Consider the following 72,089-nt stretch of genomic DNA (forward strand, 5'->3'; position numbering starts at 1 on the left):
AGTTAATCTTACAAAAGCTAAATATAGATAAACTGATGTTCAGTTAACTTAAAATTTTCCAAGGTAATACAGTGAATAATGGTATTTTTATGAACCTAGCATACAGAGTTTTCTTCTACTACTCCTGTTAACTCACAAATTACTAAGTGGTTTGTTGCTCCTAAAACTTTTTTTTTTTTTTTTCCATTTCCTGATCTGCATTTCTTTAACTGACCATGGGTGAGTTGTTAATAGCTGTGGGGTCTCTAGTGCCTGTGCCTCATCGTGTACCTGAGCTCCTCTACACCATATCATGTGTTTCTACTTCTGAAGGCCTCTGTCATCACACCAGGTCAGCCTTTCTCTGAACTAATGAATCATTAATGTCTCGTTCTACATAGAAAAACTGCTTGTTACTACTATCTATACAAAAATATGGTTCTACCACAAAGAGATACACAAAAGAGGAACAAATTAGCCCTAGGAATCTGGTCAATTAGAGAAATTGCTGTCACAACTAAATTAAGTAAAATAAAGCTGTCAATGAAGTTCAGAAAGAGCAGTCCTGACAAACCTGAGGCCTTGCAAACTCAGGACAAAGATTATGACATGCAACAAGCATACTATGTTGCTGTTCTACATGGTTTCATCAGTCAATAAAATATAGAAAGCTGTGCAGCTTTACAGCTAATGAAATGTAGGACTTCACTTCAGTTGTCTCAAAATCAGTGCCTAATGATTTTTTGAGAAGCCCTTGGGATTACCACTTGGCTTCAGTTGCTGTTCTTACAGGGTGCAGACCTCCTGTAAGTGCTCTTCTTACACATGTGTAGATGTTTTAGATGCTCTAGGATGCTTCAAACACCAGACTGACTGTCCGGGCAACAAAGCTCAGCCGAACTGTGTTTTATGATTTCAGAGTGAATTAACGACCCTCAAAGTTCTGCTGACAGTCCCAACCTGTTGCTGCACTAGGATTTGAAACACTTGATTCACTTGAGCACAGCCAAAGGCAGAAATCTTAAGTTCTGTGCTGCATACTGTACTGTATTTTTTTTTTAATTTTCTAAGAAGAAATTTGGTTTAAGCTTTATAATATGTGTGTGTGTGTGTGTGTGAAGCAAGTAATGTCATACTCATAGATAATAATGTGTATTTGTGATGGTTTAGCCCAAATCACCACACAGTTTCTCGCTCACTCTCCCCCTCCCCAGGGGGATGGGGGAGAGAATGGGGAAGGAAGGAGAACTCGTGGGTTGAGGTGAAGACAATTTACTAAAATAAAAGGGAAAACTACAATAATAACAGAATATAAGGATATTAAAAATATACAAAGTGAACAATATGTGTTTTCTCACCACCCGATGTCCCAATGACCGATACAGCCCGTCCCGAGCAGCGATCACGGAAACAAACCCGAGCAGCAAGCGAAGGAGCAAAAGGGAGCCAGCAAGGTAGGGGGAATGATGCCAGCAAAAACAAGCAGGAAGGATGGATGCTAGGAAGGCAGATACCCACCCTCACCTGCCCCCACTTATATACTGAGCATGACGTTTATGGCATGGAATACTCTCTTTGGCCAGTTTGGATCAATTATGCTGTCTGTCTTTCTCTGAGCTTCCTGCATCTGCAAATTAGTGAGACTTGGAAAGCAGGACGGTGTCCTTGGTCTCATTCACAACAACTGGTATCATCAGGGTGTTTATGAACATTCTTCACACACAAAATCCAAAACATACCAGCTACTGAGAGGAAAAATTAACTCCATCCCTGCCAAAACCAGGACAGTATTGTAGTTTTATAATTCCCGTTTCAATTCTAGTTTATAATACAGATTTGGCTTCCTCTAAAATTTTTCCTTCATGTAAACAGAAATAACACTTCTCTTCCCCACCGACCCAGATACTTATTCTGATAAAAGTTGTAGAATATTATTGTTCTTGATGTTCCCATCTCTCTGTTAAAATTGGTTGTAGTATCCAGTGGATTCAAAAAAAATAACGCACTCTGAAGGCACTAATAATGAAAAAGGCAGTTACACAAATACATGCACGTGTACAGGAAGATGAATGGGAAAAAGAGAGATTATGATTACACTAGTCTAGGTCTTTACGCTAAATACAACTGTCAGGGACAGTTAATATAACTAAAGCAAGACAGAGTTAATATAACTAAAGCAAGAATATTTTTTTTTTCACACTTACACAAAATTATCAAGATGCTCCTCTTTAAACTGAAACACAGGTTCTGTAATAAACACATCCTCTACCCTGAAGTGGGTATCTAATTTAAGTGGGACTATATTGTGACATATATAATACCACCAAATACACATTTACATACCAGCCTATTTATAGCCTAAGCCCTCTTGCCTAGGCCTCCACTGAGTATTCTAAACTCTTACATTTCTTTAGATTCCTTAAAGCCATTGTTTTACTCGTCTGTCTGTGCTTCGGTTTGTTCCTCCTTCCTCTGGAGGAACAAACTATCATAAAAAAAAAGTGGGATTATTATTAATGCCTCATAGTTTACAGTCTTCATTATTAAAAATTCAACCTTTACCAGAAAGACAACACACTAAATTTAAACTCTTGAGTTTCTCATGCCATCTACAGATGTGTGACTGCAAGTAGTAATGTTCTGATCACCACAAAGTAATTTATATTTTATTTAGTGATGTTAAAAACTGTGCTGTTTTTCAGGCTATAGTTTAGTTATTCACCTCTGTAATATTTCTGAGGTTGGTGGGTCAAACTTTATAGCAGAATTGCTTTCAATAACCAAATGCTAGTCTACATCATCCATTTAATGGGCAGATCTACTGACCCAAAATTATAATCTAATGAGTTTGTTGTGATGGGTGAATGAATTCAAATTACCAGCCCCTTTGTAACAAGGCATCTTGATATAGAATGACACATTGTATTACCACACATCACCCATAAAATCTGAATCAATATGTGCCTGATTTTCCACAAGCACAGAAGTTCAAAGAGAGAAACTAGCTTTTCCATGCAGATCCTGTCAAACAAATTTTCTCTTTGGTGTTGAAAGTAAAAGAGCTCATGTGAAATTAATTCTAGGGATTTTTAAATGGTCATTGTAGTTACAGATCTATATTCTAGGATACATGATGAAGTCTAAAATTGTTATTGTGACTTCATAAAGATCATTAAATTGTCTCTAGTCATTGCATGCCTCTTGTGGCTACATGAGTAAAACCAAAAAGACACGTAACAAAAGTGTTCCATGCATTTACCCAAGACCAGTTTATTTCAGTTTCAGTTTATCTATATTCAACATGCATATATTCCATCATATAATCCCACTTTAATGGGAATAGACTAGGACTAATTTAAAAAGAATATTTTTTTTTCATATCCAGCTTTCATTTGGAGAGCCCAATGTGCAAAATTATAATATCAATTTGCATGAGAACAATGTGTACCTCATTACATTTACAAGGGAAACATTGTAGAAGAGTTAAAAGATTTCCCAGTGTACTTAGTGAAATGTGTATACCATCTTTTCATTATAATTAGATCAGGTGAGCTAAAATATTTATTAACTATTTTCTCCCTGCACTAAATATGTCACTCTAGTTACAGGAAACCTTCCATTATTTATTTAACAACTACTGGTTTGATAGCATAGGTCTTTTTCTACCTAAGCTGTTATACCAGCAAATGTACAGCAGAAGAAACATTAAATTTACTTGCTTCTTTACAAGCATTTTAGAGAACTATATTAAGCTTCTCCTAATAGTGGTCTTATGCCTCAAAGCTTAAGCTTTGCATATACTATATACAGTACAAGTCTGATAAACCTAGGTAGTCATGATGTGACAAGCAATAGCCCTTACGTTAGATTAGATTGAGGGAAGCTCTGTTTCAGATCATTGGGAGCTGATGAGAAGGAAACAGAGAAGGAAATTAACTAAAAAAAAATAGCCTTAATGTTCTGGTTTTGTTAGTGAGGGGGGGCCTAAGGTGGTAGCTTCTGTAGGAAACTGCTAGAAGTCGCTCCCCTTTGTTCAGTGGACTCAGCCGGGCCTAGGGCGGACCCGCTGCTGGCCAAGGCCGAGCCAATTGGTAGCAGAATGTCCCGTGATAACGCCTCTGCGATAACGTATTTAAGTAGGGGAAAACAGGAAAAAAGAGGAAGAGAAGATGTGAAGCAGCTGAGCGGGGGGCAGAGAGGGGGAGGCGCGAGCCTCATGGGCCTTGCAGGCCTCACCCTCTGGCCTCCCGCCAGGCAGCCGACTGGGCCCAACTCGGCCCGGCCCGGCTGCAAGAAGTGGAGAGGAGATGAGAAGTGAATAAGATGTAAAAAGGATCCTGAGAGACGTCTGCCAGCCTGTTGTGAGGAACGGCTGCAGACGCCAAGGTCAGTGAAGAAGGAGGGGGAGGAGTAATATGGCTCCTGGCCAAGATTCCTCTGCAACTCGTGGTGAAGACCATGGTGGAGCAGGTTGTCCCCCTGCAGCCCATGGAGGTCCACGGAGGGGCAGAGATCCACCTGCAGCCCGTGGAGGACCCCACGCCAGAGCAGGTGGAGGCCTGAAGGAGGCTGTGGCCCGTGGAGGGCCCGCTGGGGCAGCTGTTCTAGAGGGACTGCACTCCGTGGAAGAGATGACCCACGCTGGAGCAGTTTCACGGAGGACTGTGGCCCGTGGGAGGGACCCCACGCTGGAGCAGAGGAGGAATGCGAGGAGTTCTTCCCCCGACGATGATACAGCGGCGTAAAACAACGCGTGATGAACTGACCGCGACCCCCATTCCCTTTTCCCCCCCCGTGCCGCTCGGGAGGGGAAGGTAGTAGAGATAATGTTAAGCCCGGGAAGAGGGAGGGGTGGGGGGGAGGTTATCTTGTTCCCTGTCTCATTCTCCTGCTAATTTTAGAAATAAATGAATAGTTTTCCCCAAGTCGAGTCTGTTTTGCCCGTGACGGTAACTTTAAGGATTTCTCCCCGTCCTTATCTCAAACCTTGAGCCGTTTTTCTTATATCATCTCCCCCTATTCTCTCGGAGGGTGGGGGGAGCGAGAGAGAGACTGCGTAGTCTGGTCCTGATCGGGGCTGAACTACGACACTTAAGCAACAAGGAGATTTTAGCACAATACAGTAGCCCCTGTCTTATTGCCCCTCACTGTTGGCTGTTCCATCTGCCACAAGGACATTTAGACTGGTTTGGCCACCAGAAAAAAATGACACTTCCCCCACTTTTGCCTTCCTCTTTTTTTTTTACCCAAATTGTTCAGGTGTACACACGCTTAGGTTGTGAAGAATTATGAAAGAAAGCACTGAGCACTTAAGTGGAACCTAAGTGGCTCCATCACTTGGTTGCCTTTGTCATCCATTAAAGAGACTCACATTTCCCCTGGCAAATTTTTCCATTAGACAATTGTAAAGAGAATCTAAACAATCCCAAGCCAAGGCAAGGCTACACAAATCCTGACACTGTACATTGTCAGTTAATTAGAAAATCTGGGGACTTCTACTAGCTGTAGCAAAATTCTATTTCCTGGGCTGGAACTTAGATTAGCTGAGTGTGTTCAAATCCACAGGGCTGGAAGAGATTCATCCGTGAGTACTGAAAGAGCAAGCTGATGTGATCAGAACCACACAATGATAGAAGAGTTTGAGTTGGAAGGGACCTTTAAAGTTCACCTATTCCAACCCCCCTGCAAGGAGCAGGGATCAAGTTGCTCAGAGCCCCATCCAACCTGACCTTGAATGTTTCCAGAGATGAAGCATCTACCACCCCTCTGCACAGCCTGTTCCAGTGTTTCACCACACTCCTTGTAAATTTTTTTTTCCTTATATCTAGTCTGAGTCTACCTTCTTCTGTTTTAAAACCATTACCCCTTGTCCTATCACAACAGGCCCTGCTAAAGAGTTTCTCCCCTACCTTTCTTTTAAGCCCCCTTTAGGTACTGGAAGACCGCTATCAGGTTTCCCCAGAGCCTTCTCTTCTCCAGGCTGAACAACTCCATCTCTCTCAGCCTGTCCTCATAGGAGAGGTGCTCCAGCCCTCTGATCGTCTTCGTGGCACTCATCTGGACCCCCTCCAACAGGTCCACATCCCTCTTATGTTGGGGGCTCTGGAGCTGGATGCATTTCTCCATGTGGGGTCTCATGAGAGCAGAAGAGAGCAGAATCACCTCCCTCGACCTGCTGGCCACCTTTCTTTTGATGCAGCCCAGGACTTAGTTGTCTTTCTGGGCTACAAGCGCACATAGCCAACTCATTTTGAGCTTCTCACCCACCTGCACTCCCAAGTCCTTATCCTCAGGGGTGCTGTCAATCCATTCTCCACCCAGCCTGTTTTTGTGCTTGGGATTGCCCCAACCCATGAACAGGACCTTGCATTTGGTTTGGTTGAACTTCATGTGGTTTGCACAGGCCCACTTCTCCAGCCTGTCAAGGTCCCTCTGGAGGGCATCCCTTCTCTCCAGCATATCAACCGCACCACACAGCTCAGTGTTGTCAGCAAACTTGCTGGGGGTGCACTCAATCCCACTGTCCATGTCACTGACAAAGATGTTAAACAAGGTCAGTCCCAATATGGACCCCTGAGGAATGCCACTCGTCACCCGTTGATAAAAGACCTGAAGAAGAGGAGGCTAACTGGAATCATCAGCATGCTTGATGATGGCTAGCTGTTTACTGAGCTATATCAAGAGAAGCATAGCCAGTAAATCAGGAGAAATTATTGTTCCCCTTTATATGAAGATGATTAGATCACATATATAATACTATGTCCTGTTCGGGGAAATAAAGGCTTTGATCACCCAGGAGTATAATTGTAGACCACCAGAATGGTCAAGGCTGGAGCCCTTACCCTCTGAGGAGACACAGAAGGACTGAGGTTTGTTCAGCCTCGAGAAGAGATGGCTGTGGTGGGACCTAACAGCAGCCTGCATCTCCTTCTCAGTCGTACCTATGGAGAGGTCAGCAAGGAGACAGAGCCAGACTTTTACTAGAAGGGCGCGATGTGACATTGAGAGACAATAGGAATAAATTTAAACAAATGAGGTTTCAACTGGATATAAAAAAGAAAATCCATTCCTATGAGGATAATAACACACGGAAGCACATTTCTCACAGAGGCTCCACAATCTCAAAAAAGAAGTTTTCAGGACCCAGCTGAATAATGCCCTCATCCTTATCTGACTTGAGGGCTAATCCTGTTTGGGATCAGAAGAGGAGGCTGGACTCCCTTCCCACCTTGGTGGTTCCATGAGTATATGAGCTGGCAGCATCTGCCAGGGAGCGGAAGGAATGGGCCTACTCCCAAGGAGGATGAGCATGGAACTAAGATGACCCCAAAGCAGTCCTTGCCCTTACTGTTGGAGTGCAGCCCCATGGCAACAGAGCAGGATAACAGGGCTAGTGTCAACAACAGGTCTCATCAATAGTCCAGAGATCCTTAGACAAACACAAAGTGAAAATTCAAAGCTGAAGTCAACCCAAGAAGTCCATCAGCAAGTCAGGAACATCAGAGGTCAGAGTTGGTCAGAGGCATACCTACAACATAGCTCAGGTCAGCACTATGTGCCAGGCCTGAGCTGAAATGTACATCCCAGGTCCACAGGCAGGGGTTTTCAAATGAGGCTGAACAAAGCCAGTAAAGCTTAATGGCACCCTCAGGACTCTGACAGTATAATGGAGTCTGTAGGTCGATGAGGGAGTATACACTATGATATCTAAAAGAGTTTTAGGGGGGAAATTCCTCTTAAATAAATATGTATGTGCTTTCACAATTTTTAAAACCAGACATAAATAAATTTAGGGATGTTGACTAATTTGGATGAGTCTTGCTTCTGTTTATCATTTCCCTGCAAATTAATTTTTTCACACACTGAAAAAATAGTTATCAAGTTTACGAGAAGTAACCATAAAGTAAGAATGAAGGAGACCATGTGGTCCTCAAGACCACCAGCCGGTAACCACATTGCAGAATGCATAAACTGAGATCGCTTTTGTGTTTATGGTGATTCTGAATATTTTTTTTTTCCCAGAAGTGGAGAAATAGAGGAACGCATGGTCTGAATGGAGATACTACAGGTACTACAACAAGGATAGGATCATGTTGCCGTCAAGACAAAAAGATATTTCTTGTGGACTTGACATTCTGAAGCCCAAATTAAAAAAAAATAGTCATAAGGAAAACAAATTTGTTAGGATAGACACCATCTGATTAAATACCTTCTAGGTATTTTATTCTGAGAACACAAAGCTAATAAAAAAAAAATCTGCTCATTCACATTCTAAATTGAAAAAACAGGGGTTCATTAATGAAAATAAAATAATTCTGTTTCATATATGATGGCATCTATTTATGTAATGTTTTAAATTTCAAATCATTCAAGATTTATACAGATTATTACATGTATACAGATGAATACAGATTATGATGTCTATACAGATGTATACAGATTATTATTACAGATATTACAATCTACTACAAATATTACAGATATTTTTCAGGACATGGTTTAGTAGGCATGGCGATGTTAGATTGATGGTTGGATTTGATGATCTTGGAGGTCTTTTCCAATCTTAAAGGTTCTATGATTCTATTACAATAAATTTAACTATGTAATGTGCTTGATTAGTTTCTAGCAAATATAAGAAAACATACACCACAGTCAGATACAAATAGAAAAAGGAAGGAATATTCTTCTTGAATTAGCCTGAATTCTGATTATTCAGAAACAGTGGGTATAACAGGATAGTTTTAAAAAAAAAGCAGTAACACTTAAACTGGCATTAATCTACTGTTGTATTTATTTGTTACTGTTGCTATTTATTATTGGAAAGAGAAGAACTAACAGATGGTCAAAGGCTAATAACTGAAGAAACTTTTCTAAAATGTCAACATTTACAGTGTAACGAAATAGGAACAGTTTGGAAAATATTAAATCAGTGATCACAAACAACGTAAGACAGGTTTGTATTTCAAACCATCTTTCTTACTGGAAGGTAAACACAATGCATTAGAAAGGTTATAACTCTTAACTATATTTCAACAGCCAAGTTGTATTTTGTCATTTATGCTGTTGTAATATTACATAATGTCACTTACCAACATTCATATGAAGTGTTCATAGATATGCAAAAGTACATAATGATAATTTATGTAGATACTTCAGATACTAGTGGATTACTTCAGATGTCTTTTTCCTCAACACTGGAAACCTCCAATATAGTGCAAGAACTTGTTGCTAACATTGGATGGAAGTCTCAGTGGAAAAAGCAATGCAAATGATATGTAGGTGTATCAGTAGGAACAAAAAATTGCGAATCCAAATGCAAACCTTTCTTTAAAACAAAAGTACTATTTTAAAATCAAAAATGAAGAAAAAAAAATTGTGTGCGGTGTCTCTAAAAGTTTACTGTGAGTAATTCCCTCCTTCTTTTGATACCTAATATCCTAATCCATCTACATAAGGCACTTTTCATTGAAGCAACTACCACCCTGCAGATAATCCCACTCTCTAATAAGCCAAGAAGCCTAATAGAAGCAAGGAAATAACTTTCTGATTCAGGTACACGAAACCTTGTTCTCTTCCAAGAATTCAAGCAATGTAAATTTTACTATCCCTGACCAGAAAAATTGTAAACTGATAGTTTAACAAAATTTGGAAGGAAAGTTTCATCCAAAGGCTACAGAGAATGTAGAAAAAACATTAATGGTCGTGCTTTCTGCAGTTTTTTTTCATATTAGTTAAAATACCTTATTATTTATAAATGACCATTTCTCTCTTTGCATGGTCATCTTTTGTAACCACAGGTAGAATTATCTATTTATAACATTTGAGCTCATTTTTCCCACTCCACTATTGACACACAAGGCAGAATCTTACTTTGTTTCTTAGTATAAAGACTAATCACAGAGATTGCTTTAATTGTAATCAACTTTAATTTTCATCATTGTCATGCTCATTTGTAGGTGGATGGTTTTTAATATTTCAGTTTTGTTATTTAATCTGCATAAATGCAAGTAAAGAAAAAAGTGTGTATATATATGTATATATATGTGTATATATGTATGAACACCTGGTAACTGGGTGGAGAATTTCTAGCAAACATTGCCAGATTACTACTTCATTGCATGACTGTAACTCTTAAAAAAAAAATCAAAATATTATGAGGATGAATAAGATAACAATAATTCAGATATGGAAGAGATAAGCACAAGTATGCATATTTATATTTGCCAAATTAGACTACTTATTCAGTGATGTGTATGGCAAAATTTCCAATTATTTCAACAGGGCCAAAATTTGAAAACATTCTAAACCATCCTAGATAGTTGCATGCATATATGTATATATATTTCAAGAGATGTGTTTATTAATGAAATATTATTATTGCTTGAAATTGTAGAAAGAGTGGCAGTAATTTCTGATGTTAATCTCAACCTCCAATTCAGTCAAAGGCTTGTCATTTGGCTACTGTGAAGGAGATCTTGAGCCCTGAAAACAAATATAGCCTTGTCCTTCATGCCAGGGGTCATCTATTTTCTATTTACACTTTCACATACTTATTATTTTTGGAATCACTAAAAAATTAAGGTGTTAACAGGAATTGATTCCAGATGACCTTTAAGACATCTCTTCTCTTAGGCTTGTCATAACTGGATAGATTTTACTGCTTTTTACAGTAGCAGTGTATTTCTTCAGCTAGCTACTGTAATTTTGCCAAAGACATGGTCAGTATTGGAATCTGGTTGTGATGGGAAGTGTGTAAGTGCATAAGAAGTTGTCCCAAAGAGCTTACAAGGTTAATAGAGAGAAGGAAAAATTGCTTTTCCTCAGCAATGTATAAATCAGGTTGGTAAGATAAATATGTTACTTATTGCTCTCTCCAGCATTTCCAGTGGTGTTTTCTTCACTTTTTCACATTATATTTGAACAGAAATAAATTTCTGATCTTTTCTTTGATTATACTTTTTCCTAACATTTTGGTATCTTGGATTAATCTGCAGAGGGAACCAATAATAATTTTTATAAGTGGTTAAAAATTTGTTGTTGAAACATCAGTTGGGAACTGTCTGAAGGCCAGTGAAGTTTATACAGACCTTTAAATGAATCGAAAATAGAATAGTTTAAATTTATGGAGAATATGTATCAGGAGGTTTAACTTTAGTGGAATATAGTTGTCATAAGAAAAAAATAAAGAAGATTTTAATTTTCTTTTTCTCCAGTAAGTTAAGCATATTGTTTGAATTATTAAAAGTAATGTTCATATTTTAGAAAGAATACAATAACCCCATAGAATTTTCAGAACTGCCCATTGATGATATTTTAGTTCAAGCATGCTGCCAGGAGAGGGTGATGTTGAACTGTAAATCTAAAGCAATCTTGTCTGCCTTCACTGTAAATTCAGTCTTCACTTGAACGTGTGCACATTATTTTGCACAAGAAAGATTATGAAACTTTCCATTTTGACAAATGTTCAGAGAAGACAAGGACACTGTAAAGATTTCAAATATACTCTGTGTAAATTTTCAGAATGAATAGAGAATGAAAAACATCTCATTTGAATTCCCACCCTTCCAACCCCAAAGACAAACATTTGTAAATGAGTCATAATGATATGATTGTATATTATCAACGTGTGTGTGTGTGTGTACTAGACAAGAGGACATAGAATTAGTACCATGGTTAAAAAAGTTATTAAAGTTCTTATTCTGATTTTTTTTTTTAAATCCTGTTGAATCATCATTTTCCTGATGTAATTTTTTATTCAGGTACGAAAGAATTAGAGATTATGAAGAACAAGTGATGATGTTTCCTATAGTGGTGTGTAAAATATGATGCAAAATTAATTATATCAGCTTTTTTCACATAAACTGGGAAATAAGAAAACATTATTTTTGCTGTAGTTCTTATCAGTTCCCCATTCTTTACTTAGTAAATCAGTAGTCTGTAATATGAAAATATGGTCACAGCCAGAAAACATCTTCACTCTCTGCCACCACCTGACTCTGAAATCAACTGTACTGTAATTTAGATTCAGCAACTTCATGCTGAGGATCTACCAGCAGCCTTATACAGATTGATTAATGTTCTCTTTACTAATGAACAAACAGATATTTTTTTTTCAGCATTTACATTTTTATCTCTCTGATCTATACTTAAAAACTGCTCCTCCATATGTTGCCTTTATAATGCAGGGTAATAAGTGGAAATGCATTACACTGGATGAAGAAAACAAGTTTTACATACTCTGAGTATCTCTTAATATCGTTCAGGACATTGAGTTTCAGTGGTTTATGTTTTATTTTCTTCCTTGGTCAAATTTATATAATTGAAGATGAAAATTAAAATAAAATTTCAAAATATTTCTGGGAAGGATGTAAGCATGTTTAATGGTAGCATATTAGCTAACACTTACTGGTTAATTACTTGTTTATATAATACTAACTACTCAAAAAAATCCTGATAAATGGATGTATTTCAAATAGCTCTGTAAGGTCAGCAAAAGCTTTCATATAAATTAATGGGTGTTTTTCCTGTTCACTTCAGTGTTAGTCTTATTGAGCTTTAAGCAGTTGAAAAATTAATCAACGTCACCTGGAAAAAGGTGGCACACAACCGAACAACAACAAGCCTACACATAGTCAACACTCTCCTTATCTTTACAAACATATGGGTATACCTATGTATACAATAGTCTACATACAGATCTAGTTTTTTTTTTATTACCTACATTGCATTATTTCGCTCTGCTGCTTGAAGTTCAAATTTTGACATTTAAGGTTATTTACTATAATTTATTTACTATCTATATAAATAATAAATGAATGCATTAATGTTCAAGCTCCTGAACAGCTGATACTTCCACAATTAAAAAAAAAAGACATGCAGTTAAACAATAGTTATGAAATGCAATTCACATTTTGAGAAAATAAAAAAAAAACCCAACATAATGCCGACACTGTCAAAAGAATTTAAAAAGTTAACTGAAACTGAACATAGAAACAGTTTATCTAGAAGCTGAAAACAAAATGTGGCACCATTAAAAGGATGGAAAAATACACTGTATATTTTACTACTTGCATCCGCTGAGACAACAGAGACAATAGAGATTAACTGATTCTGATTGTGGCATTTTAATAGGCAAGTGTAATGCAGTTTAATGAAAACATATCTGTTTGAGCTTGAGATTAGTGATCAGGGAGATACAAATGCATGTGTTCATGCTGAATAGCTGTGAAAGATGATCAATACTTTGATAATCAGTGTACTGGCATCAGGCCCTTGAGTTTCAATGCTTGTTTGTTTTGTCTTTAAGACACACTAAACAGTATAATTTTGTTTCAGTATTTTAGAATGATAATTAAATCGGCAACTGAATAAATTTGATCAATTTTAGGCAGAAGATCTGTGATCTTCAAGTTTGGTTCTGTAAGGATTTATGGTTTGTTCCATATTTTAGCTAACAATTCATTGAAAGTGCCCAGTACTTCTAAACTGACACCCATCCGTACTTTTCTTTAAAGTAGCTTTAATAATAAAGTGTGTTTCCAAAATTATATACTAAATGTGATGGAAAGGTGAGTAGTTTTTTTTTTTTTAAAAAAAAAGAGCATGAATGAGTACACTGGCAGCTTTGATTATCTGTTTTGTAGTCTGAAACAAGAAATACCAAATAAAGTAGCATTCATGGCATACATTTTTTTTCTTAAAATGATATCTTTCAAAACTAGATTAGGTCATTATTTTCAATTGTGAGGAGATCACTGTCTCTGTTACCCCAGGCCATCCATAAATATTAGGAATGAATCAAAGATAAGTCTAGGGGCCTGTAAATTGAAAACTCTAATACTTCTAAAGTTAATATTTACTTACCATAGTTGGCATTAAATGACATTTTTAATTTATTAGGATTTCTCCAAGTTAACATCACATGGCTTGTTTACTATGATCTATATCACTTTAACAAGGCATTTTAGAGATATACATTATGTTTTCAGGTAAAGTATTATTTCAATTTCTACCCATGGTAGAGAAAGCATATGACGGTATATCGCCTTGTATAAGACTAATTCCATGCTAATTATTATGTTGTGAGATATAGTAATCCATTGTTTTGAAGTGATATGCCTTAAAATTTCAAACCCATCAGATTTTACATTCCCAAAGCATTTAACAGAATCAGATAGAATTACAGAATGATTGAAGTTGGAAAGGACCTGCTTAGATCGTCTAGTCCATCCTCCCTGGCTCAGGAGTTTGCCTAGGAACATATCCAGTCTGCTTTTGTGTATCTCTAGCGATAGAGGCCCTATAACCTATCTGGGCAATCTGCTCCATGTTTTGATAACTCTCTTTTAGTCATTGCACCGTCAAAAAGTATTTTGTGAATTGACCTAATTGACTGATGATAAATTGACACCTTCAGTTCTAAAAAAATCATGATCTTTTTTTGTTGGTTTTTTTTTGTTCATTTCTTTCTTTCTTTTATGTGCATGGTAGACTTTTGAAGGACTTAAAATATCAATTAAAAAAAATAACTTCAGTTTTGGCAAACATATGGTCATCATTTACATAAAAGAGCCTCTAAAAAGGAAAAATTATTTTCAGTATTAAAGCTAGATATTTAATTTTCTAATTAAGACACGTACTATGTAATCAAGGCACTCTAAACTGAAAAACACGGTTCTTTCTAAAAGTCTTTATCTCATTGTTCCAAAAAAACCCAAAACAAACAAACAAAAAAAACCAAACCCAACTACAGCCTGAAAACAAGAGGGAGAAACAATTTATATTTATTCAATCAGGTTACACTGCACATTGCACGAGACTTTGTATTGAATTACTATCCACATTCTTTGTTATTGATTGGACTGAGATGATGGCTATCATGCTGTAGGTGATTTTGATGAACAAATACATCCCTGATATCATGCAGAATACCAGTCCCTACTACTGACTTAGCAGCTGTCCTACAGGGAAGTTCACACCTGCTCATGATCTGTGACTCAGTGAAATCCATATGGCTTTGCACAGTTGCCAGAAGACGATCAGTTGTAGTTAGATCTTTAAGTCAGATAATGATTTAGGAAAAAATAAAGTCAGAGAATGAATTCAGAAGCTGCCCTTACTATGAGTTCTAAACAAAGCTGCTTTGTCTATAAAATCTCATGTGAAAATGAGGCTAGTTCAATTGCAAAGGTTAAGTGTTCATAAAATACTTTCTACACAGGCAAGGTACATAGCAGATAGTGTGCAGGGCAATAGATTTTTGGAAACAGAAATAATGTATATATTCCTGCCTACTGTATCTGTCAGTGTCACTGAGGAATGGTACGGGTGTGCAACAATGTGACTACAGCTGGTGAGATGGACTTTCTCAATAAAGTCACTACTTTGCCCTATTGTCACCTTCTTCAATAGTAGAAAGAACAGAAAGTTTATTCTTCCTGACCTACTTTCTGCTTTTTTTCTTTACTGGAAATATTCCCACTCCTGTCCTTATTCCTCACCCCTGAGGACACTAAATTGAATTTTTCTTTCTTCATCCTAAAGAGGATTTTCTTCTCTTTTACAGATGGAAAATGTCTGATTTTGCTGTACTTACGTTCTTCCTAGTCCATGTAGGAAACTCAGGTTCACAAGATCTGAACCACAAAGGACATTTAAAGATAAGATACAGTCTGTTATATATGAGTAAAAATTCTTATTCTCACCTCAAAGGTGAACTCAAAGGTTCATTTGGTCCACACTATCTGATTACACAAAAACAAAGCAGGAGTCCATATCTGTCTAAATAAAAATAATTAAAAAATAATACTAAAGAAGGTTATGTAAGCACACTCCTATTTTGGAAATAAAACAGAACTTAGCCTAACAGAACTTAGAACTTTGATGTTAGGGATCAAGTTGTGCCATCAAAATTACAAGCTCAGCTATTGATATAGCATGCTGAACTGATCAAAAAACACCTTTCAATGCTTCTTAAAACCTTTTATGCACCTGAGGCACACATTTTTTAAAGCAAAAATCTGACATTCCTTCTGCCAAAAAAAAAAAAAAGGGGCTTAGATACAGCTATACACTTCTTTCAATAGAGAGAAATCCCTTAGAAAGTTTTAAAATAATATATATATATATTTTTTTAATTCAGGAAATGATGTACTTCTTACTCTGTCCATTGCATTTTTCTTCTGCCAAATGTGTTTATTTCTAGAGTGATTAACATGACCCTCACATTTTAAGAAGTTGCTTTCGAAAAATAAATGGCCATTTGAGAACAGAAGCCAAAAATGAAATTATTGGCAGATGTGGGTTTGTGTGTTTTTCCCACTTTGACAGGAAAGCTGAAGTGGATTCTAAAGTTGGTAGATTTAATTTCTTTAATGGGCTCTATTTGCTCTGTGATAATAGTGCGAATAGAAATAAGGAGTATGGCTTTGTGGCAGAATGCAAAGATAAGAAAACATGCTCAAGGAGGAAGCTGCTCATAAGAGTATCTGAGGATTTAGATGTAGGGATTAACTGAATAATGCTGTCCTGTGTGATACTTTATTTTCCTTTTTTTTTCTTTTTTTTTTTGTGCATTTTGAACCAAATAAAAGTATTCCACAGTTGTATCTGTAGTCAGGTATATTCAGGTTTTTTTTTTTTATACCTTGTGTGCTTCCCATTAGAGGCCAATTCTCTTGTGGTCTTTACTCTTCCATATAGCAACTACACCAGTGGAATGAGGGAGAGAATAGAAAGAGCAAAACAAAAACAAAACAAACAAAAAAACAAACTATGGGTCATGACACAGTTCAAAAAATGAAGGAACAAGGAAAAAAAAAATATGCAAAGGTGATCACTTACCACCTCACACAAGTAGACCAATGCCCATCCTGTCCCTGAGCAATTGCTCCTTTCCCAAAAATGGCTCTTCCCTCAGTTTTTATTGCTAAGAATGACACTACATGACATGGAATATCCCTTTGGTCAATTTGGGTCAGCTGTCTTGGTTATGTCCCTTCCCAGCTTCTTGCTTACCCCCCAACATACCATGGCAGGGTAGAGTTGGAAAAATAGGAAGCCTTGACACTGTACAAGTACTGCTCAATAACAGTCAAAACACTGGTCTTATCAACACTATTCTAGTCACAAATCTAAAACATAGCACCATACAGACTGCTGTGAAGAAAATCAACTCCATCCCAGACAGACCCAGTATACACTGCTAGCTGCCAACCTCAGACAACTATTTAGATAGGATTTATCTCAGCCATTGCAGATGTCTAAAAATTACTTGTCCAAGTCTAAGCTAATCTCTAGACATCTCCATGAATGACAGGGGTTTGCAGAGTAATGCATTCCAAAGATTGGCATCTTAAGGTAAATGACAAATTATCCCTCATTTGCCTATGCTTTAAAACAAACAAACAAACAAACCAATATATTGCAGAAATTGGACTTAACTAATGAACTTTTAAACTGAAAATTAGCTCACATCAATCCTGTATTGGGATGTCAGAGTGGTGAGATGCATATTGCCAGCTGTTGAGATCTACTTCTGTCTTGAACACTACCTACGACTTTACAGATCCAAAGCACGTTCTTTAACGGATGTGCTCACTTGCTTCAGTTCCTATATTACATACTTGAACCTGGATTTCAAAACACAGGCCAGTGCATCTGTAAAGGATATATATTATCAGAAAGAAGACAAAATAATCTTCAAAGCAGAGCTTAAATATTAACTTATCAGTGTATTAGGCTTGTGTTGGGTCCGTGAATTTTACTGAGCATTTGTATAGTATCATCAAGAGAATCCAATCGAACGCCATGGTTATTTACAATCTAGTGATATTCCAAACTTGACTGGCTATTGCAGAGTTTACTCTTCAGGTAATTTTTCAAGTTGCCTATCTATGTTAGCTTGATTTCTGTGGAACAGCAGTAGCATGTAATGTGCAATTAGGTTAGGCACAGGCATGCATTATCATGAATAGGCTTGGGCATAGTCAGCACGTAGAAACTTATTTGTGTTTAACAGGATGCTACTGTTAAATATCAATTCATTACTCACAGCCAAAAGGAAAACAAATTGTTTTACACAGCAGTTTCAGTATTTCATGCTTTCCTGTTCAAACTTATTGAAAAAGACAAATAATTATAATTTTTAACACTGAAAAAATAAATGTAAACATATGTAAATTATGTAATATCCTTTGGTTTTAATTTTTCCTTCTTTTCCTTTTCCTTTTAAGGGTTTATAACATATTAGCATATCTGCACTTTTGTGTGCTAGCAGTAAACTTTTTAAACTATTGACAGATGAATCTAAAGTTAGCAGACCATCTGGAACTGTTAACGTCTTAGGTTGTAATTTGAAAAAGAACATCGTAAGTACATTGCAAACTCATACAGCATGTGTATGTGAGTATTTCTCTACTCACTATCTTTGGAACAAAAGACCAAGCAATTTTGATTTTAAAAGAATGCGGTTTGGAAGATTAAAAAAATTGCATTACTTATTTCAAAAGCTTTACCCAATTCTTATAGCTTTGGGTTGCACCTACTATTGGTATTGAAGTGATGTTTTTTCAAGGGTCTTATGAGAGCGAGGCATTCAGCTACTGTCAGACATGAAAGTCAGAAAATTTCACTATACTTCAATTGGAATATTTGTAACTATAATGTGAGGCTGACTGCTTAAGTGTGCAGTTGGTAACTAATTGGCTGACTGTATCACACTGTGGAAAAAAAAAAGTAAGTAGAACATAACTAACATATATAAAATCAGAAGGATTTTTTAAAATATAAATTTTATTTAAATATACCTTAAAGGATATTGACTGCAAGTCCAGAGTGATCAGAAAATAAGTTAAAAAACCAAAAGAAGTCAAGGGAAATTCTTTTGAGTTAGATCTAGATTTTATCTTCTACATGGACAAAAGGCAATTTACAGCAATTGGCTTTAAAAAGGTTTCAGTTGGCTATATGGTAGTGGAGAGGATCACTTCATTCTAAACCTACAGTAATTTAAGGTCAATGGACAGTCATGCTTCTGGTGTTGCAAAAGTTACTAAGAAATGGGAGTACAGTTAGATTAGTAGAGAGGTTTTTAGGCTGCTAGCACGCTGTACAATGACAAACCATGACTCAGGGTTTTGGGTTGTGGTTTTTTTTTTTTGGTTCTTGGGTCGTTGGCAAGTTAAGTACATTTAAAAAAATATCCTTCTGATTCGTCATAACTGAAGCCTGCAAGTAGTCAGGTGACTTTTGTTCTCTACAGACGAGTCACCTCTAGGCGTTTTTTTAAACTGATGTTCAAACATGGCCAAGCTTAGGAGAAGAGAAGAAGAGAATCTACCTGTTCCAAGAGGTTGAGTCAGATCAAGGGATATCTGTCACTCCAACACCAAAATTTATGAACAAGACAGATTAACTCAGAATACGTTAGGAGATTTAAACTTTGATATTAAACTCTTCCTATATCGTGCAGAACTATCAGTTCTCTATCAATGAGTAAACAAAACATAAAGAAGTTTCAAGATCTATTGCACAGATATTGAAGAAGGAAGTAGTGCAAATTAAATAAATGTTTACACATTTGCAATGAGCTGAATAACACAATAAATCAGGATTACTAAATAAGTATGCAAGAGAAATCAGCTTGTTTTTGTCTATTTCCAAAATAAAGACTATTTGCAGCCACTACATCATATTTTATTGAATGAATAAGAAACCACTATTTTGTAAGGAGTCATGGTGCTAAGGATAGTAGGATAAAATCCATTGTTCACTCCAGCAGAAAATCTAAAGGACTATATGACTTTTTATCTGGAAAAATGAAATATAAAGAATATTAGCTTCAATACAGCTTTCTTCAAAATATTTTACTTGAGGGAATGTGATTTTTGCATGATGATGGCTATCAATACATACAATGTTATATATGTATGTGTATGTGCATATTACATATGCATATAAGGGTCTAAATTAATTTTGTTACTTAGAAGCTGCATTAGTATAATAGAAAGTTGTTCCTTTAACTTGATTGCTTTCTTATAAATGGAGATCTTCTTCAGTAGATTTTTTCAGATAATTGCCTCTAAATAAGGGTCACATTAACAATTTAACCAAATATTTACTTAGAGAATAGTCACTAGGCTTCCATATCACTTTTAGAGGGGAATCTTTACCTTTGTTTACATAATTGCAATATCTTCATGTCTGAAAAGAGCTGCACAAACAGTGTGTTCAGAGCAGGAAAAAAAGTTTTGAGTAAAACCTCTCCTAATGTGTAAAATAAGGTGCAATAGTTCTGTGAGGGAAATTGCTGTTCTGTGGTTGAATTAAAGAACTGGATGCCTGCAAAACAAAACCTTGCTTTCCTAATCCCAATCTTAATTATTTCTTTCCTGTTCACTTGACTGTTGTGAAACATATAGCTCAAGAAAACCTTTCCTAATTTGCTTTGTCATGAGAAAGAAAGGCTCTGCATTGGCTTTATAGTAGGTACTAGTAGCTTCCATAATTGTAGCTACGTTGTATTATGGGGATTTTTTGGGTTTTTTTTTGTGTGTGCCTATGTGCATGTGCTATGTTCTCTGATCTTACTTAGTTAAGACTTAACCTTGGCGACTGTCTCTCCATATGGAATTTTAATGTATACTATGTACATGACTTGCAACAGAGTCCCTCAGCCTGCTCTCTCAGGTATGAATATTCAAATGCTACTTAGTTGTTCCAGAATACTTCATTTCACTATAGTATCTTAAGCTCTCAGACCAGTACTTACAGAGTTCAAAGAGTTGTTGTTGCAAGAAATATAGGTGAAGAGTTGCTGATACGGACTAACAGCTTCTTGCAGGCAAAGCAGGATACGTTATTTGCCTCATACACTTTGTGTGGAATATTAAGAAGTGGCAATGACTTGTCAGTGACGGGGGTGTGGGGGGGGTGGGGAGCTTTACCTTCCACTGAAATAGCAAATGGAGATCCTTATTCCTCCTGTTATTCTTAAACACGGAATTTAAAAATAAAAAAATAGGGTACCATGAAAATTCACCTTTTTGAAGACTAGTCTGTAAATTGCATGTCTAATTTCCACATTTGAAGTTAATATTCTTTATATGGAAAACATTCTTCAAAGTCATCTAGAAGTGGTACCAGTAAGTTCTAACTGAAAGGGTGTGAGAAAGCTTTGCACTGCTTCTTATGGGCATCTTCAGAATTTTCCTGAATGAAGGGAATGTATTGTTAAGAAGGAAAAAACAGATTCCAGAAAAGCCTTCTTGGGCATTTTCTGGTCATACTAAAATTTACAAATTACGTAATTCAGGCTCAGATATTTCCTCTGTAATGTAAAGAGTTAAAGAAATTTGCACAGCTTTACTATATAACATAGAATTTAATAAAATGTGGATGTATTAGAACATCCTCTTTTAAGAATTTTGTGCAAGGCCTACATGTTTACTAGCATTAAAACTTCTATCTCTACATGTATATATTTATAAGACAGAAAACTCACTAGCTGGGGGGGAGGGGAATTCTGCACTATATATATATGTACTGTTACAGGGATATGGTCTCATTTTTGATCTATGGAGATGCTGTACTCTGTGAAGAGGCAAAGAGGAATGAGATAAAAGCTTAAGGCCTTTTTGGAAGTAAGTAAGCCTGACAGTTTTAGATTTTATTTATACAGCTTCACAAATTTTAAAATTGTCAGAGCAATTGATAAAGGTGAGTGTTTAAAATACAGGATACAAACTCCATGTCAGCTCAACACTGTTCATGCAGATGCACTTTTAGAATCACATTTCTTATAATGTCCTGCTTAATGATTCATAAAATTGTGGTAGAAAAACAATAATTAGCTGTATTTTTATAAACCTGGTAAATACACAGTTTGTGGAATGACAGGCATTATTGATAACCATTCTCACTGTTTTTTTACTTGTGTATGGTTAGGAAAAGCTCTCCTATTCTTAGCTGTTGCTTTCTGGAAATATTTTTGTGATCAGGTTTTACTCTTGTGAGTGTTAACTGAAAAACAGAAAAGTATGTTGTTTTTACTGCTGATATGAGTATCTCTATATATAGTTACTCTCCATCTCAAACAATCAACCACAAGTGAAGTGTGAACACCTATAAAAAGTTCAGCAAAAATTAGAAAGACTTACAATACATAAATTCAAAATGTATAAATAATGTAATGATTTATTTGTCCAGAAACAGATATCTGAGAATCTTTGAGCCTTAACAGTAAAATGCTTGCAAGTCAAGACAGAGTGACAAGATTTGTTAAAAGTAGCAAAATGTAGTCAAGTAAGTCATGTGTTGAAATGAAAGGAAATCAAATTGTTGCTGTTTCTTAGGAATATCTTATCTTTTTTTTTTAATTACATTGCTAAATTACATATTTTATCTGTAGAAAATTAAGTAGTAAAGAACTCATCCTAATAAGCCAAGGCATAAATACATATGCCTATATATAAAAGTACATGTATATATGTGTGTGTGTGTATATATATATATATGTATGTATAAGACAAGATAGCCTTCATCACATGGAACAGTATGTCACAATAACTTTTCGAAGGCCAATGAGGCCACCTGGAAAGCTATCAGCACAAAAGAAGTTACAGGAATCTGACTGCTACTGAGACTGTAATAAACAATCTGTAAAGTAATTCAAGACGCAATGAGAACAAAACAGAAATGGTATTATTTACATGGTAAATTTGCTGGAGCACTGGATCTATTGTTGCCCGTCAAAAGATCGTGAGGCTCTGTGGCAGTAGAATGAACAAGGAAGTAGAATTTGCAGCATATAAAACCATCCCATGCAGTGTACGGGGGATAAGGAAAATCTTTCTTGCATGGAATAAACATTTTCCTGGAGCTCTGCTGTATCTGCTAATTACTTGTTTATGAGCACAAAGAAAATAATACCTTAAGCATGATACATGCCTTTAAGAATACCCCCCTACCTCCCCCCCGCCAAACCAGACTGTTTTTTTTTTTTTTGTCAAAGCAGTGTTTCATGCAAATACAATGCAATCTCACATGGATAGATACCAACACACTATGCTAACATCTGTAAAACAGACAATTACTATTAACTCAGTTTTATTCCTATAGAACAAACAGGCAGTTTTAGAAAAGACTGACAGTAATCATTGTGCAGGCAGGAGCACTAATATTCTACAATTTTTTTTTTTTCAGAAATGAAGTATGTACAACTGTACGTACTCATCCATACCCCAGTCACACTGCGTGGACTGGATTGATAGCTGTACTGTTTCATTTATATACTCGAATAATCCTGCAGTTCGTTGTGATAGACGTATTTTCCAGAGGACAAGGTTTCCCTTGTGGTGTTTTCTGTGGAGTGCATTTGGGCTGGAATGCTTTCAGTTTCTAAAGCAAGCGTTTGCAGATACAAACTAAATGCAAGATCTGCCCAGGAAAACAAACTGCAAGAGCTGCAGTGGATGTTTACTGTTTTGCAAAATCAACCACTAACAGACCTTAAGGAATCTAGAAGTTATTTAGCTGAATTTTACTTTCTCAGCTTCACTTAGGTACGGGAAAAAGGAGGTGAGAGAAATTGCAGGAGGAGGAGGAGTTGATCTGTCTCAAGGTGGAGCTGTATCTTGTATTAAAAGACATTGGCAGATTAAAGCTCTCTGGTGGGGAAGGGCTTAAAGGCTGAGTCAAAAGCCAAGAAGTCTCGTTATTTACGCCTACATCCCAGCCCCTGGCAATCTGACTAATAACAAACTGAGCTAACAAGAAAGACTAGAAAGAGCAGAGAGAGCGCAGAAGCAGTTTGGATCTAGAAATCTCACAAACCAAGTGATCAAGTCAAGCTCTGCTGAGCATCTTGTTTGTTTACTGCATCCAAACGCTTGCAAACAGTTAACTATATGCAGAAAAGTCAGCATAGCTGTGAAGTATGCTGTGAATTTTAATTGAGGAAAAGGGGTAACTGCTTACAGGATGGTCTAATGTGCATGCTGCCTGGAAGATTTTTTTCAATTGAGCGCTTTGTACTTTGTCTTCTGAACAAGGATTTTAACTTTATGGAGCTGTAGTATTACCAGAGCTTGCGGCAAAGTGAAACTCAGAAGAAGGTGTGCATTTTTCACAGGGAAAAATTACATTGAAACAGCTGCTTCAATTGTGCATTACTGAGCATTTCAGGGAGTGTTTCTGCTGTACAGGTAAGAAAAAATCCAATTAATTAATTAGCTTAGCATATAAGAAATTCATTTCTCAGTACCAGTTGAATATATTTTTTTTGCATGACTTTGTATAACTTTTAAGTTAAATGATGGCAGTTTATTTTTTATTTCAAACAGTCTGCTAGGTGTATTTATTCAAACTGCCAACTGTATAGAATGTGTGTATTAAGGAAACGCTGATTTCAGATCCCTTCAAGGGGGAGGAATGGGTGTCTGTTTCCATTTCCTGAAGTGCAAAAAAATGGTTTTAAATGCATCATCTGACTGTGATTCCCTTCGTAGTTTAATAAACAATCCCAAAGGCTTTTAGAAATTACCAATTCTTAGCCTGAGGCTTTGAAATTCTTCAACATGCATTTTTTAAAATAGCTGAATTAAAACAACCAACCAAACAAAACCCCAAGTAAAATGAAATAAGTTATCTCAATATTTTTAAAGACATATTGATTATTACTTGTCAAGCATGTGATGCCTTTGCTATAAAATGACTGCTTCTGAAAGTATTCAGGGTTGCCTCACAGAAAGGACTGTGACATTTTTTTTAGTCTTTTAGAGTTCCTCCTACAAAAAGCTTAGTTACAGTATGCAGTTAGTAGTGACTTACATGAAAGCAGATTAAAACGAACAAACTTAAATTACCAAGTAGAATTTGTGGAAAAACCTCACCACATGAAAGAGAAGAAGGTTGTTTGCCAAGTCTTTTAAATTACATTGTATTTTATTATTAATTATTTCCGTCAAATATTGATCATGTGTTACTTGAAAGAAGTTTCTATTTTACAATAGTAGCCCACTGAGAGCTTCATTGCATATTACTGAGTGTTTAGATTAAAAAAAAAAAAAGACAAAAGGAAAAAAGGAATACAACTCATTAATTTTTGTTGTGTGTGTATGTGTGCATGAGAGTTCTGGCAGTGCTGCCCAGAGAATTATGATGATTATTAAAATGAGAATGCTTTCAAATTGTTTACAAATGTTGTTAGTTTCATCTCTGAGACGAGGGCTTTCATATTTTTTTTAATAACCTAATTTCTCAATATGCACTAGAATACTACATGCTTTTCATTTTTTTTTTTTTTCATTTAATTTTGCTCAGGGAGTTTATAAGTGCAGTTTGGATTTGATGTAGATTGACACTGGAATTCCTATAGAGAAAAAGTGCACAGAAATAAAATCTAATTAGTCATACAGTAGGTTTGAAGCTGGCATCTGTGTCAAGAGACTGTATTTTCTACCTAGGGTCATTGGAAAGGATATTGATGCATGTAAAGCAAGAATAAATCTCTAGCATAATGCGATCCTAGAATTATTGTGCATACTTCAAAACAACATCTTCACATGTTGTCTTTTTTCCAGTACTTCTTAGGAAAACAAACTTACAGACATACATGTTAAACATAGGCAGCTGGAGTTCAAGGAGTGCTTATGAGAAACAAATTGATCTGTTCTACTGAAATAAGGATAAAAGGTCATCTTTTTAGGGACACTTTTTCCCACACTGTGAATTGCACTTATTACTTCTGGATTCATGCATCTACTCCGACTTAGCAGGAATTTCTAATGGAGAAAAACATAATTCACTGTGCACACATTTGCTGATTTTGCTTTTGTGTGTGTGTGTGTGTGTGTGTGTAATACTCATACTATAGCAGTTAAATGTCTGCATGTGTAAATCTTTCCTATCCATTTCAAAAAAAAACCTTGAGAAATGATGTTGATAGTAACAAAGGTATATGATAAACAAAATACATATTGATGAGATGCCAAATCATATGGCCACACTATAAGAATGTTCATTCATGTAATTGAGTAGATTCTTGTAAAACATTCTGATCTTTCAGAAATTAACACTTCAGCTAGTTAATTGTGTAGTGACATTCTGTATTCCATGATTCAATAGCTTTGAAAGCTCAAGTGACCTTTATTAGACAGATTACTTCAAAAGTCTGCTTAGTTCAATCCTGGAATAAATAGCACACCCTAAAAAAGTTCTTGTTTTAAATCCTCCATGCCATTGTAAGAATGTGTTTTGTTTTAGGAAATGTGGAAATATTTAATTAGAGATTATAAACAATTATCTCATTCCATCTCATATATCAAGAATTATCACTGTTATGGCTGATTAGACAGCCTTGATAGAAAGAAATAGAGAATCTTCAAATGGAGTGTAGCATAAATTCAAACTGATGATAACAAATGCTTGATTTCAACATGTAAATTTTGCTTGTGACTTTATAGTTGTACTGTAATAATGTATTTATTAGGTATTGCAAAGCTCAAGATCAGCTTGACAGATGATAATTTAATTTACAGACCATATAGATAATACTGGTGATAATTTTTAACTTGTAAAGCACAGTTAGTTCCATGCACATTTCAGAAGTTTTTGGAATAATTAATTATTATAATAATTGGAAGGAGTCTAATAATTAATCTAAAATAAAAATATTTACTTCTTGCTTACTTGTTTCTTCTCACATGCCTTGTCAATTCTCTCTTCTTTTTTTTTTATTTTGTGTACACAATTACTTTATTTGTACATTATATGCAAATACATTACATTATTATGTGCTGTGTTCCTATTTTCACTAAATAGCCACAAAATATAACACACGCATTAAAATTTAAGTCATGAAAAAGAATTATTTTTTCTAATTCCTTTTCAGTTTGGAGGTACAAGGATTGCAAGGAAATATCTTTTGATTTACATACATAATACAGAACCAAAGGAGATACTCCCTGACTGAATGGGCTTTTGCTCACAACACATGGTTGAACCAAACCAAATTTTATTTCTTCTCTTAAGCAGCTGGACAACATTAAGTTGAGCTTAGCAAGTTACTTTTAAAATTTGCAGTACTATATGGTGACACAAAGCAACGATCCAAAATATTGTATTAGTCTTGACTGATTACTGCTGTTTACTGGCAAAGCATTCTATATGGTATATAAATAAAGACAACACACTCCTGACTATCTCTTACCTTGGTGTATCAGCGTGGAAGTACTGAAGCACTCCCCTTATGACTGTGTGTTTATTTATTCAGTACATTAAATATAGTTTTTTCTGTGCTTAGAAAATAATTCAAGTGTTTTGCACAATATAACGCTGTTTGAAAGGTGCCACAGCAAAATGACAAGTACTAGGAATGATTATTACTCCCCTCCGCCCCAGGAAAAAATAAATCAACTCTGTCAAATCATGACTCTATTACTTCTCCTTTTTCTTTTTTTTTTTTTTTTCTTTTTTTTTATAGAATCTGCTGGCAAGATGAAGTTCTGGATTTTTATTCTATATTCAGTTGTGGTTGCATCTGATCCTTACCAGTCACAGCCTTCTTTTTCTTCAGTCAGAGGATCTTGTCAGAGTTTGTGTTCCTGTGAAGAAAAGGATGATACCATGATTATAAACTGCGAAGAAAGAGGCATCAAGATGATATCAGAAATAAATGTCCCACCATCACGGCCTTTCCATCTTAATCTGTTAAACAATGGCCTAACTATGTTACATATGAATGATTTTGCTGGCCTTGTTAATGCTATTTCTCTACATCTTGGTTTTAATAACATTGCAGATATTGAGCCTGGGGCTTTCAATGGTCTCAGTCTTCTTAAGCAACTTCATATCAATCACAATTCTTTAGAAACACTTAAAGAAGATACATTTAATGGATTGGAAAATTTGGAGTTTCTTCAAGCAGACAACAATTTCATCACAGTGATTGAAGCAAGTGCCTTTAGCAAGCTCAACAGGCTTAAAGTGCTTATTTTGAATGATAATGCCATTGAGTATCTTCCTCCAAACATTTTTCGTTTTGTGCCATTGACCCACTTAGATCTTCGTGGAAACCAGTTACAGACACTGCCCTATGTTGGCTTTTTGGAACACATTGGTAGAATACTAGACCTTCAGTTGGAAGACAATAAATGGGCCTGTAACTGTGATTTGTTGCAGCTGAAGATATGGCTAGAAAACATGCCTCCTCAGTCAATAATAGGTGACGTTGTATGCAATAGTCCTCCAGTTATCAAAGGCAGCATCTTAAGCCGGTTGAAAAAAGAATCACTTTGTCCCACTCATCCTGTCAATGAACTTGAAGATCCTTCAGGGTCACTGCCCTTGGTTGTAACCACCTCTAACAGTGACAGTCACCTATCAACTAAAGTGATTCCTATCCTGAAAGCTCCTACTAAAGAACCAATTTTAGTGCTTCATACTTCAAAGCCTCCTACTCAGTTTCCAGGAATCTATTGTCCTGTCCCCTGCCACTGCACCAGCCATATGCTCTCAGGAGTTCTCATGCACTGTCAGGAGCGAAATATTGAAAGCTTGTCTGATTTAGGACCCCCTCCTCCAAACCCTAAAAAGCTTATTCTAGCTGGAAACATTATTCAGACATTACTGAAATCAGATCTTGTGGACTATGCCAGCCTGGAAATGCTACACCTGGGGAACAATCGCATTGAAGTCCTTGAGGAAGGATCTTTTATGAATCTGACTAGACTGCAGAAATTATATCTCAATGGCAATCATCTTACAAAGCTAAGTCAGAATCTCTTCCTTGGCCTTCAGCACCTTGAATACTTGTACCTTGAATATAATGCCATCAAAGAAGTTTTGCCAGGGGCGTTTAATGCAATGCCAAAACTTAAGGTCCTCTACTTAAATAACAATCTTCTGCAGACTTTGCCACCCCACATCTTTTCAGGAGTTCCACTTGCCAGATTAAATCTGAAAACAAACCAATTTGCTCATTTGCCTGTGAGTAATGTCTTGGATGAACTGGATATGTTGGTACAAATTGAACTTGAAGACAACCCCTGGGACTGTACCTGTGATTCAGTTGGGCTGCAAAAATGGATACAAAAACTGAGTAAGAATACAATGATGGGTGATATTTTTTGTAAATCCCCAGGACATCTAGCAAAAAAAGAACTTAAATCACTGCACAGTGAAGTCTTGTGTCCAGGTTTAATAAACAGCCCTGCCCTACCAACTCATGCCAGTTTTGTGGTTGTGACAACTTCTTCTACGACTACCAACACCGCAGACACCATCCTGCGATCCCTTACAGATGCTGTCCCACTTTCTGTTCTAATATTAGGACTTCTAATTGTGTTTATAACTATTGTATTTTGTGCAGCTGGAATAGTTGTTCTTGTTCTGCATCGGCGGCGAAGATGCAAAAAGAAACAAGTGGACGAACAAATGAGGGATAGTAGCCCAGTTCACCTTCAGTACAGCATGTACGGGCATAAGACAACACACCACACAACGGAGCGCCCAGCTGCAACCCTCTATGAGCAGCGTATGGTTACTCCCATGGTTCAGGTCTACCGCAGCCCATCCTTCAGCCCCAAGCATACTGAGCAACAGGAGGAGGAAAGTGAGAAGGAAGCTAATGATTCCAAACACATCCGCCGAAGTCTCCTGGAAAGAGAGAACAGTTCACCTCTCACAGGTTCAAATGTCAAATATAAGGCGACAGATCAATCTGCTGAATTTCTGTCTTTTCAGGATGCTAGCTGCTTGTATAGAAACATTCTCGAAAAAGAAAGAGAATTACAGCAACTAGGGATCACGGAGTACCTAAGAAAAAATATTGTCCAGCTCCAGCCTGACATGGAAGTTCATTATCCTGGAACACATGAGGAACTGAAGCTTGTGGAGAAACTAATGTACTCCAGGCCGAGAAAGGTTTTTCTAGAACAAACTAAAAATGAGTATTTTGAACTCAAAGCTAATTTACACGCTGAGCCTGACTACCTGGAAGTCCTGGAGCAGCAAACATGAAGTGATAATATGTTGGGCTGAGGCTGAATTTCTGTAATTCTATTTTAAATTGGAACCATTGTAAATAAAAGTGCCTTATAATAACATCTCAACAGTCAGAACTTAAGCACAGCAGTAATCCTAGCAAAAAAACCCAAAACTCAGGGATCACTGTGGGAAGCCATGGGGTTTTGTGCAGGCAATATGTTTCACCCCAAGTTAAACATGAACTGTGTGTGATTGAACTGTGGGAGGGAGATTGCTTATTGCAATATTCCTCAACATTTTAAAAAGGTGTGTATGGCACTCTCCGTTCTGTACTCAAGCTATGGAAAAATATTTGTTACCTTTACTCTTTTGGTTTTCCCTCAGTTTAATTAGATTCCTTAAAAAAACAAACAATCAAACAAACAAAAAAACCCCAAAACAAAACAAAAAAAAAACCCCTTGTATTTGTAGTGAAAAGTTAGAGTGTATTGGTTAGGTTAGAACATGCACTCCATACATGATCATTATCTACTACTACACCTAACATATCTTTATAATAAATATGAAAGGAGTTGAAATGTTGTCACAGTAAATGTCAATTAAAAAAAAAACAAAACCCACACAAAAAGAAAATATTTCTGTGTATGCACCCAAAGCCTGCAAATATTGAAGTATTTTTACATGGAACTTCATTATATGCATTCTGTAGCAGTATGTGGAAGGAAAAATATGTAACTACATTTACCCAACATCTTCAATGAAGAAAAAAGCAAGTCTTTCGCTGCTTTCCCTATCTGATAGCTTTACCTAAGTTTGGACAATCTTTTCTTGAGCTGCTGCTATAAAATATTGTGCATCACTGGTGTTTCAACTCATAATCCTGGGCAATTTGACAAGCTACTGAGAATCAGCTGTAAATATGTTACTGTGTTTAATAAGTTTGACTTTTTTTTAAATATTTTATATATATATATATATATTAAAAAAACTTCTATGCTGGCTTTAAATATTCTTGGAGGAAGTAAGTTTGCTGTGACCAGGAATTTCCAAGTGCAAATACAGGTCCTTTCCTACCCTACCCAAAAGCAACTCCCAGACAGAATAGCTGCAACAACACACACACACACACACACACACACACACACACACACACACACACACACACACGAGAAAGGATAATAGTATTTAGCTGTTTGTACAGAAAATATATATTTTCTGAAATCGGAAGAAAATAAAATGTTGTGGGAAAAATAGGTAAAAAATTAGAACACTAAAGATTTATTTTTGCAATGAATCCTAGCTAGATTTACATTTACTATTTATTTTGTATATTTTTTTTTTCAACTCTTAAGAAAAAGCTTGTTCTTGACTGTCTTTCAAGTAAATCAAGGAACGGCTCTCTATTAATGAAAAAAGAAACAAAGAGGTTTTTAAATGCCTTATTCTTAAAGGTCACTTTTTAAAGAAGGTAGCAACTTCTGCATGTACAAATTTAGAATTGTTTGGGAATTAAACATAACGCTTCTCAGTCTTGTCATGTGGACAGAAGCATCTTGTCCAGAGTTCAGTAAGGCCATTCAATTTCTTTGCATGACTGACATAGTGCCAAAACACGAATTCTAACCTGCATTTATCTTCCTCTGAGCAAATCTTTTGTAAATTGACTATGCATGAACTTCTTTTTTTCTCCAATATCTCTTTGTAGAGTGAAAGATCAGCTTAATTACTATATGTCTGCATATGTATACTAAACTTAGCATTGAAGTCTTGATAAACTCAAAGTAAAAAGTTATATTCTTTAGTCCAGCTTACTGTTGATGTCTTACCTATTTGTATATACAAATGTGAGTTCTTCATATTCTTTATATATAAGTTTCTTACAGAATATTTTTCTTATACTACATGCAAAAGTCAGATTCTCAGTTCTTTCAAAATTGCATAGAGATACTTTGATGGTGCTATACTAATCTCTGTAATTTGAGGATCTGGCCACACTGTCTCGGTCAACAAATCAACTTCCTTATTAGTATTTTTTAAATGTCAGCAATTTGCTATGGAAGTCAAACTTGTTGGCTTCCAAAAAAAAAATCAAAATGTCAGTTACTAGAGAATAAGTATTATTTCCTCTCTCTATGACTAAGAATAATTTAGTTCAGAAAGCCTGTATATTTAGGAGGCTTAGGAAGAGTAAATCTGGTGACAACATATTTGTTTCATTGCTATCTTTATTCCAGGCAAGTAAAGATAATGCTAAATATTACTTGTGCAGGTAAGGATGAGACAAAAGGGAAAATGCAGCTACATTAACTTAGGTATCTAGTGTTATTTTATCTGTCCTTGCATGTTCAATACGTGGGAATGGGCTTCATGGACATGCCATAGACCCTATGGAAACTTATGCCTTGATCTGGAGAAGCAGCTGGAGGCCAGGAGGGATGGCTTAGAGCATCAAAAAGAGACTAACTGTCTGTATTTAAGCAATTTAGTTTCACACAGAAAAAAAAAATCTAAGTAATTTTATTATTTGAAAAAAATTAAGATCCCACAAAAAGTTGAATTCAGTCAATGGAAGTTACACTAGAAAGCTTTGAATATTGAATCAGACCTGCTAATATTGTTCTTCTTTGACTTCTCAGAGATCTCATATTAGTGTAGGAAAAAAAACAACAAACCAAACAAAAACAAACAAAACAGAACAAAAAATTGTACATGGTACTTGATAACAGAGTTTAGTATTTTAGTGTCTTTCATTTCACTAGTTGTTTCCATTAATTAAAAAAAAAAAAAGGGTGTAAAAATAATACCTTGCAATTGGTAAGATGCAGAGAAATGAGTCACGCCCTCAGGCTTAGATTTAAAAGAAATAGTTTCAGACTAAAGACAATTGCCACATGCACAGATGTCACTTTGCTTAGCTGCTAACAGTTACTTGGCAGAATGTTGAGAACAACTATGTGGCAAAACATTCCTCTTCGTTGCAGTCTCAAAGCATCAGAAAGAAGAGTGAGCTAAATTCATGTTGAAGCAACTTAGTTATACAGCCGTATCAGAGCATCACTCAGCAGAATTTGAGAGAGCTTTAGCTTTTAGCTTTCCCTCAGCAGGCAGATTCACATAATTCATTATACAAGGGCAACAGTACTCTCTGGCAGTCTGTAACACTGCAAGTGGTTTTGCAGTATCCAGGAACCACTAGATTGTGGCACATCGTCCACTTTCATATCATTTGTCCCTACTAGACTGCCATGTAGTGAAAGTTTGTATGACAAAGAAAGAGGGGTTTGCCTATAGTCTTACCTTTTAATAATGTTCTCAGAAATTTTCCAGCTGTGATGAAACTTTATATTGCTGTAGCAAAAAAGAGATAAGAATTTGACCTTATATGATTGTTCTTCAGCTGAAGAATATCAATATCTGATGATAAAAATAAAATAATGATATAAACAAGGTATCATATACAAAGAAAGAAGGATACAATAGCTATTTCTAAAAGTTCCTTGAAACATTTTCATTATAACAATTAGAAATATGTCCTTAATGTTATTGGTGTTTGCGGGAAGTTGAGAGAGTTATTCAGAATTTTTTAACTAAATCTATATTCTGATTTATTTTTTTTTTCCCAGTGACAGGCACAGTTAAGTGGTTTGATACATTTCACTTAGCTAGAATAATAGAGGTTGGAAGGCAAAGCATATTTGACAGTCTGCAACAAAGTGGATCCATTTTTCTCCCGTCAGTATGATAGTTTAATTGAGTGTGAGAACAGTGCTTCGTCAAGCACACTGGTGTACGTGGCAGCTATGTATTGTTGTTAGAGTACCTCAAGGTAATCAACGCTACCATTTTTCCCCTCACATTTGAGTGAAGAAAATATATTAAATAACACTATAGACCTGTTCCCTATATAAACAGATATTGAAGCAATATATTGCACTTTTAAATTTTAAACTGTTTTTATCTCTTCAACTTCATAAAAGTCAAATGTATTTCTCTTTCTTTTTCTTCCTGCTGTAGGTATTTCACACAGACTTTTAGTACTGATACTTGGATATATTTTACCTGCAGTGATGCCTCTCCTTTTTTTTTCTTCTGAACAGAAAAAAAAAAAAAAAACAACCTGTCACCCCAAAAACCTCTTCCAATGAAACGTATAAGTTTACACATAAGTTAGGGTATTTGCCTATTCAGAAATGGTCCACTGTTTTCACACATTCTTCTCCATTAGAATGACAGATCAACCTTTCTATAACCAAATTCCAGACTGAAAATGAGTTCATTCTTTGTCAGTGTCAAAGCTACCAGATTCAAATAAAAAACTTTTTCACCTGCAGTCATTGTTTCTTTAATTGGAATCTGAGGATAAGGGTTTAGCCCCTCTTTGCATGACAAATTATAACCCCAAATAGAGGATGTTTACAATGTGCCACTTACTTATCTCCAAAGAGATTATTAATTGTATAGTATGCTAAACTGAAAAGATAAGTTTGACTGGGATGACAAACCATCTTCTAAAGATCAGTTTCTGGTGTGTTAATAAAAGAAGGGTATTTACCACAAATAAATCATTAGTTCACAGGATAAAATAATAGTGGCAAGGGAAAAATGGACACTGGATCTCAAAGTCATCATCAGAATTGATTCTGGATTGTAATTCTGGGGATGCCATTGTCTACAGCAATACACTTCATTATCCACACCAACACCATCTGCAAGTTTCGTGTAGATACACTAAAATTACGAGGAAAATAAAATCAATCAAGCACTTGTCTTAATGCAAAAGATCAGCTGAGAAACTTTCTTAAAACTGGCATGTTTCTTTTCTCTTGTGCTCTTGAACACAGAATACTTTCATTCCCATTAATGAATTTCCTGCTCAGCCATAGACAGCCCTCTGGCAGTACAAGCTACTGTTGCTTTTGAAACCTACTCCTTGGTAAAGTTTTGCAGTGTGTGTGCATTGCTTCAGCGGTCAGTTCCTCTGGGACTTGATGTTTGGTGCACCCTGTTGGATTTTAGACAGGGAAGATGGATATGTTACTGATCTTGTATACCAGTCGAAAGACCTCTCTCTTTTTGATTTTCTGAAGTTTATGATACTGATCTTGTTTGAGAAGTTGGTATCAAATCCTTTTGTTCCTGGAAATAGAAGTGAACTGTAGCTGGAACCAATATGGGGAAGTTAATCGCCATACTGAAAAGATAAAGCATGGCGTTTTCTTTGCTGCACATCTCCTAACAGTCAGCTTTGGCTTTTTAATACAACAGAACATATTCGTAAGAGTCACAGCCTAATGAAAAGCAGCTAACCTTAAGGAAGAAAGTAAAACACCAGATGTTGTACAGCTCTATGAAAGCAAGATGTGATGAAGAACTTTTTTTTAATTTATTCAGTTTCACCAAGATGGAGTGCAAGTACATGTGCACAGCATGTTTCATGAAACATACACCAAGTTTTTGTGTTTTAAGACATTAACTTCAAAATATTCACAGTATATTCCTCCTGTTACTACCAGAAGGACCACTTCTATTCCTACTGTTACTTTCAGTTCATGCAATGGAGTGATGGAATACAGAAAAGAAGAAACAATTTGGTTTCATATTTCAAGGATAAATGTTATTTATTGTAGCTTCATCTGTTTGCTTTTGTAGATTAATTAATCAAATTAGTTCATTTTGAGATAAATTGTTTTACATGTTAAGAATTATTTAAATTTTCCCAGTTGTAATTAATTACCAAATAAACTACTGAAGAGTAGATAATTGTTCAAACAGAAAGAAGCCTGAAACCTTTTATATATGCAGAAATCCTATGGAATGGTAGCATAAACTTGCACTTTAAAACAAACTATAAAATTTATTTTGTTAGCTTTTAAAAGTTAGTATTATTTTTAGTATTAAAGTAAGAGACATCTGAGCATTTTTTTTATTTTTTTTTTTAACTCAAAGCCAACATAACACTTCCATAATGACACATATTTGGGTTAAATACACATTAAATGGTTCCACACTAAGACATATTAAAAAAACAATATTCTCAAATATAATCTGATGCTTCCCTCATCTTTCCCTGCTGAAACTCTGTAGTGTGCCGACCAAAAAAAAAAATACACATTTCCTGGGCAAGGAGATCAAACAGGAAGATGAATTCTTTTGTATTTTTGTTATATGCATATTTTGGATTCTCATCCTGGTGGTGCAGTATATTCACACAGTTCATGAGAGATGTAATTATCTAAGAAGTTCAGACTTAAAACGATTAAATGCATGACATTCCTAACAGAAGGGATTGGCCTAACTAGTAATCTACACATTCATGTTATTTTGTAAATGGAAGGTTGTTGCAACTGCACTTTTTAAAAAGATCTTGTATGTCAAATATCCTTTGAATGTATCTATCTGCTAGATCAGACTCCAAAGGTCCTCTCAAATCTTTACGAAACTTGACAAGACACAAGATTCCAGGCTGCCAATTCTGAGCTAGTTTATGGATATGCAGACATCCTGGATTTAGGTACATGGAGGACACTGAAAAATCTTTAAGATAATGTGTTATAGACGAAGAGTTTTTCAGCAACAGTTAAAGATTTAGATTGCTCTTTTCATCTGGACTGAGGTGTTCAATATTCTGCAGCATTTTATAATATGATTTAAGGATTAACGTAAAATATTCATAAAGCAGAAATGTAGCATTTAGATGCCACTATTCACAAAGGGTAAATGATTCCATGAAATTAAGATTAAGATACGGAGATTTTAACTGCCTCATGTGTTACATGAGTGTCTTTAAGTAATATATCACCTCAGGAGAGATGAGAGGGAGGTAGTGTTACTAGCTATTGAACACTCATGCATTTAAATTTCCTGTAACAAAATGCTGTGCTGAGTATAGCTATCTTCATACTGCCATACGTGGTATTATGAAGGCTAAAACATATTTTATATATATATATATATTCCAAAGTAATTGTTTATTATAGGCTAAAATCTGTCGCTGCTCTAAGCACTGAAGTGTCATCTGAAGTCAACTGAACTTCTTACAGACTGAGATTCCATTATTATTTTTATTCATAAAAATGAGCACAGAATAAAGAGAAGTTTTATTATTTTCCTATATAAAAGCAATCTTGTAAAGAAAAATATGCCTTCTGAATTTTTGATTCATGTCCTGATCCAAGGGCCATTAAATGTAAGGAATTATGGTTTTTTAGATCTGGAGTTATGCATTGTCATCTTATAAGTCTATGGTTTTATCTGCACAGATGTATATAGGAAAAAAAAGAATTGTGAAAAAAACTTAAGGATGTTGCTACACCAAGTCTTTTTCCAGCCATCATGAATTAGAAGTAGACAAGACCAGTGTCTATTCTTAACTATACAGCCAACTACATATTAACTTCACAAAAATTATTTTGAAGATTCCCATGACACTGGCTCCTGAAAAAGTCAAAGGTATGTGTCTGGTTTTTCCCCCTTATTTTTTTTCTAACAGCTAAGCATATAAAGAAGATCACAACACAGGTTATAAAGGTCAATATCAATAGTAAGCACCTAAAAGGTATTTGGATAATAAGAAAACCTTCTTCACTAGGAGGGGTAGTGCAGCACTTAACTACGGTACCCAAAGTATCCGTGGAACCTTACTCCACAGGAGATTTTCAGGACTTTACTGTACAAAGTCATAGCTGGTCTAGGAGAAGCAATAGTCCTGCTTGAAGCAGGAGGTTGGACTGGGCAACCTCCAGAGGTCCCTCCCAGGCAAAACAGCTATGGTTCTAATATGATTCTGCAAAAGATTTTTGAGACCAAAGACTCATCTTTCTCTTCCATGTATAGGTTTCCTGAATACAAAGTTAAGGAAAAAGGCAATACTCACCGAACACTGTTGTGAAATAAAAGCTTTTCAACTTACTTTTGTAAGATACAGAGAAGCATTAATAGCAATGTTGCTTCAAATACTTTTCTGATGTTGGTCAGAATGTATGTGAACTGTAGTTACCTAAGTTTATAGTTAAAAGTATTTTTTTTACATGTCAAGTGACTTAAAAGTTTCTAAATAAAATGCTGAAACTATCTGAAACTCTCGAAGACTGATCCATTTCTGTATTAGCTAAAGTAATGAACTCTGTTTTCCTGACATACGTAATTTTTCACACATTTCAAAAGTAACGATAATCTTACTTTTTCAAACAATCTTTCAGGTTTTAATAATAGAATTATAGAATCTTTATGGTTGGAAAATACCTTTAAGATTATCAAGTCCTACCATCAACCCAACACCACCACGCCTATTAAATCATGTCCTGAAGTGCCATGTCTACCTGTTGTTTTTTTTTAACCACCCCCCCCGCCTTGGCCACCTGAGCACACTGCTGGCTCATGTTCAGTCAGCTGTCAACCAGTACCTCCAGGTCCTTTTCCACTGGGCAGCTTTCCAGCCACTCTTCCCCAAGCCTGTAGCGTTGCATGGGGTTGTTGTGACTGAAGCGCAGAACCCGGCACTTGGCCGTGTTAAACTTCATACAATTCATCTCAGCCCATCCATCCAGCCTGTCCAGCTCTTGTAACAGTTCTTACCTTACATATTCTATTTGTCAGAAGGCCAAATTATTATGCAGTATATGATTAATTTACATTTAAAAATAAAAATATTTTTCACATAAAATTCTATTTTGAATCTTTCTAATTGTGAAGCAGCAGTTAGAGCAAGGTGCTTCTCTAAATGTAATTGATTTATTCAGATCAGGATCAAATTGATAGAAATATATTCTGATTGTTAAAATCATATGACAATTTGCTTAGCTCTACAGTCAGGAATATGAGGGGTCAGGTTTTTTTTTTTTAATTTGCAAATGTTTTCTTAGAGTAGGTTGTTAAGGAAATAAAAATATGGGCAATATTAATGCTGAGCAGTGGAAAGAATATCAGACCTCTCTTTGGTCTAAGCACAGTGCTTCATGCTAGTGTTAATTACTAATCAGTCTTTTCACAGGCCTTGTACAGTATGTTGTCTGTTACAAGAAACCAGATACTTCCATACAGATTTAGAGCAAAAATGCATGCAATGATATTTTTCTCATACTGTTCTCTAGATATGTACTTTAGTCCTTCTTGGAGACTAGATACTAAATGGATCTCTGATTTGACCTAGGATGGCTGTCAGTAAGTTTGTAATATATACTGTGTAGGATCACTGTGAAAATCAGTTTTCTCAGACATAACTATAACTACAAGTGGTTTATTGACTTATTTTATGGACTCTTTTTTAATAGAAAGCCCTAAAAATTTCCATTCTTAAGATAGTTCTGTATTATGTTACTCTTGTAAATTAAACATCTGAAAGATAGTACAAATCTGAATATGTTTCTACCAGAGCAATTATTTAGCCACCTGAGGAGGTAGTGAAAGATTCCAATAATTAAAACAATCACAGCAAATCATCCATAAAAAATAATAAAACAACTACTACTTTGAGCTTATAGACATAAGAGTTCAAACATTTTTCAGAAATAGACACAAAAATGCTCCTTACTCCTACAATTTAAAAGCAGAAAGTTAGACACTAGTCATATAATTATTTGATATTAATGCCAATAAAAAAATGTGATTGTTTTCTACCTACATATATGACAATGTACTCCCATGAAGATTTGCAAATTTCCTTCCCACATAAAAAAAAAAATTCAGACAAGAAATGTCTAAACAGGCTATGGAAAATAACTGCGTAACGCACAGGCATACATAGTATTCTATTAGTACTGCAGTGAATCCTTGGTCTTCTTATAGGAAGATCTAAGAGAGGATTGAAAAGAATGAACAGTGTTTTAATCAGAACAACCGTAAAAATCAAAACAAATCAACCACAAGAAAAGAAGTAATTAAGGAAAATAAAAAAGATAAAGAAGATAAAAACATTTCAAGTATTGATCCATTGCTCTCTGCGTAGCCTACCATCTATTTCTCTTCAACATCTGTTTGGTTAGGGTTGAAAGGGACCTTCAAAGGTCATCCAGTTTTGTCTTAGTTTTTTTTCTTTTTTACCCTTTTTATTTTCTCACCTTTTCTTTTCTTTTTTTTCTTATAGTATAACAATGTGACCCAAATAAATTTAAAAGTTGTGGGTTTTTAGTTGGCATCTTTCTAGGTGTTTGTTGCTCAACACTAGACAGTGGCACAGTCTCTGTTGTGGACTTTGAAACAAAACAAATGTCTAAAGTCCTAATAAACTTACTAGTGTATAACTCATTACTTGGGTTCTTTTCTCTTTTGGGGTGAAAATATCACAGTACAATCAAGTAAAGCAATACCTATATGGACAGAGGGGAAAGAAAAGGAGTTGTGGCTCAAGCTGGCTGGTAATTTTCCATCAAAGTACAGCTTGATGGAAAAAAAAAATGTGTTTTCAACTCTCACAATATTTCACATAGGAAGATTTTTTTTTCCAAAATTAACACCTGATTTTTTTTTTTTAGTGGAACACAGTTGGCAATAATTAAATATTTCAGTTTGTCAGACTATTCTGTTTTGACGTTACTCACCCCTAACCTTTCATAAAATCTTACGGAAATTGTAAGAGGTCAGTCTGCTTTTTTTTTTTTTTTTTTTTTTACCTAGCAAAAAAAGTTCATTTGTTGAGCAACATCTTCCATTGTATCTTTAAAATTTTTCATCTAGCTTGATTGCAATAAGGCCTGGCCACAGAAAAAAAAAAAAAAAATCAGAGTTTGGGAAATACAGACTGCAAGATGGTGGAGTATTACGGCAGATCTGATACGAGTTTCAGTGGCTGTAACAGCCAAAATTGTATCAGGCAAAATTAAATTGAATGTTTCACTTTAGGAATGATATACTTTTTTTTTTTTTTTTGAAGTTGAACATACTTATGAACATCTTTTCATAAATATTTCGCTATTTTACTTTCTGTTTTGATACCAACTTAAACAAAATTGAAGTTCAGTTTTTCTGTTTGACCAAAATGTGTGTGAAACACAACAAATCATTTGTGTAGTATACTAAGTTTATAAGTGCTCATGAACCTAACATAAGAATAGAAATTAATAGGTTTGCATGCCAGACTCTTAAAATGCACACCTTACTATGATCATACAAACCAACCGACTGCCAGGCCTGCAAGCCTCTGCAGTGGCTGCTCTTGGATTAGTAGCAGATGATTATTCCAATCGACTAAAGGAGATCATGAAGGAGATGACTTGCAGCATGTACTTAAGGGTCACATGGTAGACGAAAGAGCTAGGCCACTGATTCCCACAGCCTGGAACATCTTCTAGTCAAAACCTTTCACTGCAATTCCCTTTTAACTAGTTTAGAGAAAATTTCAAGAACATGAGAAAAAAAACTTATGGTAACTACTGAGAAATGCCTATTTAAAAAAAAAAATTAGGAAAACATGTGTAAGAGCCTGTAGTATTTCTTCAGGTTTTGGTAGGTTTGGATTTGTTTGGGGTTTTTATTCGCTTTTCTCCTTTTTAATGTATCTAAGTCATAAAAAGAATGTAATTTTCCTTGATATGAAAGAATGATAAATCTCATGACAATTCAATGATTTATCTGCAATTTATCATTGACCTTTTGTATAAAGACAGTTATTGTAATTCTTTTCTTCTCAATTTCCATATTGCACTACAGAAACATCATTACGATAGAAACACTGTGTATACGTCAGTAGTCGAATTATGAAAGGATTTAAAATAATCTAAAAATAGGTGTTCAAGAGGATATTTCAAAGATCTGAGAGGAAATAATTTAGTAACCTGAAGAAACACTTTCTACTCTAGTACTTGTCTCTTGTAGAGGATACTAGTACTTTCTATATCACTTAGAAAAGAGAATGGAGACTTACAGATTAAATACACTGAAATAAGCATAGCAACATTTGAATCATCTATTTTTTTTAAGACCAGCTGCTGTGGAGCATAAAAGAGGAAGCTGTTTCTTGTATTAACGTTACATAATTGTTTCTTCATTTCCATTTGAACTTTCACTGAGTCTTCGGCTTTACCTGTGACACATTTACTAAAAAGAATTATTTTTCCTGCTACCACCAACAAAACAGGAAAAAAATCTGAGGGGAAATAAAAAAGCTGCTCTGCTAGCTTCTATCTGCTGCGGATGTATGTGTGTTTCTCAACCTATTTACCTATTAACCTTTCTTAAGCTGTGGGTGTAGTAATGGATCAGTTTTTATACTCCAGCAACAATTACATGTTTGTCAATCATTCCTAGTAAATGATTTGTCAATCATTCCTAGTAAACTTGCATTGGAATACACAAGTTGTCTGGCCCATCAACAGGTTAAGCTTCAAATTTGGGAAGTTCGGTAAGAAATTCCATCTTAGTTCACAGGTTTGGATTGTTTGTATCAAAGAAACATATGTGACAGTTATCAAATATTTTCTTCACAGCTGGTAGTGCATGTTATGTGTATTATCAAAGATGAAATCCCAGCACTACCTAAAAGTACTACAGGGTCTGTTGGACCCTTCTTAGATCCAGAGAACTATGGGCCCTCCAACTACAGACACTAGGACCACCACTTGCTCTGATAATAAATCTAACTGTGTTATTAGTGATGATTTTCTGTATTAGATCATTTAAACCTTTGGACAGTTAAAATATTAATTGGAATAACAACAAATTGTCAGCTCTGTGCTTATTATATGTTCCCTTTTGCCTATAACAAAACTTGAGAAGACACTGAGAAAACTTTCTGGTGAAGTAGACAGCCAGGTAGGCATCAATAGAATTAAGTAATACAAATAATGCAGAAACAAAAAGTAAGGTTTAAGCACCGAGACAGTATTTAGGCAGATTGGCTTTCATACTATACCTTAACCAATCTCTCGTCAGCAAAACTGAGCGAGACTTGAAAATGTTATAATCAGCAGCATCGTTTTCATTCAAAGAGTAGAATTTACAATAATCTTTCTACATGAACAACAGGCCATAAGGCATACAGCTGTTTATTTTTCTTTTTACCTTGTTTTTATTTATTGCTTCATTTATTAAAAAAACATGGATTTTCTACAGTGGTATTTTTTTTTTTCTTGAATGACTGTTGAATGGTTTCCAATTTTTTCCAGAGCAAGAATCCTTTCCCCATTATGCGTCCTACTTTTTAAGTTATTAAGATTAAATTTAAGGAATAAAAAGACTGTATTTCCCCATAGCTTATACTATTCATCTACATTTGCTCCCAGAACCTCATTTTCCAAACAATGGCAAGAGTCTCTCGGGGAGAGACTGTTCAGTAGGGCCTGTTCTGACAGGACTAGGGGTAATGGTTTTAAAATAGAGGGAGGTAGATTTAGATTAGATATTAGGAATTTTTTTTTACACTGAGGGTGGTAGAACACGGGAACAGGTTGCCCAGAGAGGTGGTGGATGCCCCATCCCTGGAAACATTCAAGGCCAGGTTGGATGAGGCTCTGAGCAACCTGGTCTGGTTGAAGATGTTCCTGCTCCTTGCAGGAGCAGGGGTTGGACTAGATGACCTTTGAAGGTTGCTTCCAACCCTAACCAGTCTGTGATTCTATGATTCTGTACATTGTGTATTCAAACAAAGAGCTACTTCTATTCACACATACAGTGGAATGCCCCATATATGCTGAGCTATAGTGGAAAATGGCAATCCTTCTAAAAGGAAGCTGGGCAAGGGTTAAATTGTAAGAAAGGGAAAATACCTAAGGGCTCTCTGTTTTAGAAATTTAAACTTCTAAACAGGATAAGTTTTAACAAAAATAAAATAAAAAAAAAGGACAACACTAATTATAAACGGCTGAACCGTATCATTTTGAAAAGGACTTTTAAACACTATCATTTTTTACTTATACGTGATTACTTTCTTAGATTTCTTAAATTCTTCTTCCCTGCCCTCTTAAATGTCTGTAAAGCACCCATAAATCTCTCAATGCTCTGCAGTTAGAATAAGATATTAGCTATTAGTGCACAGTGCTATGTATTAGTATATGCGCACTCTACTGATCCAGAAAACCCATAGGGGATAGAACTTGAGCAAGTACAGGACCAGGGTGTGCTATTTTAATGTATTAAACAAAGTATTAATTATTTGCTATTCCTGAAGTACAATCATTGAGAGTCCAAGTAGCAAATTTAGTAAATTTCCATGATTATTACTATTTGACTGTAACACTAGTCATATTATTACTCACACGTACAAGCAAAGATATTGTAGAGACTGGATATCCTTCTAATAAATAAGTATTTTATCAAAGACTGCTTTTATGTGAAATTGATTTTTTAAATATATATGGAATAAAAATGTCCCTGAAATGAAAGCATGAGTCCTTTATTTTTCTTCACTTTTGTAGAGTAATTGTGTCCACATTAATGTGGGAGAGAGAAGAAAAAAAATAATATTTGTATTTGGCGCTTGTTTCTCTTGATTTGCAGAGATAAATAGGAAAAACAAAGGTCCAATAAACTTCCATTGTGTTCTTTATTTTCCAAGGCCCTTTGATAAAGCTAACCTAAATGACCAAAGCTGTAAAAGCACTCCTCATTCCTTTTTCTAAATGTGTCCAGAGAGATTTTCTTGCAGCTTATAGCAAAAAAAAAAAAAAAAAAAAAAAGAAAAAGAAAGAAAAGGCTTTTTAACTCTCAGTCTTATTAGCTTGCTGTGGGATTTGATACACAAATGACATTTTCTCTGGTTTGTGGAAAAGATCCCATTATAACGTTTGAATTCAGAGTTCTAATAACAAGAATTTAACCCACTCTCCCAGAGCTTTGTCAGCTGTGCAGTATCAATGAATAAACTGTAACTTTATAATATTCAATAACCATAAGGTCATTATATTACATAAAGCTACATTTGCAGATTGACTTTTTTTTTTTTTGAATGGCTTAACTCTAGGACATGACTTCTTACTTATTTCAGTCAAAAATCAGTAATTCCCAAACCTCACTCTTCTATTGCTTAAAATCTATAAGTTTGTATTTGCCCTGGCACATAACATACTATTCATCTAACTGGTGCTTTGCATATATGAAAGAGAATGAGGTTCATGCTTCATGGTAAAATCTGGATTCTTCAGCAATGAATCACAGGCCTTTTTTATTTAAGTTACGGGAAAGCTTAAGGTAGGACAAAGTAGCTGTACAGTACCGAACTGTTTCTTTGAGTATAATCACATTTACTTTGTAATAACAATGAAGAACACATTTTTTTTCTTTTTATTTATTTGAAGGAAAAACAACCAGATGTCTGAAAGAAATAAAAATCATGGAAAAAGATCATGGTCTAAAATAGATACGCATGCATATATATAGACATGCAGCATCATGTATGCATGCATGTATACTACATATAAATAAACAAATCCTTAGATCCCTTGGTGAAGTATTAGAGGGTTTTTTTTTGGTTAAGGCAGAACAATAAGATATTCAAATACCAGCAGACCAAAACTATTAGATAGCAATTTTGGAAAAAAAATTGACATTTTCATAGGAGCTCATGAACTGACTGTGATCAAAGACGACTACTTTTGCAAAGAAAACTGATGTGCAACAAATAGTAATACTTCCTGTTTATCCAAAACCGTAAAGGACTCGACTAAATTCCTATTGTCAGCCTTGTGCATGAGACTTTAAGAATCACTTAGAACAGCTGAAAAAATAAGACAAGAGGACGTTAAAAAAGATTATTAGTGTCTAGAAAATATATTTTTTATTAAAAGATTAAATTAACTGTGATTGTTTATCCTACCGAAAACTATGGAAGAAGCAAGGTTCCGTGCAAAGTACAGTGCAAAGAGGAAAGGAATACTTTCTAAAATAGGAAAATAATAATAGTCTTAAAGTTTAATGAGGGAAAATTAGGTTAGATGTAGCTAAAAAAAACAAACTCATAGAACTTTATAATAAAGGCAGCTGAACATTTAAATACACTATCTGAGTGGTTGTTAAATCTCTGTTATGAGGGTCTTTAAATAAAACTGGACAAGCATTTGTCAACAATATTGTAAGTACAATTAATGTGTTCCTGGAGCAGGGGCTTCATGTCAGCTCTTGGATTCTAAGATCAATGGTGAGATTTTTGTTTTTCACATTGCTAGCAATTATAATCATTGCTGCGTTTTAAGACATGCAGGACTAGGAAAAAAAAAAAAGACCACAAGTGCTTTACCGACTAGGACTTCTGGCGAACCTCTCTCTACCCCCTCTCTTAGGCGCGTTAGCTGTGCTTTCAGGGTTCCGTGTGCGCGTTCTAGAATCGCCTGCCTGGTGCTGTTCAGAGGAATGCCAAACGTATGGCGGACTCCCCACACTTTCTCCGGGACTATTTGTAACCCAACGCGTGACAATCGGCTCACTAACTTAAGGGCGACACTTGGGCCTAAGGGCACCCTGCAACCAGGACGTCATCCATGTAATGGTACACAAGGTATTCGGGATGCTCTTGGCAGAACGGCTGCAGAGCAGCTGCCACATACCACTGACATATGGTGGGGGAATTCCTCGTCCCCTGGGGAAGCACCGTCCAGTGGTATCTCCTAGCCGGCTCACTGTTATTGAGAGAGGGGACTGTAAGGGCAAATCTCTGGCAATCATTGAGATGAAGGGGTATAGTAAAGAAACAATGCTTTAAATCCACAATTAACAGCTGCCAGTCACGGGGAAGCATGGAAGGGATGGGTAAACCTGGTTGCAGAGGACCCATGTCGTGCATGGAGTCATTGACAATTCGCAGGTCGTGTATGAACCACCATTTCCCAGATTTCTTTTGTATTATGAATACTGGAGAGCTCCACGGACTAGTGGTTGGTACTAGATGGCCAGTGGCCACCTCCTGCTGTACCAGTGTGTGAAGATGGGCCAGTTTTTCCTGTGATAGTGGCCACTGACTGACCCACAAAGGCCGGTCAGACTTCCAGGAAAGCTTCACCGGGCCAATACCCTCAGTGTCCCCTGTCAAAAATCCGGCCCTATGAGGATCCGGGCCTGCAGCTGCGCCAAAGCGTCTCTGCCTAGCAGGCTGAGCGGGAGTCCGGCAAGCACATAGGGTCTTACTTGCGCTTCCCCTTCCTCCCCTTCAACCTTAATCGTTACTAGATCCACGCTGCGTTGGGCGTTGCTATGACTCCCCACACCGGAGATGCCCAGCGGGCAGGTAACTGCCCTCCACCCAGGGAGCCAGACCTCTCTACTAAACACAGAAACATCCGCACCTGAATCTATATGGCAGATGACATGAATTTCGTCCCAACCCTGGGAAAGTGTCACACTCGTATGCGGTCTTGAACTTAGATCCCACATGGCCATGGCAAGGGGCAGATCCTGCGGGATGTATACAGGGGTGTCTGTCAGAGGTGTCACCACGACCTCTGTCACTGACGCTGTATCCTGACATGACGGCCACACCTGTATTCTCCAGTCCTTGGCCCCAAAACCTCCGCAGACTAACTCCGATCCTCCCCCCTGTGGCGAGCCCACAACTGAGGTCCAAGTCGGGCCCTGGAGAAAAAGGGGCTTGTCAGTTCTTAATCGCGTTCCTGGTTGGGCCCTGGCCAAAGCACCCTGGCCATAGCCAGAGGCCTCTGCGGAGGGGGTGCTGCCCACATTTGTGTCGTTGTGCTCGGACGGGCACTCCGAACCCCGTTTCCTGACCAGCATTCGCCCGAGTAATGTCCTTTCCTTCCACATTTAAAACACGCCTTTGAGGCCCGAGCCTTTTCACCAGCTCCCACCGGTTTTTGGAAGGGGCAGTCCCTCTTCATGTGGCCTGTACCCCCACATTGAAAGCATCGCCCTTGCTCCAAGCCCCTGTCCGTCGGGCCAACCACTTGCTTCACTGCTGAGGTGACTGCAAACGCTAATGGCTCCGCATCCCTCGCCCTCTCAGCCTTTATGCATGCCTCAATCATCTAACCCAACCCTGAGCCTGCCGGCAACCCCTGAATTGCCTTTTTACAGATGTCATTGGCATTCAAGAAGGCCAGGTCCTTCCCCAAAGGGCCTCTAGCGACACTGGGTAGACCAGAGACATCAAGGCTCTTGTTAAGGCGATCTAAGAATTCCAAATAGGGTTCATTTGCCTTTTGTTTAATCTGCGTGTACGGCAGGGTCCTCGTGTCCATACGAGCAACCGCCTTTAAAGCTTTCTGGGCCAGAAGACTAGCCTGCTGAAGAATGGCAGGGTCCCAGGTACACTGGCGGCGGGGGTCGATGTGAGCCCCAACGCTGCACAACTGGTCCACCCCCACCCCAAAAAATGGGTGATTTGGGGCGGTAATGAAGCCAATGGCGGCATCCACCATGAAACCCTGCCACTTGCTCACAAAGACCACCAGCTGTGCAGGCGTAAGAATAGCCTTGCACAGATTATGCCAATCATAAGGCATGAAGGCACTGGGCTCAAGTACATCCAACAAAACTTCACAGGCAGGGCTGCTTAACCCTGAGGTGGCTATCGCGTTATGAATTTCCTTAACAATCTTCCAGTCGATGGGCTCCCACCTAGCCACACCGGGACCCATCACCACCAGGAAGGCCACCAGGTCTCCCTCCTGGGGGACATCCGGTGAAATTGAAGTCACATGAGCTACCCCTTGGAGGGAGCAGTTCTTAATGACAAACTGCCAGTGGGCGGCGGGGTCAGGGCCCGGCGAGGACTCGTCCAGACCCGAGGGGAGGGGCAGACCCTCGGCCGGGGCCGGCGGGGATGACCACCTCACCAGCTCCCCGAATTAACTGCCAAACAATGGACTTCTGAGAGCAAACAGTGCACTAAGTCCTCCCCCGATCCCAACCCATGGGGGTAGGGGAAGGTTCTCCGGCCAGGCCGAGGGCATGCTCACGTCTGCAGGCGAACCCTTGTAGGCTGGTGGCGCAGAGGGCAGAAGTCCCGCCCTGGCAGGTGTCACCAGAAAACTGGGTTCCCCCCCGAAGAACGAATCAGCCATGGTATCCGGCCCACAAGCTGGATCCTCCCTCCCCACTGGGAAGGCACTAGGACCCCGCTCCGCGGCTCCTCGGGCGCCACCTCGAAACCGGCTCCCGCCTCACTATCACTTCATGTGTCATTACCAGCTTGACTGTCGGAACCCAAGTTGGGTCGCCTTTCGTTCAGTGGATCCCCACAAACCACTGAGACCACGGCTTGCCAGACACTCCAAATATTGCGGACCTTCTCAAGGCACCTCTTGACCGCCCCCCAGTTGGGAATAAAGGACAGGGCGGTTTTGTGCCCTGCGGCAGCAGAAGCTAACAGCTCCCCCGACACCGCTACTACCTTTTCCAGATCCATCACCTGCAAAGGCTGTTGGATCATCCCCTTATGTATCATCCATTGGATGAGATACTCCATACCCCTAGAGGAGGCCTCCTCATCCACCTCCATAGCCAGTACCTTCAGAACCTTCACCGTTTCCTTGATGGATACCGTCGACATGATGAGGTCTGGATTACCCCGAGCCCCGCTCACTTTGGTGCACCGAAAACCTGATCCATCAGATCATGTCGGGGTCACCACTTGTCACCGTACGACAACGGACCAACCCACCCTGACTGACCTACCCTACCGGGATCCCATCCCGGGGAGAGAGACACAGACACAGATGCTGTGGAGTCAGCTCTCAATTTACTGCTGCATCACGTTGCAATATATACCCGTACACCCGCTACGCACGCGAATGCACCCGCCCCCTGCGCCCGTGCACCTATCCGCGCCTAGTGCGCCAATCGTGCACCTGTCTGCGCCTATCATTGTGGACCACCCTTCTTGTGTACGTGCAGCCCCGCCCGTAGCCTTGTTGCTACACTCTCCCCAAACTTGCCTAGCCTTGTTGCTGCCTTGCAGGGCCCCGTATTCTTCCATACCCATTTTACTGACACTGAGTTTACAATGTTTGTGGTGTTTTGTTCTAATTATTAGATACTTGTGCCGACATATTAAAAGATTTTCCTGGTTAGGTACATTTTTTTTTGTAAATTGTTTCATTTCCTCTTACACATAAATATAAAGGAGTGGTATATCACCGTAAAGTACACTTGGACTTTCTAAGTTTAACATATTTTTCTTCTTTGGAAGGAAAAATATTTTAAAGTGATGGATGCCAAAGGTTATGTATTCAGTTTACAAGAAATTTTGTGATAATCAGCACTATTTTGTCCCAAAAGGAAAACTCTCATACAAAGTGTATTTATTGGAATGGAAATATAAAGCTTTGATGTAAGTCTCTTTAGAAAGTGAAAAAGAGGCTAAACCAGACACAGTGGTTTGTACAGATTGCATGTTTCCAAATCTTTTTGACATGTTGTCCAGAAGAATCAACCAGGCAACCAAGGGGATGAAGAGGAGACTTCCTAAGTGATTTTAAAAAGTAATACAGTTTCTTAATTCATCAACTGTTATTAAATTAGTGTGCTCCCTCAACTGTCACCTTGGGTTTCATTCAAACACAATTCTACAGTTATATCTAACCACAGGGCACGTATTCACAAAACCATTTAAAATTCATCTTTCTTTTTTTTTTTTTTTTTTTTTTTTTTTGCAGATGTTCTCTGTGTATTGCTCCACACTACAATTTCTTTATAATGATTGCAGAACAGCAATAATGTTGAGAGGATAACATTTAATACTATAAGTTACCTCTTTAGCTTAGAATTTTTCTAGTATATTAAATAGATGGCCATGTCTTTCTCCTTCAAAACAAACGCTATTGTAACAACTTTCTCCTTGAATGGAAAAGAGTGAACAGTACGTTTAAATAAATTTGTATGTGTGTGTGTGCATAAAATGTGTAAAATATGCACAAGCATTCATGTGTACGTCCATACACTGTTTTGTCCCTGATGCCTTTTTTAAACATACCATGTCTGTTACGCAGTCCTCACATCTGTCCTCCTTCAGGCCACGTCTGAAAGCCCATTTGCCATTATGGCTCAAAAAGATTTTAAGCCTGTCACTTTTATTTGTGATGAGTAACTGTCCCATTTTTTTCCTGTGGATTTAAACATTTATACTTTGAAGGAAGTCAGTTAACATACAGGTCACTGGACGGACAAAGCTTTTCCTCTCCCTTTTTCTTTCTCACTCTTAAGAACCTGTTGCATGACCTAGCAAACTTTACCAGATAAGGGATAGGAGGAGACTGAATACTCACATTTACCAGTTCTCCCAGTTACTTTACATTTGTACACAATGCAGTGTTCTGTAAATAACTTTACTGTTGTAGTTTAGCCCCAATTGGGACCAGACTACACAGTCTCTCTCTCTCACTACCCCCACCCTCCGAGAGAACAGAGAGATATAATATAAGAAAAAAAGCCTGAGGTTTGAGATAAGGACAGGGAGAAATCCTTAAAGTTACCATTATGGGCAAAACAGACTCAACTTGGGGAAAACTATTCAATTATTACTAAAACCAAAGCAGGATAATAAGACAGAGAACAAGATAACTTCCCCAAACTCTCCCTCTTCCCAGGCTTAACATTATCTCTACTACCTTGCCCCCTGAGCGGCACAGGGAGGAAGAGGGAAGCGGGGTTATGGTCAGTTCATTACACGTCGCTTTATGCCGCTGCTTCCTCCTTGGGGGGAAAGAACTCCTCACATTCCTTCCCTGCTCCAGTGTGGGGTCCCACCCACAGGCTACAGTCCTTCATGAACTGCTCCGGTGTGGTTCATTTTTTCTGCGGGGTGCAGTCCCTCCAGAACAGCTGCCCCAGCGGGCCCTCTGTGGGCCACAGCCTCCTTCAGACATCTGCCTGCCCTGGTGTGGGGTTCTCTATGGGTTGCAGGTGGATCTCTGCTCCTTCGTGAACCTCCACGTGCTGCAGGGCGACAGCCTGCATCACCATGATCGTCACCATGGGCTGCAGGGGAACCTCTGCGGGAAGCAACATTACTCGTCCCCCTCCTCCTTCACTGACCTTGGTGTCTGCAGCTGTTCTTCTCTCAAAAAATTCTTCACAACAGGCAGGCAGATGCCTCTCAGGTTCTCTTTACATCTCCTCTCCACTTTCTTGCAGCTGGGCTGGGCCAAGTCAGGTCCAGCTGGCCACCTGGCAGGAGGCCAGAGGGTGAGGGTCACAAGGCCCACAAGGCTCACGCCTCCCCCTCTCTGCCTCCTCTCTAGTTTCTTTACATCTTTTTTTTTTTTTTCTGTTTTCCCCCTTCTTAAATACGTTATCGCAGAGGCATTATCAAGGAACATTCTTCTACCAATTGGCTTGGCCCTGGCCTGCATCAGGTCCGCCCTAGGCCCAGCCAAGTCCACTGGACAAAGGGGAGCAACTTTGAATAGCGTCTTCCAGAAGCTGCCACCATAGCCCCCCCCCCACTAAATAAAACCAGAACACTGTATATCCATCAGTTGTTCTGTTTAATTTCTCAGGTAAAATTTAAACATAATTGTTCAAAGAAAAGTTACTAACTTCAGATTATCATTATTTTTATCCTGTGACAGGAGAGGAACAAATGGATGTAAACCTGTGTAAATGTTAATAGGGATGTTTGGGCTCAGGTGAGTGGGCCATGAACTTGGGAGCCCAACAGAGGTGAGGTTGCCACAGTTCCATGTCCCAAGGTCAACTAGTAGCAAGGCTGAGCACGTATTCCTAGTAGGCACATACACAAACATACAAACATACACGTGTATATATACACATACATACTTAAAGATATATATACACACACATAGAGCCAAAACAGACAGGTACATTTAGCACTCAGACAAACATGAACAGCACCAATGGCCTCATCCTGTTTCCCTCTCTGGCTGATTAGCATGAAGGTCTGTTGGTGGGAGATATATATGTGCCTGCGTACATATGTACGATGTTATCCCTCCATGCAGCCAGGCTCAGACACTCACTCAGCTCAGTAGCTGCCTCTGGATCCCAGTCTCCCCAGTTTTGAGCACCTGGATGTACAAGCTCCCGAAGTCAGTACTGGTGCAGAACTACACATGTGCTAGATTCCTCAGTAGCCAACACACCCCCTGCCCCTGTCCGTCGCCCTCTCCTCCCGCCCCTAGCATGTCACCCAGTTGAGCCCCCAGATCTCACAGTCTCTCCAACAGCTGAATGGGACACCCCTGGTCCCTCTAACAGCCACCTCACCCTTAGAGACACGGACACACTTCTGACTCCCAGGCCACTTCACCTGCTTGCTGGCTAGACCAGCTTGATCTTCACTAACACTCACACATTAATTTGCATGGCTACACTTGCTCAGTTCCTGGCACCACAGACACATGGACTCTTATGACCTGTGGTCTCAATTCAGTTGTTGGCACTTTAAATCACCTGCATGTCTCCCTTTCCTCGCCTTTGGTTCTTCCCCTAAACATCTCATAGCAAGTCTTGTGCAGTCCCAAAATGTTCTTCCCCTACATCCCGTATGATGGGATTATATACATCCCAGTGAATGCCCTTAGTCCCAAAGGTGCTCTGGAGAGTTGCTCCTCTTTACTCTTCCTGATGTGTTTCAAGCCTGAAACACCCCTTGCAGAGGGTCTCATGGGACAGCCCTTTCTTTCAGTCCTTAATTTGTTCTTGCCTGCCTTTGTGCCTTTGTGCTCCTTTAAGCTTATGGAGATGGGTCTTTGATGGGCTGATGGCTTCTGTAACGGGCTTGACAGTGGCCTGGCCAGATATAATTTTGGCTTGTCCACCTGTCATTACCTCTCTGTGCTCCTTTCTGTGTGTGCAGATAAGCTTATTTTACTATAACCTAATGAGGAATATTTTATTTATTAATGGCAGTACTTTTAAAACCAGCATTGTGAAAGACATTATGATGTGTGAAGAGATATAGTTTTTTTTTTTGGTAATGCTCAATTAAACTATTCTGAGAATAGTTAATTGTAGTAGAAGGACTAGTAATCAAAACCATGACACATATACATGCTAGTAATTACACAGACATAAGATTTCCTGCTGTCATCATATTGCTACTCAGTATCTGTCTTTTTATTCTGAACACTTTTTTTTTTTAACTGAATGTCTAGTTGTCTTCAAGGTGATACACTACCTTGATAGATCTTTGGAACATTACTAATTTCCTGGCACTAGTTTTACAACAGAGAGTAAATGTCTGCCGGTAGATGATTCCTGAAGTGCTAGGTAAACTGGATGAATCTAGTATATTAGTTTCTTTTACTTCCTTTAAATATCATTGTTGGTTCACAAGGAATATAAATTACAGTGTAAAAGCACTACGGCTTTTCTCAGAAGGAAGTTAGGAATCTTTTTGCAACTTTATCTATATAGCAACGTGATTTCTCTTTACAGGTAAATCTATCTGTATTATAAGCCATGGGGAGGAATACTGTGTTCAGATCAACTTTTTGTTGCATAGTGGAAACAGAGAGTAATCTCCACTGCCTTTTTTTTTACAAAGAAAAAAAAAGTAACATTTGTAGCATTTTAGTGAAAACACACAAATCAAATAAAGACCAAATTGTTTCAGTAGTTAACATGAAGTTTAAAAAAAAAAATTCAAATTTAAGATGTAAAAGACTTCCAAGCTGTTGTTTTCAACAGCTGAAACAAAGTTCAGCAGTTCTAGGTTAAAGTTGTATTGCATATTGCACTGGTACTGCAAATTCAAAGTGGGAAAAAAAAAAGGAAAGTAGTGGTATTGTCATTCAAGCTTTCTTAATTATGCTCCCAGCCTTATTTTTCCTCACCATATTATATATTTATAAAACCCTGGGTTTTCTTATACATTGTCACAAGTATTGTGTCTTTTGCAACAGTAGCGTAACATTGAAAACACAGTCTTAATCTTGTATATTTACTTTAAATATATTTGTAGAAGAGCAAAAGCAGATCTGACCTCAGGACACCCTTATATTTGGGATTCAGTTTCAGGATCATTTTTTTTCATGGCCCTATAAATCTGACATTTCTGCCTGTCCTTTTATAAGCTATATAAGTCATCATGTTATGGGTAATTCATTAGTGGATTTTTATATCAGAATTATTTGTTGATATTTGGATCTACCAATTCTATTTCAAAGTCCAGTGGTTAATATTTATCTATAAACCCTGTACAACTCACAGTGCTTCAGATTTAAGTCTTATGACTCTTGTGAAGAGAAAGTCAGGACTACATTCCTTGTGTTACAATTGGCAAAAGAAAGAGATGTGAAATGGGTTTCATCCCAGGTTGTCTTTGTGGTCGAGAGAGAGAGGCACTGTCTCTTCACAACATAGATTTTTAAAGTAAATCAGATGAATCTGCTCTAAAAAAAAAAAGTTTTTCCTCTATTGATTATAATGGGTGACCAGGTGATGTAGACACCTTCATCATAACTACCTAAAGCTGTATGTGAGGGAACCCTTTCAGAGAGCTGTTAGGCCTTTTCCAAGTTCACAGAGGATGTCTAGCAAAGGGAATTCAGTGCAGGTCACTCAGCTCTCACTTGTAGAAATGCTTTCCTGAAAAAAATGAATAGTCCTGATGGTCTATAAATACAGAATTTAAAGGATTTAGAGGGGAAAGATTAAGGGTGTATTGCTGGGAGGTAAAAAAAAAAGCTTCCTATGGTATTATGGGCACTCAAATTTATTTGTTTCCTCCATGTAATTAATTTGATACCTCTGATTAGTCATTAAGTCACTGGTTTCCTGATCTATTGATCCAATGTATTTTATTGCTATTTATATTAAAAGGAAAAAAAGAAATATAAAATACTGGCCTTTAAAATACCCATAAATTAAACTCTTCAAGGTTATTTTTAATTTTTTTTTTGTTTTTTTTTATTAATGAATGAGAGTTTCTAGACTTATTCTTTCCTTGTTTACCATTGTAAATTTTCCTTTCTCTACTAATTATCTACAAAATTTGTTAGTTGCTTAAACCATTTCCATTTACCATGTTTCTAAAGTATAATTTTAAAATACTGAATGTGAATATCCGTATTAAATCTGCATTTGCCTCTCATCATTTTAGTGCAAATAGAGGACAAGTTGTTTATCAAAATCCAAGTGTTTCTTTGGCTTAATTCTGTTCAGCTTTTCATCAAATGTAATTATTTTTGTGTATATATACACAGAGTATAAAATAATTTTAAACAAGTATTTATCATTCAATTCACATGACTGCACAATGACCTAGAAAACAAAGAATCAGGACTGTGATGTTTATGAGATTCCCTTGCCAAATACAAAGTGTTTTTGAAGACTGACTTTTCACATTACTGGGGATTTGTTTTTCTTGCTAAATACAGTACTTCAAATGTGGGATCAAAACTTTTAAATGTTGAATACAATATTTTACAACTTTTAAAAAATAAATTCAGGCAAAATACCTTTCATGAATACAATATAGGGTATATTACTCCATAATTATAATCTGAGTTACATAGTTAAGGCTGGCTTCATGTATAAAGCTTAACTAAATTACTGAGCTTGTCTTAACTAATGAGACTTTTATCTTAAGGATAAAAGTAGCAATACTACTAAAAAGACCTGGAACCTAGAACCATATATTCAAATGAATTATCCACACCAGGAGCACACAAATTATTAGAATTTACATGTTTATTAGAAATCGTGTACTATTTTATCCTTTTTTTTTGCATATTTTTATTGCAACTATCTATGCAGTTAATGTGCTCTATCATGTTTGCCTAACAGAGCAAATAATGAATTCGTATTTACAATGTTGTAACTGCTTTGACTAATTCAGGCAAGGTCAAAAAGCAAAACCACACACAGAAATAAGGCAAGGCTAAATGGAGAGGAAAAGCATATAAAGAACCTGTTTTCCCCTGCTTGTGTAGAAGCACGTTTCTTACTCTTCAGAACAGTTCCCTGGCTAAGGAAGGGCAGGTGAGAAAAAGTGAGCAAAGCTGGAAGGAAAAAAACTGTACTAAATGACATATGTACTTGCTTTCAAAGTTGTGATTGATCCATAGGGAAACCATCACATCGTAATTGACACGTGAAGCTTTATACATTTCTAGTAAACTATCTGATCTTCCCTAAGTGCAAACACAGAGGAAAGTGTAGGGGCTATGAACCAAGAGCAGCAAAGTTACTAATGCTTCAGTGGCTGAAGGTGGGCTGCACGGGATGATACAGGGGCATTCACTCTGCATGTCATAGAGTTGTCTATGCTTTGGTAGGCAGGTCATGTGTAACTTTGAAAAGCAATTTGAGATATTTTTACAATGTTATGTAATTCTATTTAATCTATAGGTATTCACTATTCAAATCTTTTAATGCTTTTACTTCTCTCACACCTATCAAGATTCCAAGCTTCCTCCAGACTTTACCAGATGCAAGACTTTATGCCTTATAGAAACAAAATAATCTTTTTAATTAAAAAAAAAACCAACCCATAATAAGGTATATTTTTTTTCTTTTTATGCAGATCAGATAACTTGAAAGTCTGAACAAGGGAGAATACAGATGAACAATAACATGTGTAGATAATAAATGTAAAAAAGCCTTATAGGCATGCACTAGATAAATCTATTACTGAAAATACGGAAATTTGACACAAAACCACCCCAGTGTTTAGAATTTTAACTCCACAATAATTCTGTTCAAGTGTGCCAATTGACAAATGAAACTTCTCATCTGGAGGAGATAATTTCCAAATATACTAAATTCTGAATAGGTTGTAACACAGTGACAGTGGAGGTAACTTGAAAATATTTTCCTGGTCTTTGAAAGAGAGTATGCACTAAGGAAAAGCAAGTACAAAATTCTGCAGCAATTGTATATATAGTTCTACCAAATAATTAACCTATTAACAGGATGCAAGCATATTCCAGTTTATAGACACACACACTCACACCAGGCATACACAGAGGCTCACATATATGGAGTGGTACTTATGGTATATTCATTTGGAACTGATGCTACTAACAAAGTAAATATTGTATTTAATCCCTATAATTATATTTCTATTGAATCTTAAGTAATCACATGTATGTTCTGTACTTTAACTGTTAGTAGTGTAAAGAGTGTAGAAATGTAGAAAACTCCCACTGGGATTATGACAACAGTATATTCTAAAAAAATAATTTTAGCAGGATATTCCTCTTCTATCTACCTTGTCTCTCTTCCACTAGTTCCCCATGAATTGATAATTTTAGTATTATTAGGTATTATAATCACTGAAGATGGATTCAGCTTTAGATTAGAGACACTAATTTAAATGTCTAAATGCAGTTGTCTGTCTAACCACCTCTCAAGTTCAATGAAGATCTAGGTAACAAAGCCCGTGGAGCCTAAAGACTAGTCTGTTGATCAAACGTAGGTGCCTATTTTAATGTGACGTATTTCCCTAGCCTCTACTGTCTGAATTGGCTGACTCTCCCCTAACTGTAAAGTAAGCCTAAAAAACTCTCAAGGCTGGACATCTTCACTATTAGGTTGCTAGTTACAGATTCCCTCTTTCTTCAGTACAATGAATTTTAAATTCTCTTCTACCCATGGAACAACTTCAGCAGCAAGTGTCAAGAAGCTCACTGTGTTATGAAGTTTTTGAGACAAAACACAAAATTTACAGTATTCTTCAGGAAATATGAGGAATCATTGCAGTGAGCCAACAGACGGTGTGCAGAAAGAAAGATGCAATGACTTGGACTTGTTTAGACTGAAGAAAAGAACACTGACGAGGAAAAGTGCTTAAATAGATCAAAGGATGCTGCAGTGACAAGCAGATCAATATGTCCTCCAGGCTGTTGAATTGTCTCTTTTCTGTCTCTTGAATGATATAATTTAGAAACAGTTGTTCAGTTATTTCAGAGACATTAGTATTACTAAATAGGTTCTGTCATCTCATTTACATAATTTTACATAAGCATTTCTGTCACATGCGTGCCTGAGATTTTCTGAATCATTCTATCCTGCAGAACAACCGTCAGCATAAACAAAGTTATCTGCATTAAGACATAGATGCCCATCTTAAGAAGTAAATGCCCTTCTTATTCTGTGGAATATACAAAATAATTTAATCACATCTCCCACCTTATTAATATATGGACAGTGATGCATTTTTTTTTCCTCTGAGAACCGCTGCAATGGTTGTTCTTGTTTAGAAATAAATACTGCATTTTAGTTATGGAAAGGATTTATTCATTGCAGTTTTGCATATCCAGACATAATAATGATAATTACACTAGTTTTGCTATAGACATTAGGAACTTTAACAAATCTTGCATCACAATACAGTGAAATTGTAAGTCTAGCTTTTACATAAATATGTGTAATATAACATTGAATTAATAGGTATTCCACTACATTTATATAAATGCATTTTTAAAATGTTATAAGCTTCATAAATAGCTATATTTGAGGTTCTAGAATACTCAGCAAAGTTACTATTAAAAACTTACTTTTTAATTAGTGTTAAAGCTAAAATTGAAAACAGAATAGAGCAACAGGACACTACATGAGAAAATATACTTTTTTGTGAGTTTTACACACTGACCGCACTTAGTCCATTTAGAAAAAGTGACTTTTTAGAAAAAAAAGCCATCTAAGTTAAAATTAAAATCCTGAATCTGTACAATAACCTGACTTTGCATTCACATGGATGAACAAAGGTAAAAATGTATATGGATAACTTTTTGATTACTGAAATGCTGGTCATTATCTACACTTAACTTTCACTGCAAGATTGTAATTTTGTTGTTGTTGTTGTTGTACACATAATGTAACGAGAGTCCCCTACAGGTTTCACATTCTAATGATTTCCAAGCTTTCATGTCCTACCTTTCCTGGTGCACTTGAACAAATTGCATAACACATTATATCAAATTTCTTTTTAGTGGTAGGCATGACTACAGCATTTTTATTTTATAGCTACATGATGTGATTTGCCTAAGGGGCCTTAAAAAGCCAGAGGCCATTCTGCTTTAACAATCACTGGATGGTTGAATAAAACAGAAAAAAAATCATCTAATTATGGATTGAAGTTGTGTATTAGAATTTAAATTGATGTACTCAGAAAATTTCTGCTCTAGACTCAGCTTTAAAAGGCAAAAAGGCAAAATCATGACAAGGTTGAGCACTTTCTTCCCAGCACTGACATACTTTATCTAAAAGGAAAGACTTAGCTATCTTGTGGGCATGGACTCATAACCTGAAATGGATTAACTCTCTAAAACTTAGCTATTTAAACTATATAAATATTCTTGGATATTTTCCAAAGTCAGTGGAGGGCAACAAGTCCTCTAGAACATTCTTTAACGGTGGAATGAATTATACCTCCATATTATGCTTGTCTTTTGAAGATTTATATGTAGTAAATGGAACCTTACCTTTTTTTTTTTCAATACACCACTCAGCTGTTTCCAACTCTCTCTCTAGCATTTATATGTGGTTATATGTATTTGTACAGTACATGTAAAACAATGAGTCTTCATCTCAACCCATGAGTTTTCCTTCCTTCCCAATTCTCTCCCCCACTGGGGAGGGGGAGCAAGAAACTGAGTAGTTTGGTCCTGATCAGAGCTAAACTATGACAGATTTTAAAAAAGGAATATTGGTACCTCTGTGTTCAGTGGTATCCTTGGAAGGGGACTGAGGACTCTGTGTTAGAAACAAAGGCTGTCTACACAGCGCACATGGAGAGGAAGAGGCCTGAAGATGAGATCCAGAGTTGCCAGCACATTGATGCAGCCAGTAGTCAGGTGATGAGCAGTAGAATGTGCTGCTCAAAAACCACTGGTACATTTTGAAAATAACTTGTTAGCTCTGGTCGTAAGTGTGTTACAGAAAATCAATGCTGAATTTATCTTACTTGCTATGGGAATTCACACATACATTTGCTTTCTTTGTAGAAGTGCCATAACTCCAAATTTGGAAGGTTTTTATAATTCTAGCACACTTTACTCTCCACCTGCTTAAGATGTGCTATTAAGCAGTAAATAATTTTAAATTACCTGCTGAAGAAGAGAAGATTCAAAAGCCAGCAGGGTGTTTTGGGAAAGGAGACTGAAGGAGAGGGTTGTATTTTATTTCTTTGCTCAGTCTTTTTGACAGTTGCTTATATTAAAATTCATTAGAAAATAAAACTAATATCACAAAATATTGGAACAGGGATGGATAATAAAGGTTTTTCATCTTGGTTTAAATGTGATAACTCTAAGCTAAAAAAAAGACACATTTACATTTCCTTTCTTTTCCTGGACCAGTAAATCTTGACATATTCTGCTATTAAGAGGTTCTTGAGAGACAAGGAAAGTGTTACTACTCTTTCTTTCACCCAGCTGACAGCCTCCAGTTTAGTGCTTAAGTGACTGTCATGAGGATGAGAAATGTACATTTGCAATTTACGCATGGAGGGAAACTGAAGCTCAGGTTTTCATTGTAAGAAAAGAGACTTCAACCTGTCAGGTTTGTTTAAAGGTGCTTCACAATCTTTCATCAAAAGCATTTTAGAAGTATATATCTGCCCCAACCAAATTTTGTGTGTGTTATATTATTTCTTAGGTTGAGTTTTTCAGTAGCAATTGGGCAGATGCTAAGTTATTCAGGATTTCTTGTGATAGGGTAAGGGGTAATGGTTTTAAACTAGAAGGAGGTAGATTTAGATTAGACATAAGGAATAGATTGCCTGGAATGGTGGTAGATGCCCCATCCCTGGAAACATTCAAGGGCAGGTCGGACATGTACTTAGAGACCTCCCTGCTCCTTGCAAGGGAGTTGGACTAGATGACCTTTGAAGGTTGCTTCCAACCCAAACTATTTTATGATTCTATGATTTCTAGCTTGGAACAAATTAGTAATAGTAACTGTAGGGCCTGATTTAGTATAATATGCTTTCACTTCAGTGACAGACGAGTAGGCATTGCAATTTTAGATTTAGATACCTACTTTCTGTTTATAACTTTGTTAACACCTGTCTTTTTTTTTTCCATTTCCAAAGTAAGGGAGATCCAGCCCCAAGAGTAAAAAAGAATTTGTGGTTTTATAAGCCTGTGTAATTTTACCACTTCACATCAAAGAGGCTTTGTTTTTGAAAACAGCATTCACCAGAGAAGTAAATGCAGTTCACATTAAAAAAATTAATTACATTTGCTCTTCCATTTGCCTCAGGAAGAAGTGAACAAGGTCTTGATTTTGTTTTGGTTTTGATAGTTTGTAATTTTTTAAAAGGTTGAATTGCACTTTTTGGATAGACATGTGTATTGGAAGCCATTCAAAACTATACTAAGCCAGAAAGACCTCAGGGAAAGATTGTGCTCCAGAGACAAATGGGTGAAAGTAGCTGAATTGTGTCACCGCTTCTTGCAGTCTTTGAACCTTCTCTTCCTTGATTTGAAGAACTGCAGTTGTAACTAGCTTGGGAGAGAGTCAGAGAAGATCTTTTCCTGGTTGTTCCACTCAACCCATAAAATAGAGACAGGAAACAAGAAAACAGTTTTCCTGAAAGCTGACATACAGAAAGAGAGAGGAAAGCTACTGTGGAAAAAAAAAAATCAAGGCTGATAATTTAATGGGAAGTGTTCCAATACATATGAATATCACTTCTAGATAATTCATGGAGCTAGTACTTAGGAGATTTAAAATATCTTCCCCCATATGTGTACCCTTGAGCAAATTAATATTATTACACTTTTAATTCCTATTTGGTAAATGGGGATATTAATAGAACCTTAAGTTTCTGCTCCTTCCCCCTCTACTTCCCCCTCTCTGCTCCTTTTCCTGCTTCCTCTTCCTGATAAGTATATTATTTTATCCTTTTCGGGTAGTATGAATTCATATCAAATTTATTAAGGGGACAGATGATCACAGCTCTACTGTAGACCTAGATGTTACCATAATATAAGTAATATTTATCTTGTTTATAGATACCAAAATTCTGCCTCACAGGGTGATTATCTGGAAGATTTTCCTGGATTAAATATCTCTGACTCTTTCTTTCGTGTCTTTTAATTTATGATGTAGTCATTTATTTTGTATATATCTTTTAAATGCTTTGCTATATTATCTATTTTCTGTTATTTCAAAACACATGTATAAAACACAGAGCTTTCCCTAAAACAGTGCTAAAGTTATCTTCAAAGCTTTATAGACTTTTGGTTGAACCTGATTTGAGTTTTTAATGACTCTGAAACAGCTAGTTCTGTATGCCTTTGTTTTGACTATTTAGTAGTGCATTTAGTGACTACAGCACAATAAAAAAATTTTGCAGTCAATCTGCTGTTATATTCATACATTAGCTACTGATAAACTCTCTAATAATGGTACAAAATGAGAAAGTTTGTCAGTGTTAGAGAGGTGCACATTAAAAAAAAAAAAGCACTTTAGATGTATCTGCAAAATGTGTAAATATAGTTTAGACATAAGTACATGAAAATAGCATTCAGTACATTATTTCTTCTGTGCACATTTAGAATGAATATCTTTTTTTCTGATCCTTAAGAATCGGGGAAGATGCAGTTGTACTTTTTTCTAACCACTGCTCATCTGTTGCCTTGAGCCGCTTTAACTTCTTCGCATGAGAGACTGGTAGAACTGTGCAGTTCTGCCCTGGAGCTTCCTGGGGCTCAGAAGACATTTCTGCACCGGCCTGGGCTCCTCACATTCTGACCTCCCGCAGCCAGCTCCTACACTGCCGAACCAGATGGGTTTCCTACAAGCAAGGACTTGCTTGCCTGAGGAAAGTGGAGATGGAAAAACACGGGCATTTGAGCCTGATACAAAGCCTATTGAAGTCAAGATATGTTTAAAAAAGATATCTGGCTTTGGCTGAGATATTATGATTCTATCTTGATCTGATCAGTGTCAGTGATAGCTGTGTTTATTTCAAAAGGCAAAATTCCTCTGTACAAACAACACTGTGTAGAAACTTACTGCTGGTAGTAACAACAATAAAGGTAAAAAAAATAAATGATGCAAAAAAATAAATGATGCAATTATTGTCAACATGCATATAAAATTTATTGTTCTGTACAAAAATAGATTTGCTTATCTATGGAAGCAAATGGTGGAAATGCAATGGAATTTGTGAAGCATTTAGCAAAAGGAGTATGTCTTACATAATCATGTGAATGCTTAAAATTAAGTGCTCCTCCTTAAAGTTAGGTGCAAATCCTTCTTGGTCTCTTCTGTACTAAAAGCTCCTTGAATTGCCTCTGATCTATCTGACAAAATAAATCAGACTGTGAACACATTTAAGTTAACCAGATCTATTCCTGAGCCTAGAAATGTTTAATTAATGTTGACAGTCTTGCCCTGAGTGGTTAAAGCTTGAAAAGTACAGCAAACTACAGCCTGATCTTGGAATATATCTGCTTTGTGTTTTCAAGATGAGCGCATTTTGCTCAAAGAACTCCTACTTGTTACATTAAATTGAATAGTTGAAATCTTCTGTTACAGAAGGTTTAATGAGAAATCACAAATACACATGATTAAATTAAACTCCTATAAACATGTCAGATACCCAGCAAAAGTTATTTTTAAAGTCCTGAATACTGTAGTGATTACCACATACATCCAAACCTTACTAAGACTTTACCTAACTTGGTTTTTTCATAGCCAATGTAATAAATTCTTTTTAAGAAAATTGCAGGGATATTATGGAAAAATGGCAGTCATTATTGTGTACTCACAGAGGCACTGAAAACAGTGTCTGAACATCCAAGCTGGTAACACTTTTTTTCTCATGATGGAAAAAATCCTCATAAAATGACATAGATTTCACATAACTACTTGGAGACAGAAAAAAAAAATACATTTTGGGCCAAGGCCATTATATTAACATTATTTAATTAAAAAGAATTTATTAGAGCTTTGGTGCAGTTACAGTACTTCCCAATGTCAGGAGGAGGAAGGAGCAGCAAAGAGGAACTATTATGGACTGATCGCAACTCCCATTCCCCACCCACCTCCACTGCTAACTCTCCTGTCTTTATCTTTACCCATAAACTTTTTAATCTTTTCTTCCCCTGTCCTGCTGAGGAGTAGTGAGAGAACAGCTGGGTGGGTATGAGTGGCTGGGTGGAGGACTGGCAGCCTGCCAAAATCAGCCTACCACACACAGACCATGGCTTAAAACTAAAAAAAACCAAAGACATAGCTATGTGTTACACAAGCGCTAGTTTCTATCCAAAGTACTTGAAGGTAAACCTCTGATACCTCCACATGACTTCTGCATGTTTGGTGGCTCAGTGAAGAATCTTGTTTTCCAGGGATGTTGATACACTACTTTTAATTTTAAAATAGACAAAAATAAAATCACACAACAGTCTTATCGGGATATATATCAGAATTAAAACTGCCTTTCTGAAGCATCTGCTCCAAATGAAGGCATTTCATGTTTAAAACACAGCCAATGCCGGTTTTACCAGATTCAGTTCAGAATTCACTTTCATTCCATTCCATGATTATTCACCACTCCGGAGTCCACTACTACAGAAAAAAATACTGTATTAATAATTACTAAAAGCATTAAATCGCTCTACTATTTTTTTTTTTAATTACGGATTACACAGTTTTGAAAGAATATTAGCTTTCTAAATTCTTCTTTTCTTTCTATAGAAAACAAATATATTTGATTAATTATCTAGTTGTATATTTAAAATACTAGAAAATAGGCAGAGAAAGACTTTTTCTAATAAAAATTACTTGTTACTTGGTAACAAGTAATAAGAAACTGTTGGACCAAGGATGCAGATTGCAATTACTTTTCCATTAGATAATAAAACATTTGAGATTGGAGATAGAGCTTAAAATGCCTGATGTGGCAGTTTCTTGTTCTTTCATATATTTTGCAATAGTTAAAAATACATACTCTATTTTCAGTGACCAACCTCCTTTCATAGTGCTTCAGGAGAGTTTCAGACCTAAAGTGATCCATAAAGCCAGCCTGCTGAACTAAGCAGAAGAAATCTGTTAGCAGAAAATGCTAAGAACTGCACGTATCACGTCCCATTTCAAAGAGTCACTTTATTCTGGACTGAAAAAAAAAAAACCTCTCTGTATTTAGGATTCATAATCCATCTTGTGACGTTAAGGACCTTTAGTATACATACAAATAAATTTCTTATAAGTTGCGATACACTTCGTCTCCTTCTCCAGTATTTCCTAGCTTGATGGTTGGAGTGCATATTTTGATGCTGTAAGACTTTTGTTGAAATTCTTTTGCCTGAGAAGATTTAACATGTATAATTTATGAAGTTATAGATAGGATATTTTCTGTCATTGCTGTTGCTATTGTGTAGTTTGGATAACATTTTTATTATTATTGGAAGAGACTAGATTTGAACTTGAGTGCAAAATGTTAGAATGACCGTCTCCTGTCTCAGAAGTCTAGAATAGGCTTCTGTTTCTGTTTGTATTCTGCTACAATCACATTAAAATAGGTATCCAGTCTATTTCCTTGAAGAATGCATATAAGGAAGAGCGGCCTGTTAATACAATCGGGTTAAATAATAAGTAATTCTAAACTGACTATGGCACATATTCTTGAGAGGTATATTTTGCTAGAAAATTTTGAGTTTTTACATGTGATTTATGTCAAGTCCATTGTATCTGATCATGACTAACTGAGGACTGTGAGATTACGGACACGCGTAAACGCTTTTTTTTAGAGAGGTTTTCAATTTGTAAAATTAGGGGCTTGTAGTACATAAAGACAACTGGTATGATGCCCATGTACTGGAGTGATAAGAGCAAATATGGTAATAATTACCATTATTAGATAAGAATTCACCACTATACCTTGTAATACATACAACTTTCAATTTACTTATATAAGATGTTAATTTGATGTTGCTATTACAAAAAAAAAACTATTAAAAATTTTTCTGTCATAAGAGATATTTGTCTAGAAATACTGTTAAAAGAAACATCTCACATATTCCAAAGGCTTCTTAATTGAACGAGATTTCTATTTAGAAGTGCTCCAATATGTCTGTCTAATCAGACATAGACCAAAACTATGTCAGATAATAAAAAAAAAAGTATTTTTGGTTAAGTGTGGGGTTGTGGGGGTGTTTTTGTTTGGTTGGTTTTTTTTTTTTTTACTTTTGTAGTATAAATGTCTTTTTTTAAAACAAAAAGAAAAAAAACCCAGAAAATACTTTTCACCGGCTGTCCAATTATTTTCCCTAATTAAACACATGAAGTAAAAACTTGAATGAAAAATAATAGCATATTTAAAGGAAATACAAACATGTAGTAAGATCCAGAAATTACACTTGGTGTGCTGTGCAAGAATCTAAACTCCTGAGAGTGTGATGTCGTCTGACTTTCTAAGTCAGGTAGGACTGTCTCTTCAGTATCTAGTAGGGTGGTCTTAGAAGGATGCTTAGGGCAGATTTCATAAATCCTAATTTTATAAAACTAAAAGCTGACTATCTGATTCTAAGTTGATTCCCAGAGGCTTCCTTTGCAGACAATTAAACGAGAAAGGCACATTTGGATGGTAACTCTGCTAGTCCTGAAAAAACATTTCAAGTATTACCAGAATGATTGCACTCCAACTTCTTGCATGAATGTAATAAAAGCCAGAGATGACTTGACTAGATTTAGTGTCAGACTCTGAGATGTCAAATAAGAGTTCAAAATAATTTCACTAACATGGTCAAAGAAAATAAATAATTTAGTATTTTACCCTCCTATTAAAATAATCTAAATACATGCATACAAAGACAAGATTTTAATTGCATGGCAAAATTAATCTAAGTGCTCAAATACAAAATATTTCTCCAAATGCTACTTTTCTTGTAAAAATAATGAAAATTACTATTAAATTTCAATGTTTAAAAATATTTTTGTTTTTAAGGGATAAGAAGTTACCCTACACTTCAGTTTTGAACTTTTACTACGAAGTAGCATTGATTTTGTCATCCAAACTCTTTTTTTTTCCCCTCTTATATACAGTTATAGCCTATGTTCATGAAATATTTCAATGATTCTTATGGGGAATCGAGGAAATGTATCATAGTTGTCACATGGAAATAGTACCTATTGGGAAAAGTATCTGTCTAAGGATTCTATCCTAAAGAAGAGTCATGGAACATAAGCCAATACAGCTTAATGGGGAAAGCTAATGATTAATCTCCAGTCTTTGTTTTAACTAGAAAGAAAAGAATTTCAATTGAAAATAACTTTTTCTCAAGAAGTTTTGATTTAAAGGAAACAAAAATTTTTTCCAAAATGCTGTTTGACAAATAGTTATTCTTTCAATATTCTTCTGTCATATCTGTTAGAAATTATGATGTCCTGATATTATACACTGTCAAAGAGCAGCTGTCTTCCATGTTTCATGTGTTTGGAGTGATCCTGGGATTAATTTTCATACTCTTAAAGATTAGCTTCTGCATGAATGATGATGATATAGAAAAGAACATTGCAGGTACATAGTTTTCACTAAAGAAAACACCTACACACCTAAGATCAACACAGACTTGAAAAATGATATATTCTATATTCTATCTCATAGCAGATGTGACTGCATGTATTTCATTGTGGCATTAGCTTAAAGTGTCCTTATTTCAAATTTAAATGTAAAAATTCAGAAAAATACAGCTTATCAAAACCACTATTTTCTAATATCCTACAGTCATTTTCTTTTTTAAATGTCTGTAATGTAGTGTTACTGAAAAATAGCTTTTTGTAACTGTAACTTCATCTGTTGCAATTTGTATAGTGACTATTCTGAAAAGTGAAATTTGATCATACTTTTGGGTCACTCATACAGAATGTTATGCTTGTCAGCCTGCAACAAACCTTCAAAGTATCTCAGTTTTCTACTCAGATGGCAAAGATAGATAAGAATAGTTTATATTTTTAGGTAGCATTTATGCTGCCAGCACCTATGCATAAACGTTTTTTATGTCTGTCAGAATGTCTACTTAAAAGGAAGCAATATATGTATAAAAGTATAAATATGAAGCATACTGTAGAACATTGCAACCTAGAGGGTACACATATAGCTCTAGCATTTGTCATTAATCTTTTCCCAAATAAGAACTTATTTATTTATTTATTCTTTTACAAGAGATTGATTCTTTTTTTTTTTTTGCTGCAACACTTTCATCTTTCATTTATAAAGAAAGTGTAATCCTTTATAGTGCTTTTAGAATTCCAGAAAAAAAAAAAAAAAAAGACCCTTCTGTTCTTAAAAGAGCACCATGGAAAGTCTGTCCTTGTTCTTCCCATTGACACAAATGTTAGCTTGTAGTCACCTCTATTTAATTTTAACAAGTTTTGCTTCTTATTTTGGAGGGGGGGGGGAGTGTTGGAAGAAACCATAAGCTGAATCACTGCCATTAAAAAAAGAAATCTATCATACAATAGAAATCAGTTACAAAAGGTACAAAAGGAGAACTCACTGAGGGAAAAGATTGGTTTTTTTCATGAAGAAAAGATAATGGAGAGCTTTAATCTTTATAAAGCTTTTCTATGGATATGAAAGTGTGTTACACTTCATGTTGGTTTTTGTACTGAGACTGGCAGGTGGCTGGAAGAGGACTCAGGAGATGTTAACATCTGTCTTTTAACAGTTTGAAGAATTCAGCTTTCATCTTTAACTCATTTTAACTCTTAGAATGCTGAAAGTATTAGACTTTTCACAATCTTTTCCTGTGTTACAGCACTCCAAATGATTTATATGAACTGTGCTCCCCACCTGAGATCAATTTCTAAAGAGAATTATACATACACATACGTATGCATAATTTCTTTTTTCATTTAATTGATTTCCATTCAATTTAATTAATGATTTAAATGTAGAACATAATTATCAGTTCTTATGGTAAAATTTTCCTCATAATATCTGTCTATATCTCTGAATATTGTTTTCTCTTTTTGTCTGTAAAGTATAAAGAAACTGAGCTGAAGTCTCTAGACAGATGTTAAGTAACTTTTTTTCAAACTGCTGTTAAGGATATCACAGATTCATAGAATGGTCTGAGTAGGAAGGGACCATTAAAGATCATCTAGTCTAATCACGCTGCCCTGGTAGTTTTCAGTAGATCAGGTTGCTCAAAGCCCTGTTCAGTCTGACTTTGAACACTTCCAGTGATGGGACATCCACAATTTCTCTGAACATCTGCCAGTGTTTCATCACCTTCCTTGTAAAGCATTTATTCCTTATGCCCAATTTAAAATTACCCTTTTACAGTTTAAAAACATCGCCCCTTCTACTGACAGTACGGGCTTTTGTAGGAATTCTCTCTCTGTCTTTCTTGTAAGCCCCCTTTGAGTATTGAAAGGCAGCAATTAGATCTCTCCAGAGCCTTCTCTTCTCTGGGCTGAACACCCTCAACTCTCTCAGTCTTTATTCCTAGAAGTAATGTTCGAGACCTTTGATCATTTCGGTGGTCCTCCTCTGGATCTGCTAATTACAGTGGGATAATAAACTCTTTTGACAGGCTGGTTATACTGTTTGATGCCCCCCAGGATGTGGTTTGTACTCTTGGCTGCCAGAGCACACTGCTGACTCATAGTGAGCCTGCTGCCGACCAGCACCCCCAGATCCCTTTCTGCAGAGCTGCGCTCCAGTCACTCCTCTCCCAATTTATACTTGTGCCTGGCATTACTCCATCCTCAATACAGAATCTGTCACTTGAACTTGTTAAGTTCCATCCCATTAATCATCTATCTAGATCCCTCCGCAAAGCCTCTTGTCCCTCAACAGAGTCAACAGCACCTCCCAGTTTAGTATCATTAATAAACTTCTTAATGATGCATTCAACTACTGCATCCAGATCATTGATAAAAACATTGAACTGAACTGGCCCTAGAATTGAGCCCTGAGGAACACTGTTGGTGACTGATTGCCAGCCAGATGTAGCCCCATTCACCACAACCCTTTGAGCTCTGCCCTTCACTGCAGGGTATTCCTCATGACACAGCTGGACAACTTGTCCAGAAGGATGTCATGTGGGACAGTATCAAAAGTCTTACTAAAATCCAGAAAAAAATACATCAACCTTCTTCTCTTAATCCAATAGGTAAGTGACTTTATAATAGAAGGATATCAAATTAATTAAACAGGACTTTCCTTTTGTGAACTCATATTGACTGTGTCTGATGATTCCATTAATCTCTACATGCCTTTCAGTAGTACCCAGTTTAATCTTCTACATAATTATACAATACAGTTGGCTTTCTGCGCTGCAAGTGCACACTGATGGCTCTTGTCTAATTTCTCATCCCCCAGTATCCCTAAATCCTTCTCCACAGGAGTTCTCTTAATCCATTTATCCCCTAGTCTATATTGATATTACCTCAACTCAGGTACAGGACCTTGCACTTGGCCTTTTTGAACTTCATGAGGTTCACTTCTCAAGGTCCTTCCTTATGGCATCCCTTCCCTCAAGTGTATGTCAACTGCACCACTCAGCTTGGTGTCATCTGCAAGCTTACTGAGATTGTACTCGGTCCCAGTGTCTGTGTCATTGATGAAGATACTGAATAGTATTGGTCCCAGTACAGATGGCTGAGGGGCACCACTCGTTAGTATTTTCCATTTGAACATAAAGCCATTGACTGTAACTCTTTGGACAAAGCTATCCAGTCAATTCCTTGTGCATCGAACAGTCCATCCCTCAAACTCATATCTTTCCAAATTAGCAGCAAGACTGATATCTTAGATTTTAAAGTGGAAACATACCATACCGACAATTTTAGGAAAAAAAACCTACTGTTCATAAAAAGTAATTTATTTACTAATTTTCACTTATACACTGAATAGTCTAACTATTTTTGTACATATATATTTAAATGCCTATATGTAGATGAATATATGTACCTGTACTGCACATATATACACAAACTACTGTATAAATGTATACTATATATACACTATATACCTACTATATATACTATATGCTATACTATATATATTATCTCTATACTACACAGTGCATTGGGTGAAGAACTGGCTGAATGGCAAGGCTCAAAATATAGTGAATGGACCTACATCTGATTGGTGACCAGCCACCAGCAGTGTTCCTCAGTGGTCTATCCTAGAGGCAGTTCTGTTCAGTACTTTTAACAATGATCTGGATGCAGGAGTTGAATGCATCATTAACAAGTTTGCTGACGATACGAAATTGGGAGGTGCTGTTGACTCTGTTGAGGGACAGGAGGCCTTGCAGAGAGATCTAGATAGATTGGAGCATTGGGCAATCCGACTACCAGATTGTGCATCAAGGATG

At 36.7% G+C, this 72,089-nt stretch overlaps 1 protein-coding gene across 1 annotated transcript; it reads left to right on the forward strand.

The window, feature by feature from the left end:
• The first annotated feature begins 24,095 nt into the window (after positions 1 to 24,095).
• On the forward strand, positions 24,096 to 29,997 carry SLITRK6 (SLIT and NTRK like family member 6). Its single transcript, XM_010123318.2, has 2 exons — positions 24,096 to 24,182; positions 27,461 to 29,997. The coding sequence occupies exon 2, from the start codon at positions 27,475 to 27,477 to the stop codon at positions 29,995 to 29,997; it is 2,523 nt and encodes an 840-aa protein (XP_010121620.1). The 5' UTR covers positions 24,096 to 24,182; positions 27,461 to 27,474.
• The last annotated feature ends 42,092 nt before the right edge of the window (positions 29,998 to 72,089 follow it).

This window comes from Chlamydotis macqueenii, chromosome 1, assembly GCF_036417535.1.
Source record: "Chlamydotis macqueenii isolate bChlMac1 chromosome 1, bChlMac1.mat, whole genome shotgun sequence".
NCBI classification, from domain to species: domain Eukaryota; kingdom Metazoa; phylum Chordata; class Aves; order Otidiformes; family Otididae; genus Chlamydotis; species Chlamydotis macqueenii.

Coding starts and splice junctions, on each gene's coding strand:
- SLITRK6 (XM_010123318.2), top strand. CDS start 27,475: ATGAAGTTCTGGATTTTTATTCTATATTCAGTTGTGGTTGCATCTGAT.